Raw genomic sequence first — 71,522 nt, forward strand, 5'->3', positions numbered from 1 at the left:
GACGAAGAAAGAACGATCTAAATTAGTTTCTTCACAAAAAAGAGGACGTGTTCCCTTAACTTCAGCACAATTTGCCAGACATTACCCCTATTTGAAAATTACTAATTTTATTTTCGCCACCTTGCTTATAATATATTATAGGCAACCGCTCTTACACGTCCTGAATTATTTAAATTTTGATAAAATAGAGGTGGGACTTTCTACTTTAAATTTGGAACGTAACAACACCTTCCTTTCCCAGAGAGAAATTTACGAGGAAAAACTAGACAAAGAAAATTTTCCCTCGCGCTAGCGACGCACTACCTAAACTCCGAGCGAAGTCCACAACACAATCATCATCCACACCGTCTTCACCATGCGCAAGTACTTGGACAACGAAAGACATACCAATCTCAAACCACACGCACAAAGCAACAACTTACTTACAACACTTACTCCACTTCCACACAACAGTCATCTCTCATCGTATGAGATCAAGTAGAATAGTTTCAAATTCCAACGTCAATCTGACAACACTGATTAGGTCGGTTACTGGATGTTGCCCTTATTCGCGACCTCCCAGCTCTGGGGCATCGCTAGTACTTCACTATACCTCGCATAATATGAGTCCATAAGAAACTCTCCACCATTCCACTCTTACTGATACTGCGAGAAACATCTACCGAAACAGTAGTGTAATTCCAATTGTTCATTAAAATAAAAATGAGATAGGTCTTTCAGAATTTAAATCCGTATACAAAGAAATTTAGTGAATCATCCAAAACTAAGCTATTTTCCAACAAGATTCACTAAAACATAATTATGTGGCTTCGAAAAAATCCCAATTAAATAGAATGGCTTACTAAAATCAAAACAAATCCCAACGCCATATCATCGAAGACAACATATTTCTGACCAAAGCTAAGTGACATTCAATTCCATAAATCAAAAGAAATTAGGGCTACCGCAACCCTACGACTTCGTATTGGCTACCTAACACAAAAAAAAAAAACGAATCGGTTGACCATCCAAATACATCCTAAGAACCGATCATAGCCAACACTCAGTCATCCTTCACGGACAAAACAAAAAAAAATAAATACAACCAATTTCAGAAGACTAACTAAATTTACTTAGACTAGACAAAACTTTTGCTAGTCCGTTCTACTCCGACCTAAATCCTATCGGGATCACCAGTCGGGTTACTAATCCTTAAATCCTTAATATTCCAAATACCTTGATCCTTGCCATTTTCATCCTCTAAACTATATGTCCAGGGGGAAACTTTCTTCTTCACGAAGTAGGGTCCTATCCATCTAGGAGCTAACTTTTTCGTGAAATATTTAGCGGCATCTGACAACACAAAATTTCTCCGCCATACTGACTGATGGGGCTGAAATTCCTCTGGACGTCTCCGTAGATTATAGGTCTTCTCACACTTAGCCGAAGCTTTATCTAAACGTTTTCTAACATCAACAAATAATTCCTGGAGTCCACGCGATCGATTATATCCCATTTTAGCTACTTTGTCCTCTGGGTCTCCGAGTTTGTCCTTTCGGGAAAAATCTCGTCCATCCACTACCATCTTCCGACCGAAATTTATGAAGTAGGGATCTTGACCAGTCGACTCGTGGTATGCAGTGCGCGTAGCACATGCTAGTTTGGCCAAATTTTTATCCCACTTCCTATGGTTGTCAGCTATATAAGTTGCCATCATTGTTTTAAGGGTTCGGTTATAGCGTTCAGATGGATTGCACTGTGGATGATACAACGCATTATAACGAACTGAGACACCATAGGTTTCCATCATTTTCTTGAAAATACCCGAAGTATACTGGACACCATTATCACATAGTAACAGACGTGGAACTCCAAATACGAGAAAAACTTCTTCTTCTATTTTCTTAACGACATGCACGGCTTTTGAGGATCGCAACGGAAATACCAAAGAAAATTTACTAAACACATCCATTACCACTAAGATAAACTTATAGCCTTAAGTTGATCTTGGGAAAGGTCCCATAAGATCGGTTGCTACTATCTCCCAAGGTTGAGTAGCTTTAGGTTGAGGAGTCATAAAGCCTTTGGGCTTACCTTGTTCCACCTTATGCATGGCATACAGTGAACAACGTCCAACGTAACGAGACACATCACTCCGCAGTTTCGGCCAAAAATACTTCTCGTTAATACGCTTATAAGTTTTCAGGATCCCCATATGACCTGCTAAAGGACTATCATGACACAACTTCAGCACTTCCAATCGTTGACCCTTAGGAACGACTTCCTTCCAATTGTCCACTTCCTCGACCAAAAATCCATGACTGGGACGGATGTATTTATAAAGTTTGCCACCAGACATTCTCCACTGAGGATACTTCAAGGGATTAGACTCGATTTTTCTACAAAGTTTATCATACCAACTATCACCACTAGGAAGCGGTACAACCTCTTCAACCATATCAAGCACGGGAACTGACCGAGATAACAAATGGGGGACAACATGTTCTTTTCCTTTCCGATGCACAATCTTAAAGTCATATTGTTGCAATCTTACCGCCCATCGAGCTAATCTTCCAGTAGGATCCTTCAAATTTTGAAGCCATACGAGAAATGCGTGATCAGTAACGACCGTAAACGGAACACCCTCCAAATAAGGACGCAGTTTTTCGACTGCCCATAACACAGCTAAACATTCCCGTTCCGTCGTGGAAAAATTCCTTTCTTGACGCGTTAGTGATCTGCTCAGGAAACTAATTACTTCGTCACCATCCGGGCCTGGCTGCAATAACACGGCGCCCACTCCATATCCTGAGGCATCACATTGGACAACAAAAGGCAAATTGTAGTCAGGACAATTAAGTATCGGAGCAGAAACTAGACATTCTTTTATTTTCTGAAAAGATTCTTCACAACTCGGGGTCCAATTGAATTTTCTTCCTTTCTTCAATATCGCTGTAATTGGAGCTAGTAGTGTCGCAAAGGAAGGAATAAATCTTCGATACCAGGAAAATGTGCCTATGATGCTACGAACTTCCTTGACGGATGTGGGTGTTGGGATACGTAGCATAGCCTTGACCTTATCACCATCAACATGTAGTCCATTCCTATCAACCACATGACCCAAATACTTTAGTTCCGGTCTACAAAATTGACATTTATCCCAGCTAACGGTTAACTTAGCTTCTCTCAAGCGTCTAAAGACTTCCTCTAAGATCCTTACATGTTCTTCAATAGACTTTGTCACGATGACCACGTCATCCAAGTAAGTAAAAACATAGGGTTCCAACTCCGGACCGAGGACACGATCTATCAACCTCTGCCATGTAGCCGGGGCATTATGTAATCCAAAAGGCATTCTGCAAAACTGAAAAAGACCTTGACCAGGAACCGTAAAAGCAGTATAAGGCCTGGAAGCCTTAGCAACAGGTACCTGCCAATACGCCGACTTAATGTCTATGGTGGAAAGATAATGCGCGTTCTTCAATTTATTTAAAATATTAGAGATGTACGGTAATGGGTAGCCATCCCTCTCTGTTACGGCATTAAGCTTTCGATAGTCTACGCAGAACCTCCATTTTGGTTCTTCACCTTCTGGAACCTTTTTCTTCACCAAGAGAATCGGGGACGACCAAGCACTATTCGATCGCTCCACTACACCTTTCGCCAACATATCTTCTAGCTCTTTATCAATATGGCTTTGGATTACTGGGGATACAGGATGGTAACGTTGTTTTATGGGTGCAGATTTACAAACAATCACATGCTCAGTGACATCAGTACAACCAAGAGAAGTGCCCATTAGTTCACGACTTCTATTAATAACTTCCTCCAATTGCGACTTCTCTGCATCGGTCAAAATAGTTTGACCTCGGAGATGATTCACTGAACCTACCATTGCTGGAGCGTCCGAAAAATACCATTCGTTATGCCTCAAATCTGGAACGATACCCATAACACGCCAAAAATCAGATCCTAAAATCAGAATGTGCGGTACGTCCAAAATAACTAATACTGGCAAGACACGCAAGCGATCCCTAACCATGAAAGGTACTAAACATTCCCCCAACGATTCACACATCTGACCATTCGCCACTCTACAAACGGTCTTCTTCGAAGTATACAACTCTAAACCCAAGTTTTGTAAAAATTTCCAACCAGTTCTTCCTACAATGGTCTTTGAAGCACCAGAATCCAATAATCCCAAAATTTCCTTTCCTAAGACTTTAACTTTCAAATATGGACGTTCATCTCCTTCGGAATGATGTAAAATAAAGTCTAAAATAGGACGTAGGTTGGTCGAGTCAACGTCGGCAACACCTCTTCGACCAGTTAGGTGCGCTTCCTTCCGTTTCCCGAATTACACGAAGGACAAGTTCTGACTGTAAACCCTTCTTTCTTACACTTAAAACAGTGAACAGCCTCCTTCTTCATTAGACACCCTACTGCCTTATGGCCTGACTTATTACAACGATAACAGATTAAAGTCCTAAACTTTCCTCTAGCCGACTCCGATTCGGATGAAGCAACAGGACCCTCACTAACACTACTAAAACTTTCAGCATCCACACTGATATAAGCTAGGTCCTTTTCCAAAGTATTCATTTTCCTACTATTCGGTTCAACATAGTTCCTAATACAATCACGTCTTTCCTCCATACTGCGACATAGAACACGAAGTTCCTCCAAGGTACCTGGCAAAGGATCACGTAATCTATCTTGATAGAACGGATGCAAATTCCTAATAACTATAGACAATTTAACTTCCTCTGGAACATGACAACGCAAGCGATTAAAGTAACTATTCATTATTGCCAAGTAAACTCCAATAGTCTCAGACGAATGCTGAGTTCTCCTCCGAAGCTCTTCAAAAAGCGCTTCCCCATGGTGAGCTGACAGGTACTCCCTACGAAACTCTTCAACTAATTCAGCCCAACTCCCTACACGTAGACGAACATCTTTATAAAACTGATAGGCTTTATCCGAAAATAAATCTATACCTGATTCCAAAAGTATACTATCTGGTACATGACGAGCGAAACTCAATTCATTCACCATCTCAAAAAATGCAGAAATAGACATACCCCTAGCAGAACCTGAAAACTTTTCTATTCCCCATTTATGGGGAAGTATCATCCCAGAAGAAAAACTAGAGACAGACCCTGAAAGAACATTATTACCAGCTTGTGACATTGCTCCAGGAGAAGAAGCATGAACTTGTCCTACCCCTGCCTGAAAAGACAGATTTAAAACCGAAATCACATCGAGCGCTACTGGTACCGAACCAGATCCGATTGGATGCTGCTTATCATGTAAATCCTGTGACAACTTCAAAATCTCAGCAAGAAAGTCTGACTTAACAACCTGGGCTGCGTCTGCATCATCACCTGTTGGCAATACCATAAGATCAATTCTCCCCAAGACATGGTTAATCTGTGTCCGCAATCTCAAGGACTCAGCACAAGTAGGAGTTCCGGCAAACTTTCCAACAGCCGTATTCAGCTCCGCAAGTTTAGTCTCGATTGCAGTTTTATCCTGTGAAAAGGTGAATGGGTGCTCAGGATATCTAAAGCTTTCATTTGCTGCCTCACGACTAAGTGCATCAGACAGACTAGACCTCATAGACTCAACAGTGCCAGTAGACACACCACGAATTTTGAGTTCATATTCCAGTTCCTCTTTCCTTAAGTAGTTGGGTACAAGTTTTCGCACCATCTTGCCAAAGTTCAAAATTTAAAAAAAATGTATCAACCGAAAGGAGCAAATATTCAAACAAAATCAAGATATAAGTAAAAATATTAACACACAGGTACAGTTTACTTTATTAATGGGAGCAAACCAAAAGCAAAATAAAAGTAATAGTCGCTTTATTCAATCTATAAAATTTCACAAAAGATTTTCAAAATTTCATTGTTTCAGAACAAATTACAGGTCACAACATAATCTCAAAAAAAGATTTTACATTCCCTAACATAAGTAAGTTAAACCACAATGTAGAATTTCGAAGTCCAACTTCTCAAAAAAATAAATTTGAACTCCAACTGAAATAGAAATATTTCAAAGTCCTAATATATCCATAATTCTTCTAAGTTCCACAACACCACTTCAAAGTATCTTCTTTTAAGTTCCATTTTTGGCTTCTTCCAACTTCACGTCACACAAAAAAAAACTAGTAAGCACTTCTTGGCATACACTTCCACTAAACACGAAGTTCTAAGACTACTACTAAGTGCAAAACCAGTGGTAAAGTAAATAAATCAAAGTTAGTCAATTAAAGCCCAAACACGTTAGGTTAACTAATTAAAAGGAATCTACACAAGGGGTTGACAAAAAAAGGTTAATTAATTAAGGGCCCCACGTTGGGCGCCAAAATATGTGGCGTACAAAACCGAATCTATATAAAAAAATTACAAAATGTACCAAATATAAATCAGACGTACACCTCGAAAGAAAAGTACTATACGGTGACAGTCTGGGAATGGCTCGCGGCTAGACAAAACAGTGGAGATGGTCGTGCGGTCCACAAAACAAAAAAAAATCCGAAGTTATATCAGGGGCGCCAGGTAAATTGGCCCACAGCCTTCCCTACGTTACTATTCAATAAACCACCAACTTACCAATAGGTTTACTACTAAAATACTAAGTAACAGTATACAACCTGAATAAATAAAAAAAAATAAATGAATTTGTCAGATTAGAATTTAGTCAATTTTAATAAATAGATTCCCAAGATAGTTGAAAATAAATACATATTACAATATTATTTAACTTTACCATAGGCTTAATAAAAAAATAATATAAAAATGCGGCTTCTACTTGCCTAACAAAAATTCATAAGTTATTTCTATTTAACAGAACAAAATGAAAGGTAAGACGTATAAAAAGTACCGGACGCTAAGGGGTGTGCGGTTCAATACCAACCAAAAAAAAATAATTACCGCAAATAGGACACCACGTGAGCTCAAGTGCGTGCGCAGAAAATAATATAAAAAAATAAATCTCAAATATATAACCCCCCCTTAGACGCAGTTTACAAAATTAAAATAGGTATGTGTAAATATTTAATTAATAAAATAAACCGCAAATAATCTTTAAAAAAAACTGTTAAAGTATTTGTAAATATGAAAATAAAAACTAACAGCAAATAATATTTAAAAAAAAACTATTGTATCCCGTAAACAAATTAGACGGTGCTTAAATCTTCCGTTGAAAATTAATTATCGATCCATACCTCGAATTTTCATATACTTCACCGCGTGGAATTCCAGTTATAGTATGTGTGTGTGCGTGTGTACGTGCGAGTTTGTGTGTGTGTGTGTGAGTGTGTGTGTGTGTATGTGTGTGTGTGTCCCTTCGCTCGCAGAGATGAGAAAACAGCGGTGGCCTGTCGTAAGAGGCGACTAATGGATAGGAGTCGAGAGGTGGAGAGTGTGTGCGTGTGCGCGTGTGTGTGTGTGTGCGTGTGTGTGTCCGTTCGGCCTGCAGAGATAAGAACACAGCCGTGGCAAGAAGTCCCTGCCTATCGTAAGAGGAGAATAATGGGTAGAAGTCGAGAGGTGAAGAGTGTATGTGTGTGTGTGCGTTTGTGCGTGCCTGTGTGAGTGTGTGTGTGTATGTGTGTGTGTCAGTGTGTGTGTTTCCGGTCAGCTCGCAGATATGAGAACACGGCCGTGGCAAGAAGGCCCTGCCTGTCGTACGGGACGACTAATGGGTAGGAGTCGAGAGGTGAAGAGTGTATGTGTGTGTGTGTGCGTGTGTGGGTGTGTGTGCTTGTGTAAGTGTGTGTGTATGTGTGTGTGTGTCTGTTTGGCTTGCAGAGATAAGAATACGGCCGAGGCAAGAAGGCCCTGCCTCTTGTAAGGGGCGACTAATAAGTAGGAGTCGAGAGGTGAAGAGTGTATGTGTGTGTGCCTGTGTGCGTGTGTTTGTGTGTGTGTGTGTGTGTGTCCGTTCGGCTTGCAGAGATAAGAACACGGCCGAGGCAAGAAAGCCCTGCCTGTCGTAAGAGGCGACTAATAGATAGGAGTCGAGAGGTGAAGAATGTATGTGTGTGTGCGTGTGTGCGTGCGTGTGTGCGTGTGCGTGTGCGTGTGTGCGTGCGTGTGTGCGTGTGTGTGTGTTTGTGAGTGTGTGTGTGTGTGTGTATGTGTGTGAGTGTGTGTGTGTATGTATGTGTGTGTCCGTTCGGCTCGCAGAGATTAGAATACGGCCGAGGCAATAAGTCCATGCCTGTCGTAAGAGGCGACTAATGAATAGGAGTCGAGAGGTGAAGAGTGTATGTGTGTGTGTGTGCGTGTGTTTGTGCGTGTGTGAGTGTGTGTGTATATGTGTGTGTGTCCGTTTGGCTTGCAGAGATAAGAATACGGCCGAGGCAAGAAGGCCCTGCCTGTCGTAAGAGAAGAATAATGGGTAGGAGTCGAGAGGTGAAGAGTGTATGTATGTCTGTGCGTGTGTGCGTGCGTGTGTGAGTGTGTGTGTGTATGTGTGTGTCAGTGTGTGTGTGTCCAGTCGGCTCACAGAGATGAGAAGACGGCCGTGGCAAGAAGGCCCTGCCTGTCCTAAGAGGCGACTAATGGTTAGGAGTCGAGAGGTGAAGACTGTATGTGTGTGTGTGTGTGCGTGTGTGCGTGTGTGTGCGTGTGTAAGTGTGTGTGTGTGTATGTGTGTGTGTCTGTTTGGCTTGCAGAGATAAGAATACGGCCGAGGCAAGAAGGCCATGCTTGCTGTAAGGAGCGACTAATGGGTAGGAGTCGAGAGATGAAGAGTGTACGTGTGTGTGTGTGCGTGTGTTCGTTTGTGTGTACGTGTGTATGTGTTTGTGCGTGTGTAAGTGTGTGTGTGTATGGGTGTGTGTGTCCGTTCGACTTGCATAGATAAGAATACGGCCGTGGCAAGAAGGCCATGCTTGCTGTAAGGAGCGACTAATTGGTAGGAGTCGAGAGATATAGAGTGTATACGTGTGTGTGTGTTTGTTCCTTTGTGTGTGCGTGTGTAAGTGTGTGTGTGTGTGTGTATGTATGTGTGTGTCCGTTCGGCTCACAGAGAAAAGAACTCGGCCGTGGCAAGAAGTTCCTGCCTGTCGTAAGATGCGACTAATGGGTAGGAGTCGAGAGGTGAAGGGTGTATGTGTGTGTGCGTGTGTGTGTGTGTGCGTGTCTGAGTAGGTGTGTGTCCGTTCGGCTCGCAGAGATTAGAATACGGCCGAGTCAATAAGTCCATGCCTGTCGTAAGAGGCGACTAATGGGTAGGAGTCGAGAGGTGAAGAGTGTATTTGTGTGTGTGTGTGTGCGTGTGTGCGTGTGTGTGTGAGTGTGTGCCTGTGTGTGTGTGAGTGTGTGTGTGTCCGTTCGGCTTGCAGAGATAAGAATACGGCCGTGGCAAGAAGTCCCTGCCTGTCGTAAGAGGCGACTAATGAGTAAGAGTCGAGAGGTGAAGAGTGTATGTGTGTGTGTGTGTGTGCGCGTGTGTTTGTGCGTGTGTGAGTGTGTGTGTATATGTGTGTGTGTCCGTTTGGCTTGCAGAGATAAGAATACGGCCGAGGCAAGAAGGCCCTGCCTGTCGTAAGAGAAGAATAATGGGTAGGAGTCGAGAAGTGAAGAGTGTATGTATGTCTGTGCGTGTGTGCGTGCGTGTGTAAGTGTGTGTGTGTGTGTATGTGTGTGTCAGTGTGTGTGTGTCCGGTCGGCTCACAGAGATGAGAACACGGCCGTGGCAAGAAGGCCCTGCCTGTCGTAAGAGGCGACTAATGGGTAGGAGTCGAGAGGTGAAGAGTGTATGTGTGTGTGTGTGTGCGTGTGTGCGTATGTGTGCGTGTGTAAGTGTGTGTGTATGTGTCTGTGTCTGTATGGCTTGCAGAGATAAGAATACTGCCGAGGCAAGAAGGCCATGCTTGCTGTAAGGAGCGACTAATGGATAGGAGTCGAGAGATGAAGAGTGTACTTGTGTGTGTGCGTGTGTTCGTTTGTGTGTACGTGTGTATGTGTTTGTGCGTGTGTAAGTGTGTGTGTGTGTATGGGTGTGTGTGTCCGTTCGACTTGCATAGATAAGAATACGGCCGTGGCAAGAAGGCCATGCTTGCTGTAAGGAGCGACTAATTGGTAGGAGTCGAGAGATATAGAGTGTATACGTGTGTGTGTGTTTGTTCCTTTGTGTGTGCGTGTGTAAGTGTGTGTGTGTGTGTGTGTGTATGTATGTGTGTGTCCGTTCGGCTCACAGAGAAAAGAACTCGGCCGTGGCAAGAAGTTCCTGCCTGTCGTAAGATGCGACTAATGGGTAGGAGTCGAGAGGTGAAGGGTGTATGTGTGTGTGCGTGTGTGTGTGTGTGCGTGTCTGAGTAGGTGTGTGTCCGTTCGGCTCGCAGAGATTAGAATACGGCCGAGTCAATAAGTCCATGCCTGTCGTAAGAGGCGACTAATGGGTAGGAGTCGAGAGGTGAAGAGTGTATTTGTGTGTGTGTGTGTGCGTGTGTGCGTGTGTGTGTGAGTGTGTGCCTGTGTGTGTGTGAGTGTGTGTGTGTCCGTTCGGCTTGCAGAGATGAGAATACGGCCGTGGCAAGAAGTCCCTGCCTGTCGTAAGAGGCGACTAATGAGTAAGAGTCGAGAGGTGAAGAGTGTATGTGTGTGTGTGTGTGTGCGCGTGTGTTTGTGCGTGTGTGAGTGTGTGTGTATATGTGTGTGTGTCCGTTTGGCTTGCAGAGATAAGAATACGGCCGAGGCAAGAAGGCCCTGCCTGTCGTAAGAGAAGAATAATGGGTAGGAGTCGAGAAGTGAAGAGTGTATGTATGTCTGTGCGTGTGTGCGTTCGTGTGTGAGTGTGTGTGTGTGTGTATGTGTGTGTGTGAGTGTGTGTGTGTGCGGTCGGCTCGCAGAGATAAAAACACGGCCGTGGCAAGAAGGCCCTGCCTGTCGTAAGAGGCGACTAATGGGTAGGAGTCGAGAGGTGAAGAGTGTATGTGTGTATGTGTGTGCCTGTGTGCGTGTGTGTGCGTGTGTGAGTGTGTGTGTATGTGTGTGTGTCCGTTTGGCTGCAGAGATAAGAATACGGCCGAGGCAAGAATGATGTGCCTCTTGTAAGGGGCGACTAATAAGTAGGAGTCGGGAGGTGAAGAGTGTATGTGTGTGTGCGTGTGTGCGTGTGTGTGTGCGTGTGTGAGTATGTGTGTGTGTTAGTGCGGCTTGCAGAAATAAGAACACGACCGAGGCAAGAAGGCCCTGCCTATCGTAAGAGGCGACTAATAGGTAGGAGTCGAGAGGTGAAGAGTGTATGTGTGTGTGTGCGTGTGCGTGTGTGTGCGTGTGTGAGTATGTGTGTGTGTCCGATCGGCTTGCAGAGATAAGAACACGGCTGAGGCAAGAAGGCCCTGCCTGTCGTAAGAGGCGACTAATAGGTAGGAGTCGAGAGGTGAAGAGTGTATGTGTGTGTGTGCCTGTGTGCGTGTGTGTGTGTGTGTGCGTGTGTGAGTATGTGTGTGTGTCCGTTCGGCTTGCAGAGATAAGAACACGGCCGTGGCAAGAAGGCCCTGCCTTTCGTAAGAGGCGACTAATGGGTAGGAGTCGAGAGGTGAAGAGTGTATTTGTGTGTGTGTGTGTGTGTGTGTGTGCGTGCGTGTGTGTGTCAGTGTGTGTGTCCGTTCGGCTCACAGAGATAAGGACTCGGCCGTGGCAAGAAGTTCCTGCCTGTCGTAGGAGGCGACTAATGGGTAGGAGTCGACAGGTGAAGAGTTTATGTGTGTGTTTGTGTGTGCGTGTGTGTGTGCGTGTGTGAGTATGTGTGTGTGTAACGATGCTCTGATCATTTAACAGTTCGAACCGTGGGAGTGTCAATATTTGCGCATCCGCTTCTACAACCTGACGGCGTAGTGGGATTCAAACGGCTATTTAAGGCGTGTGAATAGCGGAATTAGACAGTCTTGTAGCTAGCGCTCTAGGCTCCCTGACTCGCCGGTGTAGTGAACCAGCGAGCCATTCTGGACAGAGATAGTTCCGTATTGAGGATCATACTCTGTCCTTAACCAAGCGGAACCCATCGGTATTGCGTATTGAGCATTACCGTGGATCTGCACAGAACCAACCGGGACAGAGATTTCCGTATTGAGGATCATACTCTGTCCTTAGCCAAGCGGAACCCGTCGGCATTGTGTATTGAACATTGCCGCGGGTCTGCACAGCTAAATATTTTGTTTGCGAGCACATTCGGAGCTTTCGCTGAATTGAAGCGAAAGCGAATATATTAGTAGTACTAATTAATTTCTTTTCTTTTATAGACGTTTGCCGGGGAATTCATTCATCGCGGGACCCAGACGGAAACGTAGAATTCATTTTGTTTTTGTTTTATAAGTATACAACGTAGAATTCCTTTTTTTAATTTTTATTTATTGTATATACTAAATTAATAGATTTATTTTTATTTCAAACCTGTGTTTTACTGAGTCTGTCGCCCCGAAAGAGCTACCCATCACATGTGTTAGTTCGGCTTGCAGAAATAAGAACACGACCGAGGCAAGAAGGCCCTGCCTATCGTAAGAGGCGACTTATAGGTAGGAGTCGAGAGGTGAAGAGTGTATGTGTGTGTGCGTGTGTGCGTGTGTGTGTGAGTGTGTGAGTATGTGTGTGTGTCCGTTCGACTTGCAGAGATAAGAACACGGCCGAGGCAAGAAGGCCCTGCCTGTCGTAAGAGGCGACTAATAGGTAGGAGTCGAGAGGTGGAGAGTGTGTGAGTGTGCGTGTGAGTGTGTGCGTGTGTGTGTCTGCGTGTGAGCGTGCGTGTGTGTGTGAGTGTGTGAGTATGTGTGTGTCCGTTTGGCTTGCAGAGATAAGAATACGTCCGTGGCAAGAAGTCCCTGAATATCGTAAGAGGCGACTAATGGGTAGGAGTCGAGAGGTTAAGAGTGTATGTGTGTGTGTGTGTGTGTGAGTGTGTGTGTGTCCGTTCGGCCCGCAGAGATAAGAATACGTCCGTGGCAAGAAGGCCCTGCCTGTCGTAAGAGGCGACTAATAGGTAGGAGTCGAGAGGTGGAGAGTGTGTGCGTGTGCGAGTGCGTGTGCGTGTGTGCGTGTGTGTGTCTGCGTGTGAGCGTGCGTGTGTGTGTGAGTGTGTGTGTATGTCCGTTCGGCTCGCAGAGATAAGAATACGTCCGTGGCAAGAAGTCCCTGAATGTCGTAAGAGGCGACTAATGGGTAGGAGTCGAGAGGTTAAGAGTGTATGTGTGTGTGTGTGAGTGTGTGTGTGTCCATTCGGCCTGCAGAGATAAGAATACGTCCGGGGCAAGAAGGCCCTGCCTGTCTTAAGAGGCGACTAATGGATAGGAGTCGAAAGGTGGAGAGTGTGTGCGTGTGCGTGTACGTGTGCGTTTGCGTGTGCGTGTGTGCGTGTGTGCCTGTGTGCGTGTAAGTGTGTGTGTATGTGTGTGTGAGTGTGTGTGTGTGCGGTCGGCTCGCAGAGATAAGAACACGGCCGTGGCAAGAAGGCCCTGCCTGTCGTAAGAGGCGACTAATGGGTAGGAGTCGAGAGGTGAAGAGTGTATGTGTGTGTGTGTGCCTGTGTGCGTGTGTGAGTGTGTGTGTGTGTGTGTGTCCGTTTGGCTGCAGAGATAAGAATACGGCCGAGGCAAGAAGGATCTGCCTCTTGTAAGGAGCGACTAATAAGTAGGAGTCGGGAGGTGATGAGTGTATGTGTGTGTGTGTGCGTGTGTGTGTGCGTGTGTGAGTATGTGTGTGTGTTAGTTCGGCTTGCAGAAATAAGAACACGACCGAGGCAAGAAGGCCCTGCCTATCGTAAGAGGCGACTAATAGGTAGGAGTCGAGAGGTATAGAGTGTGTGCGTGTGCGTGTGCGTGTGCGTGTGTGCGTGTGTGTGTCTGCGTGTGAGCGTGCGTATGTGTGTGAGTGTGTGTGTATGTCCGTTCGGCTCGCAGAGATAAGAATACGTCCGTGGCAAGAAGTCCCTGAATGTCGTAAGAGGCGACTAATGGGTAGGAGTCGAGAGGTTAAGAGTGTATGTGTGTGTGTGAGTGTGTGTGTGTCCGTTCGGCATGCAGAGATAAGAATACGTCCGTGGCAAGGAGGCCCTGCCTGTCTTAAGAGGCGACTAATGGATAGGAGTCGAGAGGTGGAGAGTGTGTGCGTGTGCGTGTGCGTGTGCGTTTGCGTGTGCGTGTATGCGTGTGTGCCTGTATGCGTGTAAGTGTGTGTGTATGTGTGTGTGTGAGTGTGTGTGTGTGCGGTCGGCTCGCAGAGATAAGAACACGGCCGTGGCAAGAAGGCCCTGCCTGTCGTAAGAGAAGAATAATGGGTAGGAGTCGAGAGGTGAAGAGTGTATGTGTGTGTGTGTGCGTGTGTGCGTGTGTGTGCGTGTGTAAGTGTGTGTGTGTATGTGTGTGTGTCTGTTTGGCTTGCAGAGATAAGAATACGGCCGAGGCAAGAAGGCCATGCTTGCTGTAAGGAGCGACTAATGGGTAGGAGTCTAGAGATGAAGAGTGTACGTGTGTGTGTGTGCGTGTGTTCGTTTGTGTGTACGTGTGTAAGTGTGTGTGTGTGTATGGGTGTGTGTGTCCGTTCGACTTGCATAGATAAGAATACGGCCGTGGCAAGAAGGCCATGCTTGCTGTAAGGAGCGACTAATTGGTAGGAGTCGAGAGATATATAGTGTATGTGTGTGTGTTTGTTCCTTTGTGTGTGCGTGTGTAAGTGTGTGTGTGTGTGTGTATGTATGTGTGTGTCCGTTCGGCTCACAGAGAAAAGAACTCGGCCGTGGCAAGAAGTTCCTGCCTGTCGTAAGATGCGACTAATGGGTAGGAGTCGAGAGGTGAAGGGTGTATGTGTGTGTGTGCGTGTGTGAGTAGGTGTGTGTCCGTTCGGCTCGCAGAGATTAGAATACGGCCGAGGCAATAAGTCCATGCCTGTCGTAAGAGGCGACTAATGGGTAGGAGTCGAGAGGTGAAGAGTGTATTTGTGTGTGTGCGTGTTTGCGTGTGTGTGAGTGTGTGCCTGTGTGTGTGTGAGTGTGTGTGTGTCCGTTCGGCTTGCAGAGATAAGAACACGGCCGTGGCAAGAAGTCCCTGCCTGTCGTAAGAGGCGACTAATGAATAGGAGTCGAGAGGTGAAGAGTGTATGTGTGTGTGTGTGCGCGTGTGTTTGTGCGTGTGTGAGTGTGTGTGTATATGTGTGTGTGTCCGTTTGGCTTGCAGAGATAAGAATACGGCCGAGGCAAGAAGGCCCTGCCTGTCGTAAGAGAAGAATAATGGGTAGGAGTCGAGAAGTAAAGAGTGTATGTATGTCTGTGCGTGTGTGCGTGCGTGTGTGAGTGTGTGTGTGTGTATGTGTGTGTCAGTGTGTGTGTGTCCGGTCGGCTCACAGAGATGAGAACACGGCTGTGGCAAGAAGGCCCTGCCTGTCGTAAGAGGCGACTAATGGGCAGGAGTCGAGAGGTGAAGAGTGTATGTGTGTGTGTGCGTGTGTGCGTGCGTGTGTGAGTGTGTGTGTGTGTATGTGTGTGTCAGTGTGTGTGTGTCCGGTCGGCTCACAGAGATGAGAACACGGCTGTGGCAAGAAGGCCCTGCCTGTCGTAAGAGGCGACTAATGGGCAGGAGTCGAGAGGTGAAGAGTGTATGTGTGTGTGTGCGTGTGTGCGTATGTGTGCGTGTGTAAGTGTGTGTGTGTATGGGTGTGTGTGTCCGTTCGGCTTGCATAGATAAGAATACGGCCGTGGCAAGAAGGCCATGCTTGCTGTAAGGAGCGACTAATTGGTAGGAGTTGAGAGATAAAAAATGTGTATGTGTGTGTGTGTTTGTTCCTTTGTGTGTGCGTGTGTAAGTGTGTGTGTATGTATGTGTGTGTCCGTTCGGCTCACAGAGATAAGAACTCGGCCGTGGCAAGAAGTTCCTGCCTGTCGTAAGATGCGACTAATGGGTAGGAGTCGAGAGGTGAAGAGTGTATGTGTGTGCGTGTGCGTGTGCGTGTGTGCGTGTGTGTCTGCGTGTGAGCGTGCGTGTGTGTGTGAGTGTGTGTGTATGTCCGTTCGGCTCGCAGAGATAAGAACATGGCTGTAGCAAGAAGGCCCTGCCTCTTGTAAGGGGCGACTAATAGGTAGGAGTCGAGAGGTGAAGAGTGTATGTGTGTGTGCGTGTGTGCGTGTGTGTGAGTATGTGTGTGTGTCCGTTCGGTTTGCAGAAGGAAGAATACGTCCGTGGCAAGAAGTCCCTGAATGTCGTAAGAGGCGACTAATGGGTAGGAGTCGAGAGGTTAAGAGTGTATGTGTGTGCGTGTGTGTGTGCGTGAGTAGGGAGGAAATAGCATAGGAGCAGAGGAGCACGGAGCACCTGCATACACCTGTCCCTAATTTGCATACACCTGCCCTAATTTGCATACAGCTGTCCCTAATTTGCATACACCTGTCCCTAATTTGAATGTGCTCCCTAATTTGCATACACCTGTCCCTAATTTGAGTGTGCTCCCTAATTTGCATACAGCTGTCCTTAATTTGAATGTGCTCCCTAATTTGCATACATCTGTCCATAATTTGCACACAGGTGCTGCTAATTTGCATACAGCTTTGCATGTGCCCGCTAATTTGCGTACACCTCCCACCCTAGATATGTGAACACATGTAAAGGGGTATAAGAAGTCTTGTATTGTGTGTGTTATTTAGTTTTTAACAATGAGTGGTAAAGTGCAGATGTCTAACGTGTTTTTAAGTGAACGTCGATTTTACTTAAACCCATCAAATACCAAATATGTGTCCATCTGTTTAGCCCACGAATTTAACTTTGAACCAAGTGTTATTATCAGTGGATACAAACATGATTGTGTCTTATTCAGTCAAACCGATTGGATCAAATTTTTATCCCATAAAAATGTAATCGATAATTTTATGGCGGGAAATCACCAACAACCAATTAAAGATGGAGATTTGCTGCTAGAATTCATGCAGCTTCCATGCATGTTAGTTGTAAAAATTATCAAAGGTGATTCACAGATCATGTTGGGTGCTAATTCAATAACATCAATATGGAAAATACTACCGCTTCTTAATTACCATTTAGAAACCCTAAAGAAGGAAGAATTTACCAACTCCTTAGAAATATTAAAGCTGGGGGTGGATTCCAATAACCCGATTGAATCCGGGCTTAAGATTATGGAGCCCATTAAGAATATAAATAAGACGACTTATGGTATAGCTTTAGAGTTACTCTATAGATACCCTGGACTATTCAATGGTCAAATTTAACGAAAATGTTCGTATTCACTACGTTGAAGCCAATTGTCCATGCAGAACCAGATACTGGGAATTCATGGTTGCTGACAGAATGAGGTTCCGACGTAGGATAGATGAAACTGCTAAAATTATTAATCCTGTACTAGATATAAGACATAGAAATAAAATACAATCATAAAAAGTTTTTTTATTTGTTTCACTAATATTAGGACAAATTTTGATAAGGAACTTTGTAATATATAGAACAAAAATAAAAAACAATTTTAAAAAATATATTTTAATTTATTACATTGTTTTAATTTATTACATTATTTTTGTTAATCCAAGAATTATGAGAACTATTCATTCCCATCCATTTTACATATACCTTGTTGCCTTTCCTCCTCAACACCTTCTCCACTAAATAAATATCAGGAAACCGGGTTTTTTGTAATTCTTCACTGTAAAAAGCACCTTGAATTTCTTCTTTTCGTGAATCTTCCAACAAATAAGTTACTGGATTGGTTTGCTTAACTTTTCTTATTCTAAAAATCTCATTTGTCCAGTTGGGCAAATAACCCTTAGTAAACAAACTCCTATGTTTTGAAATTCGGACGTAATCACCAACTTTTAATTTATGTTTCCTGGGATCAATGGTTTTAAGGTAATTATAGGCAGTTATATTCCCAGCATTTTTTTCATTGACTTGGCTAGGTGCGAAACCTGTAGTTAAATGTTTAGTATTATTGTATTTTTTTACAATATCAGAAAGATTGGTTACCCATTTATAAGACCCTTGTAAACTAAACTGCTTCCACAACATTGATTTTATGGTTCTTATTACTCTTTCCGCGATACTTGCCTTTAGATTGGAAAATGTACTATAGTGGTTAATATTGTGTGATTTCATAAGAGAGTTAAAATTGGAATTGTAAAATTCAGTTCCCAAATCTGTTTGAAGGTTTTTTGGAAATGTTTTCATTTTATTCAAAATTTTTTCCATTGCTTTTGTTATCTCAATTCCCGTTTTTCGTTTAACAGGTTCTGCCCACACAAATTTGCTAAATGCATTTATAACAACAAGAATATATTGGTATCCCTTATTCACTTTGGCATAAGGAATCATTACGGCTAAATCTGCTTGAACCAAATCATTTAACCCTTTTATGATTACATGTCTTCTTCTATAATTTTTTCTCGCTGGTCTATGTATCTCTTCAATTACTTGACTTTTAGACATTTTTTTCTAAAGGACATTGGATAGTTATATGCACCAATACGTTGGGATGAGTGCCTAATTGAAATGAAATCTTATCACCTTTCTGAAAAGTTTTACCTATTAATTCATGGTATTTATACTGTACAGAATTTAATATTACTGGAGCGTCAAATGCATAATGTTGTATGCTCTCTATTTTTCCATTTACGGAGAAGACATAAGCTGTTCCACCATTTTCAAGAACGTAGTATTCTTTATTCAAATTTAATTTTTTTTCTCCTCTTAGTGTTAAAACGAATTTACTGTAAAATGTAGAAGCGTCGCAAACAAAATATAGTTTACTCGGTCTTGATAAATTTTTACATGATTTTAAAAAATGGTTACCAAATTTACTTACAGGCATTTTGATAATTATATCTACACTTTTGTGTTTATATATCTTTTTCTAAAGGACACTGGAGAATAAAGTCTACAATTATTAAAGGTAAATTAGTTAACTTGAATTGAATTGTATCTCCCTTTTTTATTTGAACACCAACCAATTCATTCAATTTATATGTTTTAGAATTAATTTTAACAAATCCATCGAAATAAAGTACTTTCAAAACGGATTCAATTTTACAACTAAACGGAAATGGAAAAGTGGTCTCCATGTTTTCCAAAATATAATAATTTTTATTAATTTTTAAATTTTCATGTCCTCTTATACGATAAAAACATTTGCTAAAAAAAGTTTCTGGATTAGCTGTAAAATATAAGGGTACCGAAATGTCATCACTACAAGTTTTTGACTCGGATAAAAAGTGAGTTCCGAAACGATTTATTGGCATTATTGTATTATTCCACCTTCTCGAAGTTCTTCAATTATAGATATAATTTCATTCACGTGTCCGTCGTTTCCCGCAGCTTGTGATGCGATTAATAACCTTAATCTATCTATTATTTCATTAAAATTATCAAAGTATTTATACTCTAATGGTTTCCCACTATATTTTCTGAAAAGTGCACCACCCCTTTTTTTATAATGTTTAGCTAAATTTCGGGTAACAGGTCCCTGCGCTAAATTTCCAGGAAGTGAACTTAAACGAACTCTAGATGGTTGTGGTCTCGTTTCCAAAGCTGGTTTAATAATAAAATTATATTTATCCTTTATTTTTGACGGAATACTTTTGATAGGTAAGTCAGGATTATTGTTTCTATATATCGCATTTGTTCTACGTAAAATATCAACATATTCATTAACATCTGTTTTTTTAAACGATACTGGATTCGTTTTAAATAAAAGCTCGTAGAGCCCTGGAGTTCCCTTGTATCTTATATTATTGATAATAAGATCCGCGCCATCAAAATCAATTAGAGAATTTCCAATAGAAAATTTTTCAGTTTCTAAATCATGGTAAACTCCTAAATCATGGTCAAAATTACCTTTTGTGTCTTCAATGTTAGCTTTAATATATTTCTTTGGTAAAGGTGATGTATAATTCTCATAAAATTGATTCATTATATCTGGATTTGTAATCATTTGATTAAATTCTCTAAGCGTATCCTCAAAATACCGATTAATATCCTCATCCGTGGTATTAGTTTGTCCTTCTGACTCAAAAGTTTCTTCTGGTTGTCTTTCCCTTGGAATAATAGATTCATCACCAAAGTTGGTAGGTGTTTTTGATCCCCCAGGAAGTACACTCGTATTTGGAGAAGAAAATGCTAAGCGATAATTGGATTTTCGCATTTTGTAGTCTTTTGGTGTACACAACTTGATTGGTTTATCAAACGAATATTGTGGTTCTTGTTTAATAGACGGAACAGTTTCCAGTTTATGTAAAAGTTCATTAAGTGGTTGTGTAATAGGTTTATAATTTTTTTCTAAAGCAGATTGAGACTGAGCTATGTCATGTTTTAAACTACGATACTTCTTCTTCAACGCTTCTCGTGATAAAAGCAGTTTTCGCGTAACTTTAGGATCCATTGTGTACTAGGAATGTTAGTTTAAAGCCTTATATACCTATCGAACCCATATCGATATCGACCCATTGATTTGGGAGAGTCTTTGTCAATGACAAGAAATCCATATCTGTCTTTCCAGCAGATTGAGCACAAATCTTTAAATTGTTGGAAAGTCATGTCTATATTAACGTGATCGTCAAAAATATGTTTTAAATTTGTAAAGTCTTGTTGGAAAACTACAAGTAAATTAGAATTATCTCTAATTAATTGTTTTGGAATAGCACTGTATGTTTGACATAAATAAAAGCAATCTATATTTTTATGTCTTCCATAACAAAAATACCTTTGTACAATTTTTTGATCACACGATGGAATATCATCAAAAATAACTATTGAATTTTCTTTAATATCATCAGGAGATGGTACATTATTGGGATCATTATATCCTTCAAAGCCAATTTCTTTTATTGGCTCAACCAAGTTTCGCAAATATACATACTTTGGTTGATACAACGACTTGGAATATAAATATATATTCTCAAATCTTAGACCATTTGGATGCTCAATTAAAGACAATAATACATTCGTCTTGCCACAACCACTTGGTCCAACAACTAAAAACCTTCTGTTGCCACCAAAAAGATAACCATGTTTTACATGTTGTTCCTCTGTAACCTCATCATGGTTAGAAATAGGAAGAGAGAGTTTCTGCTTTTCAATCTTCATTAATAAAATGTTTTTAAAACTTTGGGGTATATATAGCCCATCTACTATATATATAAGTGAGACATCATGAAAAAAAAGATTCAAGGGCATATAAAAAGAAAAGGGCGTGGATTATTAAACAAAATTATAAATAAGCTTCCATTAGAACTCCATCTTCCAGGATATTCATATTGTGGACCAGGAACTCGTTTACAACAAAGATTAGAGCGGGGAGATAAGGGAATTAATAAACTAGACGAGGCTTGTAAACACCACGATATTGCATACTCTACAAGTACTGATTTATCAACCAGACACAAGGCGGATCAGATTTTAGAAAACAAAGCTTGGGATATTGTAAAATCTAAAGACACACCGTTTGGACAGAAGGCAGCTGCTTGGTTTGTTACAACAGCTATGAAAGGAAAACGTAAGTTGGGAATGGGTCTAAGACGCAAAAAAGGTGGTTCTCTTCGTAAAAGAATAAATAAGAAAAAAAGGATCATTAAAACACCAAAGAAAGGTGGATTCCTTCCCCTACTTCTCCCACTAATCGGTGCTTTATCTGCTGTTGGGGGCCTTGGTACTACTATTTACAAGACCATTGGAGATGCGAAAGCTAATCGAATTAGTCTTGAAGAACAAAAACGCCATAATCTAGCCATGGAACAGAAAGGCAAAGGATTATATCTAAGACCTTATAAGGGCTATGGATTATACTTGAAGCCTTATTCAAAAAACTAAATCTTCCTCATCATGCTTTAACAAGTACTGATATAATAAAGCATGGTAAAGCTCTTCCTTTGTTTAGAGGTGTGTATATGAGAAATAATATGCCAAAAAAAATTCATAAAAACGAGTGTGGTGTTATAAATTTAGATTCTAATCGAGGAGTCGGAACCCACTGGGTAGCTTATGCAAAATCTAAGTCTAACGTAATTTACTTTGATTCTTATGGAGACTTACCCCCTCCAAAAAGCGTAATAAAGATTTTTTAAGTAATGGCGATGTAAAAATATATTACAATTATGATAAAATCCAAAACGACTCATACAGGTGTGGTCATTACTCCTTAGATTTTCTATACAACTACTATAAATAGCAAACATTGATTGTTTACGTTTTAAAACAATGTCTTTCAACTTTACGCTTACTGGGAACGCTTCAAATCTGAGTTATAGTTTTAATCCTCCGATTTACCTTGAAGATGAATTTGATTACGAAATTGGGGTAACTAGTTTTTATAGTTTTAATAGTATTCCAAATATCGATGAAAACAATAACATTTTTCTCTGGAATATACGAAATGTTACTTATACCTATAAATTACCAAAGGGGTCTTATGAATTAGATGATATTACAAAACTTATAAAAGAAAACATGAAAAAGAGAGATAGTGATGCGACTATAGAAATTACTCCACAGTTATCATCCTCCAAAGTTATAATTAATAGTAATAGAGAAATTTCATTTCTTCCCGCGAATTCTATTGGGAAATTATTTGGATTTAAATCAGGGCTACTAGCAGCAAACCAGATACATATCTCAGACAACCCAGTGGAGATTTGGGGTGCAAACGCATTATGTATTGACTGTAACATAGCATCAGGATCCTATTTAAACGGAAATCCAGTTCACATTATCCATCAGTTCTTCCCAACCGTACCAACTGGGTATAAAATAGTTGAGGTACCCCAAAATATTTTGTATTATCCAGTGAGTATTAAAACAATCTCTAACCTTACAGTAAAAATTATCAACCAAGCAGGTAAACTTGTTGACTTTGGAGGGGAGGAGGTTACTGTAAATCTACATCTTAGAAAACGTATATAATGGTTTTAGTTTTTTCTCGCGAACCAAAAACATATATAAAGAGATTACCTTCTACAAAAATAACTCCATCTCTACCAAAATCATATAAAAGGAGATTACCTTTTAAACAAATAACTCCATCTAATCGTCGCTTTCTTCAATCGTTAGGATTTAAAGTCTTGGTATAATGGAAATTCTTCACGTTACTGGTCAACCTTTTAATGATAACACTATTGAAGATTATCAGTTCCACACTTATCAACCATACATTCCTGGAAAATTGGGATACAATGATGAAATCCGTATTTCAGTACAAGATTTGGATAGTTTGACGTTTCCAGCAAATAGTTTCCTCTATATTGAGGGCAAATTAGCCACACATGACAATAAAACACCAACCAAAATAAAATTTATTAATAATAGTATAGCTTACTTGTTTCGTGAACTACGTTTTGAATTAAATGGGGTAATAATTGACTCAGTACGTGATGTAGGATTAGTATCAAGTATTAAAAACTATCTTAGCCTTAACGAAAATCAAAGCTTGCTATTGGAAAATGCTGGTTGGTTTCCAAAAATGAGTAGAATGGAAAATAATAGTGAAGTCCCTAAAAACAATGTTTTGGTAGATTCAAATGGAAACTTTAATGTGTGTATACCTTTAAGACTATTATCCGGATTCTTTGAAGATTTTAGAAAAATTATTATGAACATGAAACAAGAATTGATACTTATTCGATCAAATGATGATATTGATGCAGTAGTAAGCGAAGATGAGACTGAGCGTCCAAAAATTGACATTACTAAATTATATTGGGAGGTACCACATGTAACTCCTAGTATTCGAGAACAGTTGCGACTAAACAAAATTTCGCATACAAACCAAGAACTACCTATTAAATTTCGAAGTTGGCAAATGATTGAATATCCAGCCCTAAATAACTCTACACGTCACACATGGTCAGTGCGGACTAGTACCAAAATAGAAACTCCACGACACATTGTTGTTGCTTTTCAAAATAACAGAAAATCAAAATTAACAAAAGATATGAGTAAATTTGATCATTGCACTTTAAAGAATATTAAAGTGTTTTTAAATTCTGAGAGGTATCCCTATAATGATCTTCAACTAGATTTTAAGACTAATAGGTTTGCCAAACTATATGAAATGTTTGCCAATTTCCAGGAGAGTTATTATCACATGACCTTAAACCAACCCATATTTAATCCAATTGACTTTAAAACAATTGCTCCACTTATACACATTGACTGCTCTCGTCAAAAAGAAGTAATTCAATCCGGATCTGTTGTGCTTCGTATAGAATTTGAGACAGATGAACCAACAACCTCTGATATCTCAGCCTATTGTCTAATACTTCACGAGAAAGAATTCACATATAACCCTCTAACAAAAATTGTGAAACAATTGTAAAATATTTATATTATACAAAACAGGTGAATGCAAATTAGGGAGCACCTGTATGCAAATTAATGAGCACCTGAAAATTAGGGAGTTTGTTTTAAATAGGGAGCAGCTGTATGCAAAGAGCAGGTACAGGTGTTGTAAAATTGTATCTAATGAGAGACTTCCCGTATGAGGACTGTATAAGGGTCAGGTGCTAATTATGGCATTATATGCGAAACTCTCTCATGCGCATGACTGAAAATTCTTTTAAAAATACAAATTATGCACTACACAAACTCAGTCTGTAATCATGTGCTTAATAGTAGATGTCCAAGGTTTTATTACCGAAAAAAATAAGTTTATCGTGAAAGAGTTTGCAAGTTATGATGGTCAAAAAATTAGTCATTTTTTTTTAAACCACCATATCCGATACGATTATTGGGTCCTGAATATTATAATCAAGCTGTTTGGTTGATGAATAACCATCATGGATTGAACTGGAATCACGGATTTACACCAGTACACCAGTTCCATAATATTATCCAACATTTGACAAGAGGCGTTAATGCTGTTTATGTTAAAGGGCGAGAAAACTCACAGTACATCAAAAAGTATAGTCTATCCCCAGTTTTGGAGTTTGATGAACAACCAGCTCTGCAGAAAATGGAGCCAAGATGTCCATATCATTCAAACAGTGGGAGTGTTTGTGCTTTAAGTAATGTATTTCAACTTTATGATACTTTTATAATGAAATAAATTTTTTTTTTTACATTTTGTTTTATTAATAAAAAACCTTATTAAAAAAATAGTACTTTATTCAATAACTATTACATGTTACAATTTATATTTTGAAGTGCAAGTTTACACAAATGACAACTGGATTGAGCTGGGGCGAATCCTTCTAACTCTGTTCTCCACTCAGGACGATTGAAATGAACGAAACATGGGAGACGAGTTTGAACTTCAAAATCCTGGCAAAATTTTCTGGGTAGTATAGACCATGAACGGAGAAGTTCAATTGGGTCTACAAATTTTCTTACGTAGGCTAGGCTAAAATATTCCAATTCTGTGGTCGTGAACTTGTACAACGGTTTTTTTGGATGCTCTGCCATTATGCGAGACCGGAGGCAACAATCCATCTTTAGTAAATCGGTTAATGTTCTTAAAGACCAAGTCTATCCATTTTTGCTCTTCGTATCTGGAGAGAAAAAATAGTCTTACGTCTGCTTCTGGTTTTGTTGTGTAAACTTTACCACTACGCAAGCGCATCACTCAAACACAGCTTTGAAAACTGTTTAAACATAAGTTGTTTATCTTTGTATTCACTTTTTAACTGGTTAATACGATTATTTATATGATTGATATATCTCTGACTTTTGTAAAATAGAATATCACGTTTTATCCTTTTAATGCGTATACTAAACTGATTAAGCCGTTCACGAAACCTTCTTGAGTCCATACTGTTTAAATTAACGATGGTTCTTCCTTATATCCTTCCTACCCCCATTGACACCGGTTGTAGGTGTGTTGCTCATTACCCCCACTCATAATAATATATTAACACTAGAGTGTACCAAGCAAGGTGTGTAAGACTTTATCAGCTAGCGGGGACTCATTCCTGTTGAAACTTGTTAAGCTAAATCATAAACCAGTTCGTTAGAGTCCCTCACAAAATCTAATTTGTATACTATTAATTATGTGTTCAAGTATAATAAACGAAGGGAACATACCATATAAATATTGTGATAATCTACTTAGCTATAGGAGTGACGAATGGGAAACATTTTCGAGACTTCCTTTTTATATTGTACGACAAAAGCTTTGTCTCGTTTGTCGTAAAATGTCTGGAACTAGACTTATTCGAAGAAACTTAATATTTAAAGGATGGAAATTGGTATTTGAATTTTGTGCATTTTGTAGTGAGACTAGACCTATGGGACTATCTCATCGTTCTGTAGGTTATCGTGAAGGATTATTGGAATCCCCACCACATAAATGGGACTCCCCACGTCCAAAGTTAGATTTACTATAAATAGACGTTAAATTCTAAACAGCTATTATTATGATGGTATCATTAAACTTTATTGTTTTACAAGCAATTGTGGGAAATTTGCTCTTAATTCAAGAACCAATCAATGTTAGAGAAACTTTTGTGTGTTTTGATAGTAATGGTGTACTAAATGACACGTGGCCGTCGAAATGGACAAGAATGAAATCGTATCCGGAAAACAATTTTCTACCAACTTTACAAGCTCAAATAGCTTTGAACAGTACCAAATATAAATTGCGTTTTAGACATTTTAGTGAAAAAATCACTGATTCCGGCTGGTTAGAACTTTATAATGAAAGTCCCAAGGATGAAAAAGGTTTATCTCCAATATTTTATTATATAGCTATATGTTCAACTTTGTTAATAGTTCCTCTGGTAATGGAATTAATTAAAGTTTTAAATAAAAAAATATGTTAATATACAAGTGTTTTATTAATACACAAAAATATACATAGGCTTAATTCTTAAATATAATTACAGATAACAAACAATAATTTATAAGTAGGAGTCATAATAAAAAGGTGCAACTTGGAACAATTCCTCATTGGGGATATTATTTAAGTCATATAATGTAGGAGCATCTATCATTTCATTCGCAAAAAATAAAAGGTCATCTATATTACCTTCATGCTGATTAATTAATAAATGGCCCCAAGCCAAAGTAGAGACATCACCAGGAATAACATATCTTTTATCGTCACGGGATGTTAGTGATACCTTATTTCGCAATTCGGTGTAAACAGTGTGCATTTCTGACCTAAAAAAATACATTTTTCTAAATATTGTTTCTTTGTTTTGTACAACTCTTACGTAATCATTTAAATGTAGTTGGTTTTTAACAACATGTCTGGAAACACCTTTCGCTTTTTTCACAATTGTATCAGCCACAATACAATAAGCTTTAGCTCCAGTACCATAAAATGCTTTAATGGTGGTGTTTGGAAATTCATTTTTCATCTTTCCAAGAATTGACTTTGTCTTGTCTACCCCATGTTGATTATTTTCCGAATAATTAGATGTATCAAAGTAACGTAGATTTTTGTTCATATCATCATAAAAGTTTGGTGTTTGTACTTCTAGAATGAGCGAATCAGTATCTGTATAGAGAAGATTAGCATTATTGTGGTACTTGTTTTTTATATACCCGTAGAAGAAATCATATATAAATGTCTTAGATACATCCAGAATAGAAAAACCAATATATAAAGGTTTATCGTAAATAATTTTGGTTTTATTTAAATGAATTGCAACTAAATTTTCGCTGAATATTGATAATGAGTTAAATTCTGGTTTGGCAATTAAAGATTTTGCTCCAACCCTTCCCTTGCTATTTTCCCACTGAGAAACAAGACGTATATCCTTTCTTTTATCTATTCCTTCCAGGCTTTTGCCGAATATAGCATTGACAAGAAGCTTAAAAAGATCACGCTCAAATTCATTTTTGGCGTTGTTTCGGAGAAAAGTATTCAGATCAATATATTTTTTTAACCAAAGTGATTGGGAGAATTCTAGTATTCTATGCACTCTTTCTAACTTTAATCCGTACTGTATACATTGTTTTAAATTTCTATAATGTATGACATATTTTTTTTTATCGTATAAATTAGGAATCAGTTTTTTGTATTTACTTTTAGGTGGTACTATTGACTCGGGGCAAAATGGTAAGTCGTTATGCTGATCATGCATATTGGGTGGATAATGCAAGTCTACTTCCAACACATACCCCTTTTCACCATCATCATCAATATTAAAAACATTAAATTGGTCAATTTCTTGTTCATTTAACCATCTAAAATTTCCCCAAGGAAGAGGTTGGCTCATGGCGGCACCGTAGAGATTAGTGGCATCTAGATACATTATGTATGTTTCCGGTTTTGTTGGATCGAAATTATTTAAAAATCTGTTGTTTGCAATACCCATACGTTTCGTACAGGTAGCCACGCCTCCTCTGATCCCTTTTTTGAAAAAGTGTACCATATCAACATCCGTTAAAAGCTGAAGCTCGATATCGGTATATTTTAACATAGCATCCCATGTTAGAGATGGTGCTGTAACATAATGTGCAGGATCCAATTTGTACTCTTTGAGACATACCTTTCTAAAATTTTCAAATATGTCAGCTAGTAGAAGTACATCTGATTTTAAATACAGCATTCCATAATCCCCCATAGATTGGCAGTTAAAATGATCCCAGACCTCCTGTGCTCTGTTATAATCTTCTGTAGTTATATGTTCTCCCCTTAAATTATCATAAAATTTTTCTTTAGATGGTAGATGTTTCTCTTCTAATTTGATATAACTATCAATATATGTATATGGAAACACACCTTTACGGCGCATTAAACCGAACTCTTTTTCACCTGGGAAATATTTCCTTATTTCATTGCATTGACTAGACTCTAATGTTTGGCTTAATTTATCTAAAGACTTTGCTAAAAATTTAAATGAATCTACAAACCTCAATTTTAAATAAACATTATGTTTTTTTGAATCATCACTATTGTGTACTAGAACAGATTTTGAAAATGTAATATACTTTTCTTTAGTTTGCGCAATAGCTGATAAATACTCCCCATTAGTTGTTAATTCCTTAATAAACATGTGGCAATCGTAATTTGTTAAATTATGAAATAGAATTGGAATAAAATTAGGTACCTTAAAATTTAAGTTGCAGGAATTGTGTGCTGCACCTCTGTATAATCCTGTAAGATGATCATGATCTTGAACTCTTTTGTCGAACGAGGAAAACGATTCCTGGCAAATGGAGCATTTGATGGCATTCTGAAAATTCTTGTTTTCTTCTCTAGTCAAAGACACCATTGGTTTGATATGCTTTAGATGATTCTGGTATAAATTAATAGCTAAAGCATCTAACTTTTGAACAAACACTTTAGCAGCGTCCTCACCCTGATATGTTTCCAATCTTGATAAACTATCATCAAAAAAACACTTGAGGTAGAAACAAAATGAATAAGGCTGGTGTTCTGCAACTTTGATTGTGTAGGATTGTCCATCTGATGGATCACAATGATGTATTGGCTTAAGAATCGACTCAAAGTCAGCATAAATTACAAACGGGTGTTGGCTTGTCTTTTCAATATTGATAAATTTTAGAATATTGGATGGAAGAGTTTCACCACACTTGTTAACTCTCAATTCACTGGTTGGGAGTATTGTAGAGATGTGTAAACAATCATTTTCTTGGTGATTTTTTAGCTTTTCAAGGGTTGAAAAAGTTTGAAGACACCCATCACAGAAATATTGTTTTCCGTCATATTTTGTCTTTTGAGTTTTTACTAAGCGATACAAGTCTGTTATGAGACAATAATGGCTCTGATTATTGTCACTTATTAATAAAAGATTAACATGTGTAAGTTTACGTTGTTGAGTATAGTGAAGTGGTCCTACAACTTCATATTGCATCTTGTTTTCTTTAAAATATGATAGAAGACCGTAAACGTTAACTGATATATTGTTTAAAATCTCAAACTTGTTAATGTCCTTTAACTTAACCGGGAACCCGATACCATCAAAATTTAGAAGTGTGTCACAAGGAGGATATGACTCTGGTTTTGTTGGATCACCATTAGCAGGAAATATAGCAGCCATCACACAATAAGCAAAACACATGCTATCTTTGTTTTGAATATTTAAAATTGCACCTTTTCTTTTAATCTGCGATGGAAGATTAATATATGCTGATGCAGAAACAGTACTGAATTTGTTAATGTTGACATCTAGGAATAGAATTTCCTGAAGTGCCCAGTTGGAATCTTTCTCCTGGAACTCTGATGCTTGTGTCATTATCGCTTCAGCAAAGTCATCATACATGTCGGATATGTGACTACTCAAAGTGAAGATTTTATTAGATGTATTCATTGACTTAATATCTGACATCTCATTCTCGGGTTTGTAAAACATCGCAAACAGTTCACAGTTAACTTTAAGAGCCGTGTGTTGAAGAAGATAGTCACTAAGAATTTTTATTACTTTTGGTTTAACCTCATTCATGAAGCCGGAATAGGAAATTTTGTTAGATTTACTCATAAATTGGTATGATGCTATTCTATTTTTAAATGCATATGTTAGTTTAGTAACACCATTCTCAAGCACTTCAACACCTATTGGTCTTAGTCTCTTTCTCGGAATCGGGCAAGCGGCGTAACACGAACTAACTTCATGACGTTGTAAATTAGAACCTCGTGTGAAAGTCTTTCCACATTTGTTACAGATAAACACACGCGAGTGACTCTTATTACATACAGTCATATGTCTACGAAGGTTATAAGACCGCGAAAAAGTTTTACCGCACGTACACTGATTCATCTTATATGTTTAAACATCTAGAATGATTCACCCAAGCTTAAATACCCTTTTTACCCCTACTTCTGCGCTATAGCCTCTATGTGGGTGCGCAGATGTTTTGCTTTCCACCTTTCTTTATATAAATAACACAAATGAAAAGCTGCGACTATGTGACCCGTATATTTGCAAATTATATTGTAAGGGCTGATATACGCAGATTGCACCCACAAATTAAAAACAGTTAAATATAAAATAGGCAGCAGTTGTTTAACAGATGTTCTGCTTTCCACATTTCTTTATAAAAATGAGACCCGTATGTATGTAAATTATCATGCGGCGGCAACTGTATGTAAATTACACCTGCAAACTAGTGATGGGTGAATGTAAATCAGGAAGCAGATGTTTGACAGGTAAACGACAGTTGTATGCTAACCCTTTGTGTATGGGGATAGGTTAAAAACACAAGTTCCCCACTTATAATAGATATAGGAGAGGTGCTCCTCGGCTTTATAAAATAAAATAAGACACTTATTCGGTCAGTTAAACTTTTACCATAGCAGAAGAGAAATCATGGAACAAGACGATTTAAGTAGTGAGGCATCAACAATTGATCTTGACGAAATAATTGACAGTGAATTTTTAGAAGTAGATAATTCCGAAATTGACGAAAAAATTGTTAATATTAGTGATATTGATAATAGATGGTTTTTAGTTAATCAACAAAGTTACCCTATATGCGTTACAGAACACTATTACATTTTGGACAATACTCCACTGTGCATATCTTGTTTTTTTAGTGTATTGCAAGGACTACCAAGCGAAGTCCCATCTGCCCATGTGAGCCGCCATGTTAGTGGGAGATATAATGAAATATCTGGACATCATTGCGCTGTGTGTGAAACAAAACTATATTCCGTGGTGTTTATAAACCACTGTCTTCTGTGTAATGCATAGACTATACAATTAAATAGGTACTATACTTGGTTATACAAATATATAAATTTTTAAAAAAGTGTTGTTTTAATTCTTTAAGTTTTATTTAATGAAAATGTCCCATATCTCTGAACCCAAAGCAGTTTTTTATCTTGAAATGTATTGTTTAGTTCCGCAGAGATTTTTTAAAATACTTGCAAAAAATCCAAAAAACTTTGTTTTACTTGTTTTTTTCAAAAAAAACTTTACCAGGAACTTGATATTATCTACCTACTAATACTGTAAAAATTTGGGCCTTTTATCTTCTAAGGATCCAGAGATATTTGATATAAAATGTTAAAAAACACTAAAAAATCCAATTTTCGGACTTTAACTATAATATAAATAAGATCCCAATAACATTTCTTTTAATTTCCAAGTTTGAAAACATTTAATTTTTATCTAAAACCTTTTATTTTTAAAAATTATGACAAATTAAAAAATTTCGTTAAAATCCTGGCCTATTTTATTTGAAATAATCCATGAAGTACGGTATGGTACTGCTGGCGCCATCTTTAATTTCAATGGCGAAACTCTCCAAGATTACATTCAAACGTGAAGGAGAGGTTATCGTTTTAATTTATAGATGGAGCTAAATGACTGAAAAGTGTTCAAATAATAAGTAAACGTCTGTTATTCGTTTCCTGTTCATGACTGCTTCAGTAATAAAAATGGCGGCTGGTTTGTTGATATATTTGAATAAAATCTGTTGTTTTTTCTGTTTGTTTTCGTAAAAAAAATGGTGTGTGTGTGTGTCTGTTTGTGGGTGTTTGTGAAATATCTGAATTATTTAAAATTATGTCAAAAAGTAAGTAATCTACGATTATTATTTCATGTTTAATAACAATCAAAATGGATTTATAGATAGTACTTTGTAATATAATACAAATATTGTATTTGAAATTTGCTTTAAACTATAAGTCAAAACAAAAATTATTTCATGTGTTGGTTTATTTAAAAATTAACAGTATTTTTTATACTTTATACAAAAACATGATTTCGATTGTCAAATTGGCTCAAAGAATTCATGTAAATTTCATAAAAAGTCATTATGTTTCATTTTTTATCAATTTAGACCATGAAACACCCTAAAGTTTTGTATTTTTTTTGAAAACAAAGCAATATTTTACCTTTGTTGATGTACTAACAGCTATAACTTCATATAAAAGACAAACAATTTTTTGTCTTTTATATAAGATTGTAACAGTTAGTACATCAAGGAAGATATGTATTTTTCATGTTTTATCAGTTGACTTTATCAAACAGATAATTTTTAACCTAGGTACTAAGAAAATAAAAGGCAGATTATTGTGTATATTTTTATTTTTTTAGTGACAAACCCAAACAATTCAAGTTAAAAAGTTTTGTATTCTTTTGAAAACAAAATAATATTTTACCTTTGTTGATATACTAACAGCTATAACTTCATATAAAAGACAAAAAGACTTTTAAGGGTACTATGTGTTTTTTTATAAAAACACATAGTACCCTTAAAAGTCTTTTTGTCTTTTATATGGAATTATAACAGTTAATACATCAAGGAAGATATGTAGCTTATATTGTCATTAGATAAATATTAAACTCTATAATAATTAAATTACATTGATTTTTGATTATCGCTTACAAAATAAATCAGTTCAAGTTTAAAAAAGTTTTGTATTCTTTTGAAAACAAAGCAATATTTTATCTTTGTTGATGTACTAACAGCTATAACTTCATATAAAAGACAAAAAGACTTTTAAGGGTACTATGTGTTTTTTTATAAAAACACATAGTACCCTTAAAAGTCTTTTTGTCTTTTATATGGAATTATAACAGTTAATACATCAAGGAAGATATGTAGCTTATATTGTCATTAGATAAATATTAAACTCTATAATAAAAATTACATTGATTGATTAAATTACATTGATTTTTGATTATCACTCACAAAATAAATTTCACTATTAAATTTGAACAAGTCTTGAAATCCTAAGTATTGGTTTTACCTTTTCACTCGCACAATGAATGAATACTTGTTAATAATTTGTTGGATGTAGCAATTTTTTGGTTCAAAATTTGTAAACTTTGCTGAGCCCTCTTTTTTTTCCTGTCATAGCTGGATAATTTTTTTAAAATAATATCCCTTTGGTTTTTATAGTCACTTAAAAATTTTTCATTTGCACTTACAAATTCTGTTAACACTTTTTTAAAATCATGATCGGAAGTTACTACCGTTTTATCAATACCATCGTAGTCCGTTGTCGCATTAAGCGCACTTCCTTCCTCTATTGACCCGTTTAATTCACTCATTGACACTTTTAAAACTTGTTCATCTTCGGAAGCACTATCTTCAGATATATTATCATATCTTGAATCCATTATTGATTGGCCTGGTGTGGATGAACAGGAAACCTTCTGCTGGAATTCTTTAAATCCTAAGGGACAATGGTTTTCCATATCGCCTTCAACAAACTCTATGCTTGAGTTAACACTATCCTCCAAATGAGGAGATTTTAGCAATTGCGTAATAATTTTCCCCGATTTTTTTCCATTAATCTTCTTCTTCTTCAAGTGCCATCTTCGTTCCGAAGGTTGGCGATCATCAGGGCTATACGTATTTTCGAAACTGCTGACCGAAACAATTCGTTGCTGCTACAGCTATACCATTCCCGTAGATTCTTTAGCCAGGAGTTTCGTCTTCTTCCTATGGACCTTTTTCCTGCTATTTTTCCTTGCATAATTATTCGAAGCAGTTCATATCTTTCGCCTCTTGTAATGTGTCCCAAGTATTGCAGTTTTCGTTTTTTGATCGTAAATATGACTTCCTTTTCTTTATTCATTCTTCTCAAGACCTCGACATTTGTGACTCTCTCGGTCCATGATATTCTCAGGATTCTGCGATACATCCACAGTTCAAATGCCTCTAATTTTTTGGTATCAATCTTTTTCAATGTCCATGACTCCATTCCGTAGAACAGCACAGAAAGTACGTAACATCTCATCAGGCGAAGTTTCATTTCAAGGCTCAAATCTCTTCCGCAGAACACTCTCTTCATTTTAGTGAATATGGATCTGGCTTTTTCTATTCTTATTTTGATTTCTGCTGAGCTATCGTTGTCTTCATTTATAAAAGTGCCTAAATATTTGTATTTGCTAACTCGATCGATAATTTCATTGTGTAAATATAAATTTTGGACATTTTGTGTTGATTTCGATATTACCATAAATTTAGTTTTCTTTATGTTCAAAGATAGTCCATATTCTTCGCTGCAGTCTGCTATCTTATTCACCAATGTCTGTAGCTCTTCAAGTGTTTCTGCGATCAGAACGGTGTCGTCGGCAAATCTCAGATTGTTTAATCTAACACCATTTATTTTAATACCTACGGATTGCTCAGAAAGTGTTCTATTCATTACGTCTTCGGAATAGAGATTAAACAGGGTTGGTGACAGTATACACCCTTGTCTCACACCTCGCTTTATTTCAATTTCTTCAGTGGTATTATTCTTTACTCTCACTACTGCTTTCTGATTGTAGTACATATTTGCTATTAGTCGGATGATTCCATTAATAGGAACACTAAACTTGGATACTTTCATTTTGGTTTTTTCACAGAAAACTAAAACTTTTTAACTTAAATTGTTTGGGTTTGTCACTAAAAAATAATCATATAATGGAGCAAGTATTGGTTTTATAGGATCCTAATCCCTCTCACAGTCCTATACCCCTCTCTGAATTGCTATGTAGTGGTGTAACCAATGAAAAATAAACCTTATTTCTTAGACCCAACCCACTCCCTACTTACCTCTTACTAAAGGTAATTTCTACAAACATAATTTTTAATAATTTTCTTTGTGTCTCAATACCTGCTACCCACATCAATTAAATCTTGAAGAACCTCACCTGTGTAGTGCTACCAGCAGTTTATTAACTTAATTTCAGGCCTCTTTCAAGCAGCTACATATGTACCCATATAAAACTACAAAATACTAATTGAAAGAAAAAGGGTATTTCATTTATTGCAGACTGCAAAGTTTATGCATTCAGTACCCCTATCCAACTACACAATACTAATTGAAAGAAAAGGTGTTACTTTATTTATTGCTTGTTGTACAATTTATCTATAAGTACCTCTATATACCTATTCACTTAAAGACAAGATGCTAGTTGCATCTGTGCATATATTACTACAATTAATTCTCTTTGTATCCACATTCATTGCTACCAACATAAGTAGTTAATTTGCTAACTTCTTTATTTATATGTACCCATATAACATACTAATTAAAGAAAAAGGTGCCACTTTAATTATTGCAGGCTGCAAAATTTATACTACCCATATAACAAAATATTACTTAAAAGACAAGATTCATTTATTGGAAGTTGCAACTGTACCAGTACACAATATTAATTGAAAACAAATGTCCCTACACCTTGAGACCCATCTGAACAAGTACAAAGTGTTTAAAAAATTAACATGTGTTGTTATAGCTATATAGTGACCAAATTCTTTGTTTAAAATACAGTAAATATTAGTGGAAAGAATAAAATAAAAAATGTTTTTTTATGAATGCATTTTTTATAAATTAATGATTTTTGGCTGTTTATTCTTGAAACTTTATAAAACAGATAGGAGGCTTTTCGGCAATACTATATTTGTGGTCTAAAATTTATGTAGTAAATTAATACAAACAGTATTAATTGTGATTAAAATTTTTCCTAAATTTAAATCTGTCTCAAAATTAGTGAAAGGAGTAGTATAAATAAAAATGTTTAATGAATGTATTTTATTTTTCTGTTTTATATTTAGTACATGATTAATATTTTAGCGGTTTTTTCTATTCTAAGTCGGAAGCTTACTCGGCCAAAGCAACAAATTCCCAGTACCTGGTTCTACATGGACAATTTTCTTCAACGTAGTGGATACGGACATTTTCGTTAAAGTTGACCATTAAATAGTCCTTGATATCTTTATAACAAAATAGCTGCATACATGGACTTTAAGGATATGAATGTTTTCCTGCTTATCTATAAATTAATTTCAGGGGCTTGGGTTATTTAAGTATTATTTTTGATGCTTTAAGTATATTGAAAAAAAATATTTCTCTGTTTTACTACTAGTAAAAATTAATAATTTTTGAGTAGGTTTCTTGAAACTTTATGTCTTATATCTTTAAGGACTTTATCATTTAGTAATCCTGGATATTTATAAACTAGTGTCATTAGTCATTAGCCTACCATCAGTTGATTTTATTATTTTGAAACTTGATTCAATTGGAATTGTTTTACTTTGAGTTGGCTAACTTTTAACACCAGGTTATATTTAAGATGACAGGCTCATGCAAATTAGGGAGCATGACCCCTGGTAGGGCAAATTAGGGATAGCTGTATGCAAATTAGGGACAGGTGTATGCAAATTAGGGAGCACATTCAAATTTGGGACAGGTGTATGCAAATTAGGGAGCACATTCAAATTAGGGACAGGTGTATGCAAATTAGGGAGCACATGCAAATTAGGGCAGGTGTATGCAAATTAGGGAGCACATGCAAATTAGGGCAGGTGTATGCAAATTAGGGCAGGTGTATGCAAATTAGGGACAGGTTTATGCAAATTAGGGCAGGTGTATGCAGGTGCTCCGTGCTCCTCTGCTCCTACGCTATTTCCTCCCTACCTTGCGTGTGTGAGTATGTGTGTGTGTCCGTTCGGCTTGCAGAGATAAGAACACGGCCGAGGCAAGAAGGCCCTGCCTGTCCTAAGAGGCGACTAATAGGTAGGAGTCGAGAGGTGGAGAGTGTGTGCGTGTGCGTGTGCGTGTGCGTGTGTGCGTCTGTGTGTCTGCGAGTGAGCGTGCGTGTGTGTGTGAGTGTGTGTGTATGTCCGTTCGGCTCGCAGAGATAAGAACATGGCTGTAGCAAGAAGGCCCTGCCTGTTGTAAGGGGCGACTAATGGGTAGGAGTCGAGAGGTGAAGAATGTATGTGTGTGTGTGTGTGCCTGTGTGCGTGTAAGTGTGTGTGTGTGCGGTCGGCTCGCAGAGATAAGAACACGGCCGTGGCAAGAAGGCCCTGCCTGTCGTAAGAGGCGACTAATGGGTAGGAGTCGAGAGGTGAAGAATGTATGTGTGTGTGTGTGTGCCTGTGTGCGTGTGTGTGCGTGTGTGAGTGTTTGTGTATGTGTGTATGTCCGTTTGGCTTGCAGAGATAAGAATACAGCCGAGGCAAGAAGGCCCTGCCTATCGTAAGAGGCTACTAATTGGTAGGAGTCGAGAGGTGAAGAGTGTACGTGTGTGTGCGTGTGTGCGTGTGTGTGTGCGTGTGTAAGTATGTGTGTGTGTCGGTTCGGCTTGCAGAGATAAGAGCACGGCCGAGACAAGAAGGCCCTGCCTGTCGTAAGAGGCGACTAATAGGTAGGAGTCGAGAGGTGGAGAGTGTGTGCGTGTGCGTGTGCGTGTGTGCGTGTGTGTGTCTTCGTGTGAGCGTGCGTGTGTGTGTGTGAGTGTGTGTGTATGTCCGTTCGGCTCGCAGAGATAAGAATAAGTCCGTGGCAAGAAGTCCCTGAATGTCGTAAGAGGCGACTAATGGGTAGGAGTCGAGAGGTTAAGAGTGTATGTGTGTGTGTGTGTGAGTGTGTGTGTGTCCGTTCGGCCTGCAGAGATAAGAATACGTCCGGGGCAAGAAGGCCCTGCCTGTCTTAAGAGGCGACTAATGGATAGGAGTCGAGAGGTGGAGAGTGTGTGCGTGTGCGTGTACGTGTGCGTTTGCGTGTGCGTGTGTGCGTGTGTGCCTGTGTGCGTGTAAGTGTGTGTGTATGTGTGTGTGAGTGTGTGTGTGTGCGGTCGGCTCGCAGAGATAAGAACACGGCCGTGGCAAGAAGGCCCTGCCTGTCGTAAGAGGCGACTAATGCTTAGGAGTCGAGAGGTGAAGAGTGTATGTGTGTGTGTGTGCCTGTGTGCGTGTGTGTGCGTGTGTGAGTGTGTGTGTATGTGTGTGTGTCCGTTTGGCTGCAGAGATAAGAATACGGCCGAGGCAAGAAGGATCTGCCTCTTGTAAGGGGCGACTAATTAGTAGGAGTCGGGAGGTGATGAGTGCATGTGTGTGTGTGTGCGTGTGTGTGTGCGTGTGTGAGTATGTGTGTGTGTTAGTTCGGCTTGCAGAGATAAGAATACGTCCGTGGCAAGAAGGCCCTGCCTGTCTTAAGAAGCGACTAATGGATAGGAGTCGAGAGGTGGAGAGTGTGTGCGTGTGCGTGTGCGTGTGCGTTTGCGTGTGCGTGTATGCGTGTGTGCCTGTATGCGTGTAAGTGTGTGTGTATGTGTGTGTGTGAGTGTGTGTGTGTGTGCGGTCGGCTCGCAGAGATAAGAACACGGCCGTGGCAAGAAGGCCCTGCCTGTCGTAAGAGGCGACTAATGGGTAGGAGTCGAGAGGTGAAGAGTGTATGTGTGTATGTGTGTGCCTGTGTGCGTGTGTGTGCGTGTGTGAGTGTGTGTGTATGTGTGTGTGTCCGTTTGGCTGCAGAGATAAGAATACGGCCGAGGCAAGAATGATCTGCCTCTTGTAAGGGGCGACTAATAAGTAGGAGTCGGGAGGTGAAGAGTGTATGTGTGTGTGCGTGTGTGCGTGTGTGTGTGCGTGTGTGAGTATGTGTGTGTGTTAGTGCGGCTTGCAGAAATAAGAACACGACCGAGGCAAGAAGGCCCTGCCTATCGTAAGAGGCGACTAATAGGTAGGAGTCGAGAGGTGAAGAGTGTATGTGTGTGTGTGCGTGTGCGTGTGTGTGTGCGTGTGTGAGTATGTGTGTGTGTACGATCGGCTTGCAGAGATAAGAACACGGCTGAGGCAAGAAGGCCCTGCCTGTCGTAAGAGGCGACTAATAGGTAGGAGTCGAGAGGTGAAGAGTGTATGTGTGTGTGTGCCTGTGTGCGTGTGTGTGTGTGTGCGTGTGTGAGTATGTGTGTGTGTCCGTTCGGCTTGCAGAGATAAGAACACGGCCGTGGCAAGAAGGCCCTGCCTTTCGTAAGAGGCGACTAATGGGTAGGAGTCGAGAGGTGAAGAGTGTATTTTTGTGTGTGTGTGTGTGTGTGCGTGCGTGTGTGTGTCAGTGTGTGTGTCCGTTCGGCTCACAGAGATAAGGACTCGGCCGTGGCAAGAAGTTCCTGCCTGTCGTAGGAGGCGACTAATGGGTAGGAGTCGACAGGTGAAGAGTTTATGTGTGTGTATGTGTGTGCGTGTGTGTGTGCGTGTGTGAGTATGTGTGTGTGTAACGATGCTCTGATCATTTAACAGTTCGAACCGTGGGAGTGTCAATATTTGCGCATCCGCTTCTACAACCTGACGGCGTAGTGGGATTCAAACGGCTATTTAAGGCGTGTGAATAGCGGAATTAGACAGTCTTGTAGCTAGCGCTCTAGGCTCCCTGACTCGCCGGTGTAGTGAACCAGCGAGCCATTCTGGACAGAGATAGTTCCGTATTGAGGATCATACTCTGTCCCTAACCAAGCGGAACCCATCGGTATTGCGTATTGAGCATTACCGTGGATCTGCACAGAACCAACCGGGACAGAGATTTCCGTATTGAGGATCATACTCTGTCCTTAGCCAAGCGGAACCCGTCGGCATTGTGTATTGAACATTGCCGCGGGTCTGCACAGCTAAATATTTTGTTTGCGAGCACATTCGGAGCTTTCGCTGAATTGAAGCGAAAGCGAATATATTAGTAGTACTAATTAATTTCTTTTCTTTTATAGACGTTTGCCGGGGAATTCATTCATCGCGGGACCCAGACGGAAACGTAGAATTCATTTTGTTTTTGTTTTATAAGTATACAACGTAGAATTCCTTTTTTTAATTTTTATTTATTGTATATACTAAATTAATAGATTTATTTTTATTTCAAACCTGTGTTTTACTGAGTCTGTCGCCCCGAAAGAGCTACCCATCACATGTGTTAGTTCGGCTTGCAGAAATAAGAACACGACCGAGGCAAGAAGGCCCTGCCTATCGTAAGAGGCGACTTATAGGTAGGAGTCGAGAGGTGAAGAGTGTATGTGTGTGTGCGTGTGTGTGTGAGTGTGTGAGTATGTGTGTGTGTCCGTTCGGCTTGCAGAGATAAGAACACGGCCGAGGCAAGAAGGCCCTGCCTGTCGTAAGAGGCGACTAATAGGTAGGAGTCGAGAGGTGGAGAGTGTGTGAGTGTGCGTGTGAGTGTGTGCGTGTGTGTGTCTGGGTGTGAGCGTGCGTGTGTGTGTGAGTGTGTGAGTATGTGTGTGTCCGTTCGGCTTGCAGAGATAAGAATACGTCCGTGGCAAGAAGTCCCTGAATATCGTAAGAGGCGACTAATGGGTAGGAGTCGAGAGGTTAAGAGTGTATGTGTGTGTGTGTGTGTGTGAGTGTGTGTGTGTCCGTTCGGCCCGCAGAGATAAGAATACGTCCGTGGCAAGAAGGCCCTGCCTGTCTTAAGAGGCGACTAATGGATAGAAGTCGAGAGGTGGAGAGTGTGTGCGTGTGCGTGTGCGTGTGCGTGTGCATGTGTGCTTGTGTGCCTGTGTGCGTGTAAGTGTGTATGTATGTGTGTGTGTGAGTGTGTGTGTGTGCGGTCGGCTCGCAGAGATAGGAACACGGCCGTGGCAAGGAAGCCCTGCCTGTCGTAAGAGGCGATTAATGGGTAGGAGTTGAGAGGTGAAGAGTGTATGTGTGTGTGTGTGCCTGTATGCGTGTGTGTGCGTGTGTGAGTGTGTGTGTATGTGTGTGTGTCCGTTTGGCTTGCAGAGATAAGAATACGGCCGAGGCAAGAAGGATCTGCCTCTTGTAAGGGGCGACTAATAAGTAGGAGTTGAGAGGTGAAGAGTGTATGTGTGTGTGTGTGCCTGTATGCGTGTGTGTGCGTGTGTGAGTGTGTGTGTATGTGTGTGTATCCGTTTGGCTTGCAGAGATAAGAATACGGCCGAGGCAAGAAGGATCTGCCTCTTGTAAGGGGCGACTAATAAGTAGGAGTCGGGAGGTGAAGAGTGTATGTGTGTGTGTGCGTGTGTGCGTGTGTGTGTGCGTGTGTGAGTATGTGTGTGTGTTAGTTTGGCTTGCAGAAATAAGAACACGGCCGAGGCAAAAAGGCCCTGCCTATCGTAAGAGGCGACTAATAGATAGGAGTCGAGAGGTGAAGAGTGTATGTGTGTGTGTGCGTGTGTGCGTGTGTGTGTGCGTGTGTGAGTATGTGTGTGTGTCCGTTCGGCTTGCAGAGATAAGAACACGGCCGAGGCAAGAAGGCCCTGCCTGTCGTAAGAGGTGACTAATAGGTAGGAGTCGAGAGGTGAAGAATGTATGTGTGTGTGTGAGTGTATGAGTGTGTGAGTGTGTGCGTGCGTGTGTGCGTGTGTGTGTGTGAGTGTGTGTGTGTCCGTTCGGCTCGCATAGATAAGCAAACAGCCGTGGCAAGAAGGCCATGCAAATCGTACCGGGCGACTAATGGGTAGGAGTCGAGAGGTGAAGAGTGGGCGACTAATAAGTAGGGTCGAGAGGTGAAGAGTGTATGTGTGTGTGTGCGTGTGTGCGTGTGTGTGCGTGTGTAAGTATGAATGTGTGTTAGTTCAGCTTGCAGAGATAAGAACACGACCGAGGCAAGAAGGCCCTGCCTGTCTTAGGAGGCGACTAATGGATAGGAGTCGAGAGGTGGAGAATGTGTGCGTGTCCGTGTGCGTGTGCGTGTGCATGTGTGCGTGTGTGCCTGTGTGCGTGTAAGTGTGTGTGTATGTGTGTGTGTGAGTGTGTGTATGTGCGGTCGGCTCGCAGAGATAAGAACACGGCCGAGGCAAGAAGGCCCTGCCTGTCGTAAGAGGCGACTAATAGGTAGGAGTCGAGAGGTGAAGAATGTATGTGTGTGTGCGTGTGTGCGTGTTTGTGTGTGTGTGAGTGTATGTGTGTGTGCGTGTGTGCGTGCGTGTGTGTGTGTGTGTGTTTGTGAGTGTGTGTGTGTGTATGTGTGTGTGTCCCTTCGGCTTGCAGAGATAAGCAAACAGCCGTGGCAAGAAGGCCATGCAAATCGTACCGGGCGACTAATGGGTAGGAGTCGAGAGGTGAAGAGTGGGCGACTAATAAGTAGGAGTCGAGAGGTGAAGAGTGTATGTGTGTGTGTGCGTGTGTGCGTGTGTGTGCGTGTGTGAGTATGAGTGTGTGTTAGTTCGGCTTGCAGAGATAAGAACACGACCGATGCAAGAAGGCCCTGCCTAACGTAAGAGGCGACTAATAGGTAGGAGTCGAGAGGTGAGCAGTGTATTTTTGTGTGTGCGTGTGTGCGTGTGTGTGTGCGTGTGTGAGTGTGTGTGTATGTGTGTGTGTCCCTTCGCTCGCAGAGATAAGAAAACAGCGGTGGCAAGAAGGCCATGCCTGTCGTAAGAGGCGTCTAATGGATAGGAGTCATGAGGTGGAGAGTGTGTGCGTGTGGGTGTGTGTGTGAGTGTGTGTGTATGTGTGTGTGTCCCTTCGCTCGCAGAGATAAGAAAACAGCGGTGGCAAGAAGGCCATGCCTGTCGTAAGAGGCGACTAATGGGTAGGAGTCGAGAGGTGAAGAGTGTATGTGTGTGTGTGCGTGTGTGCGTGTGTGTGCGTGTGTGTGTGTCTGTTTGGCTTGCAGAGATAAAAATACGGCCGAGGCAAGAAGGCCTTGCCTTTTGTAAGGGGCGACTAACAAATAGGAGTCGAGAGGTAAAGAGTGTATGTGCGTGTGCCTGTGTGCGTGTGTTTGTGTGTGCGTGTGTGTGTGTGCGTGTGTGTGTGTGTCCGTTCGGCTTGCAGAGATAAAAATACGGCCGTGGCAAGAAGGACATGCCTGTCGTAAGAGGCGACTAATGGGTAGGAGTCGAGAGGTGAAGAGTGGATTTGTGTGTGTGTGTGTGTGCGTGTGTGTGCGTGTGTGCGTTCGTGTGTGTGTGAGTGTGTGTATCCGTTCGGCTTACAGAGATAAGAACTCAGCTTTGGCAAGTAGTGCCTGCCTGTCCTAAAAGACGACTAATGGGTAGGAGTCGAGAGGTGAAGAGTGTATGTGTGTGTGTGTGTGCGTGTGTGCGTGTGTGTGCGTGTGTAAGTGTGTGTGTATGTGTGTGTGTGTGTCCCTTCGGCTCGCAGAGATAAGAAAACAGCGTTGGCAAGAAGGCCATGCCTGTCGTAAGGGGCGACTAATGGGTAGGAATCAAGGGGTGAAGAGTGTATGTGTGCGTGCGTGTGTGCGTGTGTGCGTGTGTGTATGCGTGTGTGCGTATGTGTGTGAGTGTGTGTGTGTCCGTTCGGCTCGCAGAGATAAGAACACGGCCGTGGCAAGAAGGCCATGCAAATCGTACGGGGCGACTAATGGGTAGGAGTCGAGAGGTGAAGAGTGTATGTGTGTGTGTGTGCGTGTGTGAGTGTGTGTGTGCGTGTGTGAGTATGTGTGTGTGTGTCCGTTTGGCTTGCAGAGATAAGAACACGGCCGAGGCAAGAAGGCCCTGCCTGTCGTAAGAGGCGACTAATAGGTAGGAGTCGAGAGGTGAAGAATGTATGTGTATGTGCGTGTGTGCGTGTTTGTGTGTGTGTGAGTGTATGTGTGTGTGCGTGTGGGCCTGCGTGTATGTGTGTCTGTTTGTGAGTGTGTGTGTGTATGTGTGTGTCCCTTCGGCTCGCAGAGATAAGAAAACAGCCGTGGCAAGATGGCCATGCAAATCGTACGGGGCGACTAATGGGTAGGAGTCGAGAGGTGAAGAATGTATGTGTGTGTGTGCGTGTGTGAGTGTGTGTGTGCGTGTGTGAGTATGTGTGTGTGTGTCCGTTTGGCTTGCAGAGATATGAACACGGTTGAGGCAAGAAGGCCCTGCCTGTCGTAAGAGGCGACTAATAGGTAGGAGTCGAGAGGTGAAGAATGTATGTGTGTGTGCGTGTGTGCGTGTTTGTGTGTGTGTGAGTGTATGTGTGTGTGCGTGTGGGCCTGCGTGTATGTGTGTCTGTTTGTGAGTGTGTGTGTGTATGTGTGTCTCCCTTCGGCTCGCAGAGATAAGAAAACAGCCGTGGCAAGAAGGCCATGCAAATCGTACGGGGCGACTAATGGGTAGGAGTCAAGGGGTGAAGAGTGTATGTGTGCGTGCGTGTGTGCGTGTGTGCGTGTGTGTATGCGTGTGTGCGTATGTGTGTGAGTGTGTGTGTGTCCGTTCGGCTCGCAGAGATAAGAACACGGCCGAGGCAAGAAGGCCCTGCCTATCGTAAGAGGCGACTAATAGGTAGGAGTCGAGAGGTGAAGAGTGCATGTGTGTGTGTGTGCGTGTGTGCGTGTGTGTGTGCGTGTGTGAGTATGTGTGTGTGTCCGTTTGGCTTGCAGAGATAAGAATACGTCCGTGGCAAGAAGTCCCTGAATGTCGTAAGAGGCGACTAATGGGTAGGAGTCGAGACGTTAAGAGTGTATATGTGTGTGTGTGTGTGTAAGTGTGTGTGTGTCCGTTCGGCCCGCAGAGATAAGAATACGTCCGTGGCAAGAAGGCCCTGCCTGTCTTAAGGGGCGACTAATGGATAGGAGTCGAGAGGTGGATAGTGTGTGCGTGTGCGTGTGTGTGTGTGCGTGTGTGCCTGTGTGCGTAAAAGGTGGGGGTAAGTATGTGTATGGGAGTGTGTGTGTGCAGTCGGCTCGCAGAGATAAGAACACGACCGTGGCAAGAAGGCCCTGCCTGTCGTAAGAGGCGACTAATGGGTAGGAGTCGAGAGGTGAAGAGTGTATGTGTATGTGCGTGTGTGCGTGTTTGTGTGTGTGTGAGTGTGTGTGTGTGTGCGTGTGTGAGTGTGTGTGTGCGTGTGTGAGTATGTGTGTGTGTGTCCGTTTGGCTTGCAGAGATAAGAACACGGCCGAGGCAAGAAGGCCCTGCCTGTCGTAAGAGGCGACTAATAGGTAGGAGTCGAGAGGTGAAGAATGTATGTGTATGTGCGTGTGTGCGTGTTTGTGTGTGTGTGAGTGTATGTGTGTGTGCGTGTGGGCCTGCGTGTATGTGTGTCTGTTTGTGAGTGTGTGTGTGTATGTGTGTGTCCCTTCGGCTCGCAGAGATAAGAAAACAGCCGTGGCAAGATGGCCATGCAAATCGTACGGGGCGACTAATGGGTAGGAGTCGAGAGGTGAAGAGTGTATGTGTGTGTGTGCGTGTGTGAGTGTGTGTGTGCGTGTGTGAGTATGTGTGTGTGTGTCCGTTTGGCTTGCAGAGATATGAACACGGTTGAGGCAAGAAGGCCCTGCCTGTCGTAAGAGGCGACTAATAGGTAGGAGTCGAGAGGTGAAGAATGTATGTGTGTGTGCGTGTGTGCGTGTTTGTGTGTGTGTGAGTGTATGTGTGTGTGCGTGTGGGCCTGCGTGTATGTGTGTCTGTTTGTGAGTGTGTGTGTGTATGTGTGTCTCCCTTCGGCTCGCAGAGATAAGAAAACAGCCGTGGCAAGAAGGCCATGCAAATCGTACGGGGCGACTAATGGGTAGGAGTCAAGGGGTGAAGAGTGTATGTGTGCGTGCGTGTGTGCGTGTGTGCGTGTGTGTATGCGTGTGTGCGTATGTGTGTGAGTGTGTGTGTGTCCGTTCGGCTCGCAGAGATAAGAACACGGCCGAGGCAAGAAGGCCCTGCCTATCGTAAGAGGCGACTAATAGGTAGGAGTCGAGAGGTGAAGAGTGCATGTGTGTGTGTGTGCGTGTGTGCGTGTGTGTGTGCGTGTGTGAGTATGTGTGTGTGTCCGTTTGGCTTGCAGAGATAAGAATACGTCCGTGGCAAGAAGTCCCTGAATGTCGTAAGAGGCGACTAATGGGTAGGAGTCGAGACGTTAAGAGTGTATATGTGTGTGTGTGTGTAAGTGTGTGTGTGTCCGTTCGGCCCGCAGAGATAAGAATACGTCCGTGGCAAGAAGGCCCTGCCTGTCTTAAGGGGCGACTAATGGATAGGAGTCGAGAGGTGGATAGTGTGTGCGTGTGCGTGTGTGTGTGTGCGTGTGTGCCTGTGTGCGTAAAAGGTGGGGGTAAGTATGTGTATGGGAGTGTGTGTGTGCAGTCGGCTCGCAGAGATAAGAACACGACCGTGGCAAGAAGGCCCTGCCTGTCGTAAGAGGCGACTAATGGGTAGGAGTCGAGAGGTGAAGAGTGTATGTGTGTGTGTGTGTGTGCGTGTGTGCGTGTGTGTGCGTGTGTGAGTGTGTGTGTATGTGTGTGTGTTAGTTCGGCTTGCAGAAATAAGAACACGACCGAGGCAAGAAGGCTCTGCCTATCGTAAGAGGCGACTAATAGGTAGGAGTCGAGAGGTGAAGAGTGCATGTGTGTGTGTGCGTGTGTGCGTGTGTGTGTGCGTGTGTGAGTATGTGTGTGTGTTAGTTTGACTTGCAGAGATAAGAACACGGCCGAGGCAAGAAGGCCCTGCCTAACGTAAGAGGCGACTAATAGGTAGGAGTCGAGAGGTGAAGAGTGTATGTGTGTGTGTGCGTGTGTGCGTGTGTGCGTGTGTGTGTGCGTGTGTGAGTATGTGTGTGTGTCCGTTCGGCTTGTAGAGATAAGAACACGGCCGAGGCAAGAAGGCCCTGCCTGTCGTAAGAGGCGACTAATAGGTAGGAGTCGAGAGGTGAAGAATGTATGTGTATGTGCGTGTGTGCGTGTTTGTGTGTGTGTGAGTGTATGTGTGTGTGCGTGTGGGCCTGCGTGTATGTGTGTCTGTTTGTGAGTGTGTGTGTGTATGTGTGTGTCCCTTCGGCTCGCAGAGATAAGAAAACAGCCGTGGCAAGATGGCCATGCAAATCGTACGGGGCGACTAATGGGTAGGAGTCGAGAGGTGAAGAGTGTATGTGTGTGTGTGCGTGTGTGAGTGTGTGTGTGCGTGTGTGAGTATGTGTGTGTGTGTCCGTTTGGCTTGCAGAGATAAGAACACGGCCGAGGCAAGAAGGCCCTGCCTGTCGTAAGAGGCGACTAATAGGTAGGAGTCGAGAGGTGAAGAATGTATGTGTGTGTGCGTGTGTGCGTGTTTGTGTGTGTGTGAGTGTATGTGTGTGTGCGTGTGGGCCTGAGTGTATGTGTGTCTGTTTGTGAGTGTGTGTGTGTATGTGTGTCTCCCTTCGGCTCGCAGAGATAAGAAAACAGCCGTGGCAAGAAGGCCATGCAAATCGTACGGGGCGACTAATAAGTAGGAGTCGAGAGCAGAAGAGTGTATGTGTGCGTGTGTGTGTGAGTGTGAGTGTGTGTGTGTATGTGTGTGTCCCTTCGGCTCGCAGAGATAAGAAAACAGCCGTGGCAAGAAGGCCATGCAAATCGTACGGGGCGACTAATGGGTAGAAGTCGAGAGGTGAAGAGTGTATGTGTGTGTGTGCGTGTGTGCGTGTGTGTGTGCGTGTGTGAGTATATGTGTGTGTTAGTTTGACTTGCAGAGATAAGAACACGGCCGAGGCAAGAAGGCCCTGCCTAACGTAAGAGGCGGTAGGAGTCGAGAGGTGAAGAGTGTATGTGTGTGTGTGTGCGTGTGTGCGTGTGTGCGTGTGTGTGTGCGTGTGTGAGTATGTGTGTGTGTCCGTTCGGCTTGTAGAGATAAGAACACGGCCGAGGCAAGAAGGCCCTGCCTGTCGTAAGAGGCGACTAATAGGTAGGGGTCGAGAGGTGAAGAATGTATGTGTGTGTGCGTGTGTGTGTGTGAGTGTATGTGTGTGTGCGTCTGTGCGTGCGTGTCTGCGTGTGCGTGTGCGTGTGTGCGTACGTGTGTGCGTGTTTGTGTGTGTCTGTGAGTGTGTGTGTGTGTATGTGTGTGTGTCCCTTCGGCTCGCAGAGATAAGAAAACAGCCGTGGCAAGAAGGCCATGCATATCGTACGGGGCGACCAATAAGTAGGAGTCGAGAGCAGAAGAGTGTATGTGTGCGTGTGTGTGTGAGTGTGAGTGTGTGTGTATGTGTGTGTCCCTTCGGCTCGCAGAGATAAGAAAACAGCCGTGGCAAGAAGGCCATGCAAATCGTACGGGGCGACTAATGGGTAGGAGTCAAGAGGTGAAGAGTGTATGTGTGCGTGCGTGTGTGCGTGTGTGTGTGTGAGTGTGTGTGTGTATGTATGCGTGTGTCCGTTCGGCTTGCAGAGATTAGAATACGGCCGAGGCAATAAGTTTATGCCTGTCGTAAGAGGCGACTAATGGGTAGGAGTCGAGAGGTGAAGAGTGTATTTGTGTGTGTGTGTGCGTGTGTGCGTGTGTGTGTGTTCGTTCGGCTCGCAGAGATAAGAACACGGCCGTGGCAAGAAGTCCCTGAATATCGTAAGAGTCGACTAATGGGTAGGAGTCGAGAGGTGAAGAGTGTATGTGTGTGTGTATGTGTGTGTGTGTGTGTCCGTTCGGCTTGCAGAGATTAGAATACGGCCGAGGCAATAAGTTTATGCCTGTCGTAAGAGGCGACAAATGGGTAGGAGTCGAGAGGTGAAGAGTGTATTTGTGTGTGTGTGTGTGTGTGCGTGTGTGCGTGTGTGTGTGTCTCCGTTCGGCTTGCAGAGATAATAATACGTCCGTGGCAAGAAGGCCCTGCATGTCTTAAGAGGCGACTAATGGATAGGAGTCGAGAGGTGGAGAGTGTGTGCGTGTGCGTGTCCGTGTGCGTGTGCGTGTGTGCGTGTGTTCCTATGTGCGTGTGTTTGTGTGTGCGTGTGTGTGTGTGTCCGTTCGGCTTTCAGAGATAAGAACACGGCCGGGGAAAGAAGGCCCTGCCTCTCGTAAGAGTCGACTAAAAGGTAGGGGTCGAGAGGTGAAGAGTGTATGTGTGTGTGTATGAGTGTGTGTGTGTGTGTCCGCTCGGCTCGCAGAGATATGAATACGGCCGTGGCAAGAAGGGCCTGCCTGTCTTAACAGGCGACTAATGGATAGGAGTGGAAAGGTGGAGAGTGTGTGCGGGTGCGTGTGCGTGTGCGTGTGCGTGGGTGCGTGTGTGTGCGTGTGTGCGTGAGTCTGTGTGTAAGTGTGTGTGTCCGTTCGGCTCGCAGAGATAAGAACACGGCCGTGGCAAGAAGGCCCTGCCTGTTATAAGAGGTGACTAATGGATAGGAGTTGAGAGGTAGAGAGTGTGTGCGTGTGGGTGTGCGTGTGCGTGTGTGCGTGTTTGCCTGTGTGCGTGTGTTTGTGTTGTGTGTGTGTGTGTCCGTTCGGCTTTCAGAGATAAGACACGGCCGTGGCAATAAGTCCCTGCTTGTCGTAAGAGGAGAATAATGGGTAGAAGTCGAGAGGTGAAGAGTGTATGTGTATGTGTGTGTGCGTGTGTGCGTGCGTGTGTGAGTGTGTGTGTATTTGTGTGTGTGTGAGTGTGTGTGTGTGCGGTCGTCTCGCAGAGATAAGAACACGGCCGTGGCAAGAAGGCGCTGCCTGTCGTAAGAGGCGACTAATGGGTAGGAGTCGAGAGGTGAAGAGTGTATGTGTGTGTGTGTGCGTGTATGCCTGTGTGTGCGTGTGTGAGTGTGTGTGTATGTGTGTGTGTGTGTATGTGTGTGTAACCCTTCGCTCGCAGAGATAAGAAAACAGCGGTGGCAAGAAGGCCATGCCTGTCGTAAGAGGCGACTAATGGATAGGAGTCGAGAGGTGGAGAGTGTGTGCGTGTGCGTGTGCGTGTGCGTGTGTGAGTATGTGTGTGTTCGTTCGGGTTGCAGAGATAAGAACACGGCCGTGGCAAGAATTCCCTGCCTGTCGTAAGAGGAGAATAATGGGTAGGAGTCGAGAGGTAAAGAGTATATGTGTGTCTGTGCGTGTGTGCGTGCGTGTGTAAGTGTGTGTGTATGTGTGTGTGTCAGTGTGTGTGTGTCCGGTCGGCTCGCAGAGATGAGAACACAGCCGTGGCAAGAAGGCCCTGCCTGTCGTAAGAGGCGACAAATGGGTAGGAGTCGAGAGGTGAAGAATGTATGTGTGTATGCGTGTGTGCGTGTTTGTGTGTGTATGAGTGTATGTGTGTGTGCGTGTGTACGTGCGTGTTTGCGTGTGTGTGTGTGAGTGTGTGTGTATGTGTGTGTGTGTGTCCCTTCGCTCGCAGAGATGAGAAAACGGCCGTGGCAAGAAGGCCCTGCCTGTCGTACGAGACGACTAATGGGTACGAGTCGAGAGGTGAAGAGTGTATGTGTGTGTGTGTGTGCGTGTGTGGGTGTGTGTGCGTGTGTAAGTGTGTGTGTATGTGTGTGTGTGTGTGTCTGTTTGGCTTGCAGAGATAAGAATACGGCCGAGGCAAGAAGGCCCTGCCTCTTGTAAGGGGCGACTGATAAGTAGGAGTCGAGAGGTGAAGAGTGTATGTGTGTGTGTGCCTGTGTGCGTGTGTTTGTGTGTGTGTGTGTGCGTGTGTGTGTGTGTCCGTTCGGCTTGCAGAGATAAGAACACGGCCGTGGCAAGAAGTCCCTGCCTATCGTAAGAGGAGAATAATGGGTAGAAGTCGAGAGGTGAAGAGTGTATGTGTGTGTGTGCGTTTGTGCGTGCCTGTGTGAGTGTGTGTGTATGTGTATGTGTCAGTATGTGTGTGTGTGTCCGGTCGGCTCACAGAGATGAGAACACGGCCGTGGCAAGAAGGCCCTGCCTGTCGTAAGAGGCGACTAATGGGTAGGAGTCGAGAGGTGAAGAGTGTACGTGTGTGTGTGTGCGTGTGTTCGTTTGTGTGTACGTGTGTATGTGTTTGTGCGTGTGTAAGTGTGTGTGTGTATGGGTGTGTGTGTCCGTTCGACTTGCATAGATAAGAATACGGCCGTGGCAAGAAGGCCATGCTTGCTGTAAGGAGCGACTAATTGGTAGGAGTCGAGAGATATAGAGTGTATGTGTGTGTGTGTTTGTTCCTTTGTGTGTGCGTGTGTAAGTGTGTGTGTGTGTATGTATGTGTGTGTCCGTTCGACTCACAGAGATAAGAACTCGGCCGTGGCAACAAGTTCCTGCCTGTCGTAAGATGCGACTAATGGGTAGGAGTCGAGAGGTGAAGAGTGTATGTGTGTGTGCGTGTGTGTGTGTGCGTGTGTGAGTAGGTGTGTTCGTTCGGCTCGCAGAGATTAGAATACGGCCGAGGCAATAAGTCCATGCCTGTCGTAAGAGGCGACTAATGGGTAGGAGTCGAGAGGTGAAGAGTGTATTTGTGTGTGTGTGTGTGCGTGTGTGCGTGTGTGTGTGAGTGTGTGCCTGTATGTGTGTGAGTGTTTGTGTGTGCGGTCGGCTCGCAGAGATAAGAACACGGCCGTGGCAAGAAGGCCCTGCCTGTCGTAAGAGGCGACTAATGGGTAGGAGGCGAGAGGTGAAGAGTGTATGTGTGTGTGTGTGCCTGTGTGCGTGTGTGTGCGTGTGTGAGTGTGTGTGTATGTGTGTGTTTCCATTTGGCTTGCAGAGATAAGAATACGGCCGAGGCAAGAAGGCCCTGCCTGTCGTAAGAGAAGAATAATGGGTAGGAGTCGAGAGGTAAAGAGTGTATGTGTGTCTGTGCGTGTGTGCGTGCGTTTGTGAGTGTGTGTGTGTATGTGTGTGTCAGTGTGTGTGTGTCCGGTCGGTTCACAGAGATGAGAACACGGCCGTGGCAAGAAGGCCCTGCCTGTCCTAAGAGGCGACTAATGGTTAGGAGTCGAGAGGTGAAGAGTGTATGTGTGTGTGTGTGAGTGTGTGTGTGTCCGTTCGGCCTGCAGAGATAAGAATACGTCCGTGGCAAGGAGGCCCTGCCTGTCTTAAGAGGCGACTAATGGATAGGAGTCCAGAGGTGGAGAGTGTGTGCGTGTGCGTGTGCGTGTGCGTTTGCGTGTGCGTGTATGCGTGTGTGCCTGTATGCGTGTAAGTGTGTGTGTATGTGTGTGTGTGAGTGTGTGTGTGTGCGGTCGGCTCGCAGAGATAAGAACACGGCCGTGGCAAGAAGGCCCTGCCTGTCGTAAGAGAAGAATAATGGGTAGGAGTCGAGAGGTGAAGAGTGTATGTATGTCTGTGCGTGTGTGCGTGCGTGTGTGAGTGTGTGTGTGTATGTGTGTGTCAGTGTGTGTGTGTCCGGTCGGCTTACAGAGATGAGAACACGGCCGTGGCAAGAAGGCCCTGCCTGTCCTAAGAGGCGACTAATGGTTAGGAGTCGAGAGGTGAAGAGTGTATGTGTGTGTGTGTGTGCGTGTGTGCGTGTGTGTGCGTGTGTAAGTGTGTGTGTGTGTATGTGTGTGTGTCTGTTTGGCTTGCAGAGATAAGAATACGGCCGAGGCAAGAAGGCCATGCTTGGTGTAAGGAGCGACTAATGGGTAGGAGTCGAGAGATGAAGAGTGTACGTGTGTGTGTGTGTGCGTGTGTTCGTTTGTGTGTACGTGTGTATGTGTTTGTGCGTGTGTAAGTGTGTGTGTGTATGGGTGTGTGTGTCCGTTCGACTTGCATAGATAAGAATACGGCCGTGGCAAGAAGGCCATGCTTGCTGTATGGAGCGACTAATTGGTAGGAGTCGAGAGATATAGAGTGTATGTGTGTGTGTGTTTGTTCCTTTGTGTGTGCGTGTGTAAGTGTGTGTGTGTGTGTGTATGTATGTGTGTGTCCGTTCGGCTCACAGAGAAAAGAACTCGGCCGTGGCAAGAAGTTCCTGCCTGTCGTAAGATGCGACTAATGGGTAGGAGTCGAGAGGTGAAGGGTGTATGTGTGTGTATGCGTGTGTGAGTAGGTGTGTGTCCGTTCGGCTCGCAGAGATTAGAATACGGCCGAGGCAATAAGTCCATGCCTGTCGTAAGAGGCGACTAATGGGTAGGAGTCGAGAGGTGAAGAGTGTATTTGTGTGTGTGCGTGTGTGCGTGTGTGTGTGAGTGTGTGCCTGTGTGTGTGTGAGTGTGTGTGTGACCGTTCGGCTTGCAGAGATAAGAACACGGCCGTGGCAAGAAGTCCCTGCCTGTCGTAAGAGGCGACTAATGAATAGGAGTCGAGAGGTGAAGAGTGTATGTGTGTGTGTGTGCGCGTGTGTTTGTGCGTGTGTGAGTGTGTGTGTATATGTGTGTGTGTCCGTTTGGCTTGCAGAGATAAGAATACGGCCGAGGCAAGAAGGCCCTGCCTGTCGTAAGAGAAGAATAATGGGTAGGAGTCGAGAAGTGAAGAGTGTATGTATGTCTGTGCGTGTGTGCGTGCGTGTGTGAGTGTGTGTATGTGTATGTGTGTGTCAGTGTGTGTGTGTCCGGTCGGCTCACAGAGATGAGAACACGGCCGTGGCAAGAAGGCCCTGCCTGTCGTAAGAGGCGACTAATGGGTAGGAGTCGAGAGGTGAAGAGTGTATGTGTGTGTGTGTGCGTGTGTGCGTATGTGTGCGTGTGTAAGTGTGTGTGTATGTGTGTGTGTCTGTATGGCTTGCAGAGATAAGAATACTGCCGAGGCAAGAAGGCCATGCTTGTTGTAAGGAGCGACTAATGGATAGGAGTCGAGAGATGAAGAGTTTACTTGTGTGTGTGCGTGTGTTCGTTTGTGTGTACGTGTGTATGTGTTTGTGCGTGTGTAAGTGTGTGTGTGTATGGGTGTGTGTGTCCGTTCGGCTTGCATAGATAAGAATACGGCCGTGGCAAGAAGGCCATGCTTGCTGTAAGGAGCGACTAATTGGTAGGAGTCGAGAGATAAAAAATGTGTATGTGTGTGTGTGTGTTTGTTCCTTTGTGTGTGCGTGTGTAAGTGTGTGTGTATGTATGTGTGTGTCCGTTCGGCTCACAGAGATAAGAACTCGGCCGTGGCAAGAAGTTCCTGCCTGTCGTAAGATGCGACTAATGGGTAGGAGTCGAGAGATGAAGAGTGTATGTGTGTGCGTGTGCGTGTGCGTGTGTGCGTGTGTATCTGCGTGTGAGCGTGCGTGTGTGTGTGAGTGTGTGTGTATGTCCGTTCGGCTCGCAGAGATAAGAACATGGCTGTAGCAAGAAGGCCCTGCCTCTTGTAAGGGGCGACTAATAGGTAGGAGTCGAGAGGTGAAGAGTGTATGTGTGTGTGCGTGTGTGCGTGTGTGTGAGTATGTGTGTGTGTCCGTTCGGCTTGCAGAGGGAAGAATACGTCCGTGGCAAGAAGTCCCTGAATGTCGTAAGAGGCGACTAATGGGTAGGAGTCGAGAGGTTAAGAGTGTATGTGTGTGCGTGTGTGTGTGCGTGTGTGAGTATGTGTGTGTGTCCGTTCGGCTTGCAGAGATAAGAACACGGCCGAGGCAAGAAGGCCCTGCCTGTCCTAAGAGGCGACTAATAGGTAGGAGTCGAGAGGTGGAGAGTGTGTGCGTGTGCGTGTGCGTGTGCGTGTGTGCGTCTGTGTGTCTGCGTGTGAGCGTGCGTGTGTGTGTGAGTGTGTGTGTATGTCCGTTCGGCTCGCAGAGATAAGAACATGGCTGTAGCAAGAAGGCCCTGCCTGTTGTAAGGGGCGACTAATGGGTAGGAGTCGAGAGGTAAAGAGTGTATGTGTGTGTGTGTGTGTGTGCCTGTGTGCGTGTGTGTGCGCGTGTGTGAGTATGTGTGTGTGTCCGTTCGGCTTGCAGAGATAAGAATACGTCCGTGGCAAGAAGTCCCTGAATGTCGTAAGAGGCGACTAATGGATAGGAGTCGAGAGGTGGAGAGTGTGTGCGTGTGCGTGTGCGTGTGCGTGTGTGCGTGTGTGCCTGTGTGCGTGTAAGTGTGTGTGTGTGCGGTCGGCTCGCAGAGATAAGAACACGGCCGTAGCAAGAAGGCCCTGCCTGTCGTAAGAGGCGACTAATGGGTAGGAGTCGAGAGGTGAAGAATGTATGTGTGTATGTGTGTGTGTGCCTGTGTCCGTGTGTGTGCGTGTGTGAGTGTTTGTGTATGTGTGTATGTCCGTTTGGCTTGCAGAGATAAGAATACAGCCGAGGCAAGAAGGCCCAGCCTATCGTAAGAGGCTACTAATTGGTAGGAGTCGAGAGGTGAAGAGTGTACGTGTGTGTGCGTGTGTGCGTGTGTGTGTGCGTGTGTAAGTATGTGTGTGTGTCGGTTCGGCTTGCAGAGATAAGAGCACGGCCGAGACAAGAAGGCCCTGCCTGTCGTAAGAGGCGACTAATAGGTAGGAGTCGAGAGGTGGAGAGTGTCTGCGTGTGCGTGTGCGTGTGTGCGTGTGTGTGTCTTCGTGTGAGCGTGCGTGTGTGTGTGAGTGTGTGTGTATGTCCGTTCGGCTCGCAGAGATAAGAATACGTCCGTGGCAAGAAGTCCCTGAATGTCGTAAGAGGCGACTAATGGGTAGGAGTCGAGAGGTTAAGAGTGTATGTGTGTGTGTGAGTGTGTGTGTGTCCGTTCAGCCTGCAGAGATAAGAATACGTCTGGGGCAAGAAGGCCCTGCCTGTCTTAAGAGGCGACTAATGGATAGGAGTCGAGAGGTGGAGAGTGTGTGCGTGTGCGTGTACGTGTGCGTTTGCGTGTGCGTGTGTGCGTGTGTGCCTGTGTGCGTGTAAGTGTGTGTGTATGTGTGTGTGAGTGTGTGTGTGTGCGGTCGGCTCGCAGAGATAAGAACACGGCCGTGGCAAGAAGGCCCTGCCTGTCGTAAGAGGCGACTAATGGGTAGGAGTCGAGAGGTGAAGAGTGTATGTGTGTGTGTGTGCCTGTGTGCGTGTGTGTGCGTGTGTGAGTGTGTGTGTATGTGTGTGTGTCCGTTTGGCTGCAGAGATAAGAATACGGCCGAGGCAAGAAGGATCTGCCTCTTGTAAGGGGCGACTAATAAGTAGGAGTCGGGAGGTGATGAGTGTATGTGTGTGTGTGCGTGTGTGTGTGCGTGTGTGAGTATGTGTGTGTGTTAGTTCGGCTTGCAGAAATAAGAACACGACCGAGGCAAGAAGGCCCTGCCTATCGTAAGAGGCGACTAATAGGTAGGAGTCGAGAGGTATAGAGTGTGTGCGTGTGCGTGTGCGTGTGCGTGTGTGCGTGTGTGTGTCTGCGTGTGAGCGTGCGTGTGTGTGTGAGTGTGTGTGTATGTCCGTTCGGCTCGCAGAGATAAGAATACGTCCGTGGCAAGAAGGCCCTGCCTGTCTTAAGAGGCGACTAATGGATAGGAGTCGAGAGGTGGAGAGTGTGTGCGTGTGCGTGTGCGTGTGCGTTTGCGTGTGCGTGTATGCGTGTGTGCCTGTATGCGTGTAAGTGTGTGTGTATGTGTGTGTGAGTGTGTGTGTGTGCGGTCGGCTCGCAGAGATAAGAACACGGCCGTGGCAAGAAGGCCCTGCCTGTCGTAAGAGGCGACTAATGGGTAGGAGTCGAGAGGTGAAGAGTGTATGTGTGTATGTGTGTGCCTGTGTGCGTGTGTGTGCGTGTGTGAGTGTGTGTGTATGTGTGTGTGTCCGTTTGGCTGCAGAGATAAGAATACGGCCGAGGCAAAAATGATCTGCCTCTTGTAAGGGGCGACTAATAAGTAGGAGTCGGGAGGTGAAGAGTGTATGTGTGTGTGCGTGTGTGCGTGTGTGTGTGCGTGTGTGAGTATGTGTGTGTGTCCGATCGGCTTGCAGAGATAACAACACGGCCGAGGCAAGAAGGCCCTGCCTGTCGTAAGAGGCGACTAATGGGTAGGAGTCGAGAGGTGAAGAGTGTATGTGTGTGTGTGCCTGTGTGCGTGTGTGTGTGTGCGTGTGTGAGTATGTGTGTGTGTCCGTTCGGCTCACAGAGATAAGGACTCAGCCGTGGCAAGAAGGCCCTGCCTATCGTAAGAGGCGACTAATAGGTAGGAGTCGAGAGGTGAAGAGTTTATGTGTGTGTGTGCGTGTGTGCCTGTGTGTGTGCGTGTGTGAGTATGTGTGTGTGTCCGATCGGCATGCAGAGATAACAACACGGCCGAGGCAAGAAGGCCCTGCCTGTCGTAAGAGGCGACTAATGGGTAGGAGTCGAGAGGTGAAGAGTGTATGTGTGTGTGTGCCTGTGTGCGTGTGTGTGTGTGTGCGTGTGTGAGTATGTGTGTGTGTCCGTTCGGCTCACAGAGATAAGGACTCGGCCGTGGCAAGAAGTTCCTGCCTGTCGTAGTAGGCGACTAATGGGTAGGAGTCGACAGGTGAAGAGTTTATGTGTGTGTATGTGTGTGCGTGTGTGTGCGTGTGTTAGTATGTGTGTGTGTAACGATGCTCTGATCATTTAATAGTTCGAACCGTGGGAGTGTCAATATTTGCGCATCCGCTTCTACAACCTGACGGCGTAGTGGGATTCAAACGGCTATTTAAGGCGTGTGAATAGCGGAATTAGACAGTCTTGTAGCTAGCGCTCTAGGCCCCCTGACTCGCCGGTGTAGTGAACCAGCGAGCCATTCTGGACAGAGATAGTTCCGTATTGAGGATCGTACTCTGTCCCTAACCAAGCGGAACCCATCGGTATTGCGTATTGAGCATTACCGTGGATCTGCACAGAACCAACCGGGACAGAGATTTCCGTATTGAGGATCATACTCTGTCCTTAGCCAAGCGTAACCCGTCGGCATTGTGTATTGAACATTGCCGCGGGTCTGCACAGCTAAATATTTTGTTTGCGAGCACATTCGGAGCTTTCGCTGAATTGAAGCGAAAGCGAATATATTAGTAGTACTAATTAATTTCTTTTCTTTTATAGACGTTTGCCGGGGAATTCATTCATCGCGGGACCCAGACGGAAACGTAGAATTCATTTTGTTTTTGTTTTATAAGTATACAACGTAGAATTCCTTTTTTTAATTTTTATTTATTGTATATACTAAATTAATAGATTTATTTTTATTTCAAACCTGTGTTTTACTGAGTCTGTCGCCCCGAAAGAGCTACCCATCACATGTGTTAGTTCGGCTTGCAGAAATAAGAACACGACCGAGGCAAGAAGGCCCTGCCTATCGTAAGAGGCGACTTATAGGTAGGAGTCGAGAGGTGAAGAGTGTATGTGTGTGTGCGTGTGTGCGTGTGTGTGTGAGTGTGTGAGTATGTGTGTGTGTCCGTTCGGCTTGCAGAGATAAGAACACGGCCGAGGCAAGAAGGCCCTGCCTGTCGTAAGAGGCGACTAATAGGTAGGAGTCGAGAGGTGGAGAGTGTGTGAGTGTGCGTGTGAGTGTGTGCGTGTGTGTGTCTGCGTGTGAGCGTGCGTGTGTGTGTGAGTGTGTGAGTATGTGTGTGTCCGTTTGGCTTGCAGAGATAAGAATACGTCCGTGGCAAGAAGTCCCTGAATATCGTAAGAGGCGACTAATGGGTAGGAGTCGAGAGGTTAAGAGTGTATGTGTGTGTGTGCGTGTGTGAGTGTGTGTGTGTCCGTTCGGCCCGCAGAGATAAGAATACGTCCGTGGCAAGAAGGCCCTGCCTGTCTTAAGAGGCGACTAATGGATAGAAGTCGAGAGGTGGAGAGTGTGTGCGTGTGCGTGTGCGTGTGCGTGTGCATGTGTGCTTGTGTGCCTGTGTGCGTGTAAGTGTGTATGTATGTGTGTGTGTGAGTGTGTGTGTGTGCGGTCGGCTCGCAGAGATAGGAACACGGCCGTGGCAAGAAGACCCTGCCTGTCGTAAGAGGCGACTAATGGGTAGGAGTTGAGAGGTGAAGAGTGTATGTGTGTGTGTGCCTGTATGCGTGTGTGTGCGTGTGTGAGTGTGTGTGTATGTGTGTGTGTCCGTTTGGCTTGCAGAGATAAGAATACGGCCGAGGCAAGAAGGATCTGCCTCTTGTAAGGGGCGACTAATAAGTAGGAGTCGGGAGGTGAAGAGTGTATGTGTGTGTGTGCGTGTGTGCGTGTGTGTGTGCGTGTGTGAGTATGTGTGTGTGTTAGTTCGGCTTGCAGAAATAAGAACACGACCGAGGCAAAAAGGCCCTGCCTATCGTAAGAGGCGACTAATAGATAGGAGTCGAGAGGTGAAGAGTGTATGTGTGTGTGTGCGTGTGTGCGTGTGTGTATGCGTGTGTGAGTATGTGTGTGTGTCCGTTCGGCTTGCAGAGATAAGAACACGGCCGAGGCAAGAAGGCCCTGCCTGTCGTAAGAGGTGACTAATAGGTAGGAGTCGAGAGGTGAAGAATGTATGTGTGTGTGTGAGTGTATGAGTGTGTGCGTGTGTGCGTGCGTGTGTGCGTGTGTGTGTGTGAGTGTGTGTGTGTCCGTTCGGCTCGCAGAGATAAGCAAACAGCCGTGGCAAGAAGGCCATGCAAATCGTACCGGGCGACTAATGGGTAGGAGTCGAGAGGTGAAGAGTGGGCGACTAATAAGTAGGGTCGAGAGGTGAAGAGTGTATGTGTGTGTGTGCGTGTGTGCGTGTGTTTGCGTCTGTAAGTATGAATGTGTGTTAGTTCAGCTTGCAGAGATAAGAACACGACCGAGGCAAGAAGGCCCTGCCTAACGTAAGAGGCGACTAATAGGTAGGAGTCGAGAGGTGAGGAGTGTATTTGTGTGTGTGCGTGTGTGCGTGTGTGTGTGCGTGTGTGAGTATGTGTGTGTGTCCGTTCGGCTTGCAGAGATAAGAATACGTCCGTGGCAAGAAGGCCCTGCCTGTCTTAAGAGGCGACTAATGGATAGGAGTCGAGAAGTGGAGAGTGTGTGCGTGTGCGTGTGCGTGTGCGTGTGCATGTGTGCGTGTGTGCCTGTGTGCGTGTAAGTGTGTGTGTATGTGTGTGTGTGAGTGTGTGTGTGTGCGGTCGGCTCGCAGAGATAAGAACACGGCCGAGGCAAGAAGGCCCTGCCTGTCGTAAGAGGCGACTAATAGGTAGGAGTCGAGAGGTGAAGAATGTATGTGTGTGTGCGTGTGTGCGTGTTTGTGTCTGTGTGAGTGTATGTGTGTGTGCGTGTGTGCGTGCGTGTGTGTGTGTGTGTTTGTGAGTGTGTGTGTGTATGTGTGTGTGTCCCTTCGGCTCGCAGAGATAAGCAAACAGCGGTGGCAAGAAGGCCATGCAAATCGTACCGGGCGACTAATGGGTAGGAGTCGAGAGGTGAAGAGTGGGCGACTAATAAGTAGGAGTCGAGAGGTGAAGAGTGTATGTGTGTGTGTGCGTGTGTGCGTGTGTGTGCGTGTGTGAGTATGAGTGTGTGTTAGTTCGGCTTGCAGAGATAAGAACACGACCGATGCAAGAAGGCCCTGCCTAACGTAAGAGGCGACTAATAGGTAGGAGTCGAGAGGTGAGGAGTGTATTTTTGTGTGTGCGTGTGTGCGTGTGTGTGTGCGTGTGTGAGTGTGTGTGTATGTGTGTGTGTCCCTTCGCTCGCAGAGATAAGAAAACAGCGGTGGCAAGAAGGCCATGCCTGTCCTAAGAGGCGACTAATGGGTAGGAGTCGAGAGGTGAAGAGTGTATGTGTGTGTGTGCGTGTGTGCGTGTGTGTGCGTGTGTGTGTCTGTTTGGCTTGCAGAGATAAAAATACGGCCGAGGCAAGAAGGCCTTGCCTTTTGTAAGGGGCGACTAATAAATAGGAGTCGAGAGGTGAAGAGTGTATGTGTGTATGCCTGTGTGCGTGTGTTTGTGTGTGCGTGTGTGTGTGTGCGTGTGTGTGTGTGTGTGTCCGTTCGGCTTGCAGAGATAAAAATACGGCCGTGGCAAGAAGGACATGCCTGTCGTAAGAGGCGACTAATGGGTAGGAGTCGAGAGGTGAAGAGTGGATTTGTGTGTGTGTGTGTGTGCATGTGTGTGCGTGTGTGCGTTCGTGTGTGTGTGAGTGTGTGTGTCCGTTCGGCTTACAGAGATAAGAACTCAGCTTTGGCAAGTAGTGCCTGCCTGTCGTAAAAGACGACTAATGGGTAGGAGTCGAGAGGTGAAGAGTGTATGTGTGTGTGTGTGTGCGTGTGTGCGTGTGTGTGCGTGTGTAAGTGTGTGTATGTGTGTGTGTGTGTCCCTTCGCTCGCAGAGATAAGAAAACAGCGGTGGCAAGAAGGCCATGCCTGTCGTAAGAGGCGACTAATGGATAGGAGTCAAGAGGTGGAGAGTGTGTGCGTGTGCGTGTGTGTGTGTGAGTGTGTGTGTATGTGTGTGTGTCCCTTCGCTCGCAGAGATAAGAAAACAGCGGTGGCAAGAAGGCCATGCCTGTCGTAAGAGGCGACTAATGGGTAGGAGTCGAGAGGTGAAGAGTGTATGTGTGTGTGTGCGTGTGTGCGTGTGTGTGCGTGTGTGTGTGTCTGTTTGGCTTGCAGAGATAAAAATACGGCCGTGGCAAGAAGGACATGCCTGTCGTAAGAGGCGACTAATGGGTAGGAGTCGAGAGGTGAAGAGTGGATTTGTGTGTGTGTGTGTGTGCGTGTGTGTGCGTGTGTGTGTTCGTGTGTGTGTGAGTGTGTGTGTCCGTTCGGCTTACAGAGATAAGAACTCAGCTTTGGCAAGTAGTGCCTGCCTGTCGTAAAAGACGACTAATGGGTAGGAGTCGAGAGGTGAAGAGTGTATGTGTGTGTGTGTGTGTGCGTGTGTGCGTGTGTGTGCGTGTGTAAGTGTGTGTGTATGTGTGTGTGTGTGTCCCTTCGGCTCGCAGAGATAAGAAAACAGCGGTGGCAAGAAGGCCATGCCTGTCGTAAGGGGCGACTAATGGGTAGGAATCAAGGGGTGAAGAGTGTATGTGTGCGTGCGTGTGTGCGTGTGTGCGTGTGTGTATGCGTGTGTGCGTATGTGTGTGAGTGTGTGTGTGTCCGTTCGGCTCGCAGAGATAAGAACACGGCCGTGGCAAGAAGGCCATGCAAATCGTACGGGGCGACTAATGGGTAGGAGTCGAGAGGTGAAGAGTGTATGTGTGTGTGTGTGTGCGTGTGTGAGTGTGTGTGTGCGTGTGTGAGTATGTGTGTGTGTCCGTTTGACTTGCAGAGATAAGAACACGGCCGAGGCAAGAAGGCCCTGCCTGTCGTAAGAGGCGACTAATAGGTAGGAGTCGAGAGGTGAAGAATGTATGTGTATGTGCGTGTGTGCGTGTTTGTGTGTGTGTGAGTGTATGTGTGTGTGCGTGTGGGCCTGCGTGTATGTGTATCTGTTTGTGAGTGTGTGTTTGTATGTGTGTGTCCCTTCGGCTCGCAGAGATAAGAAAACAGCCGTGGCAAGATGACCATGCAAATCGTACGGGGCGACTAATGGGTAGGAGTCGAGAGGTGAAGAGTGTATGTGTGTGTGTGCGTGTGTGAGTATGTGTGTGTGTGTCCGTTTGGCTTGCAGAGATAAGAACACGGTTCAGGCAAGAAGGCCCTGCCTGTCGTAAGAGGCGACTAATAGGTAGGAGTCGAGAGGTGAAGAATGTATGTGTGTGTGCGTGTGTGCGTGTTTGTGTGTGTGTGAGTGTATGTGTGTGTGCGTGTGGGCCTGCGTGTATGTGTGTCTGTTTGTGAGTGTGTGTGTGTATGTGTGTCTCCCTTCGGCTCGCAGAGATAAGAAAACAGCCGTGGCAAGAAGGCCATGCAAATCGTACGGGGCGACTAATGGGTAGGAGAGTAGGGAGGAAATAGCGTAGGAGCAGAGGAGCACGGAGCACCTGCATACACCTGTCCCTAATTTGCATACACCTGCCCTAATTTGCATACAGCTGTCCCTAATTTGCATACACCTGTCCCTAATTTGAATGTGCTCCCTAATTTGCATACACCTGTCCCTAATTTGAATGTGCTCCCTAATTTGCATACACCTGTCCCTAATTTGAATGTGCTCCCTAATTTGCATACACCTGTCCCTAATTTGAATGTGCTCCCTAATTTGCATACACCTGTCCCTAATTTGAATGTGCTCCCTAATTTGAATGTGCTCCCTAATTTGCATACAGCTGTCCCTAATTTGAATGTGCTCCCTAATTTGCATACACCTGTCCATAATTTGCACACAGGTGCTGCTAATTTGCATACAGCTTTGCATGTGCTCGCTAATTTGCGTACACCTCCCACCCTAGATATGTGAACACATGTAAAGGGGTATAAGAAGTCTTGTATTGTGTGTGTTATTTAGTTTTTAACAATGAGTGGTAAAGTGCAGATGCCTAACGTGTTTTTAAGTGAACGTCGATTTTACTTAAACCCATCAAATACCAAATATGTGTCCATCTGTTTAGCCCACGAATTTAACTTTGAACCAAGTGTTATAATCAGTGGATACAAACATGATTGTGTCTTATTCAGTCAAACCGATTGGATCAAATTTTTATCCCATAAAAATGTGATCGATAATTTTATGGCGGGAAATCACCAACAACCAATTAAAGATGGAGATTTTCTGCTAGAATTCATGCAGCTTCCATGCATGTTAGTTGTAAAAATTATCAAAGGTGATTCACAGATCATGTTGGGTGCTAATTCAATAACATCAATATGGAAAATACTACCGCTTCTTAATTACCATTTAGAAACCCTAAAGAAGGAAGAATTTACCAACTCCTTAGAAATATTAAAGCTGGGGGTGGATTCCAACAACCCGATTGAATCCGGGCTTAAGATTATGGAGCCCATTAAGAATATAAATAAGACGACTTATGGTATAGCTTTAGAGTTACTCTATAGATACCCTGGACTATTCAATGGTCAAATTTAACGAAAATGTTCGTATTCACTACGTTGAAGCCAATTGTCCATGCAGAACCAGATACTGGGAATTCATGGTTGCTGACAGAATGAGGTTCCGACGTGGGATAGATGAAACTGCTAAAATTATTAATCCTGTACTAGATATAAGACATAGAAATAAAATACAATCATAAAAAGTTTTTTTATTTGTTTCACTAATATTAGGACAAATTTTGATAAGGAACTTTGTAATATATAGAACAAAAATAAAAAACAATTTTAAAAAATATATTTTAATTTATTACATTGTTTTAATTTATTACATTATTTTTGTTAATCCAAGAATTATGAGAACTATTCATTCCCATCCATTTTACATATACCTTGTTGCCTTTCCTCCTCAACACCTTCTCCACTAAATAAATATCAGGAAACCGGGTTTTTTGTAATTCTTCACTGTAAAAAGCACCTTGAATTTCTTCTTTTCGTGAATCTTCCAACAAATAAGTTACTGGATTGGTTTGCTTAACTTTTCTTATTCTAAAAATCTCATTTGTCCAGTTGGGCAAATAACCCTTAGTAAACAAACTCCTATGTTTTGAAATTCGGACGTAATCACCAACTTTTAATTTATGTTTCCTGGGATCAATGGTTTTAAGGTAATTATAGGCAGTTATATTCCCAGCATTTTTTTCATTGACTTGGCTAGGTGCGAAACCTGTAGTTAAATGTTTAGTATTATTGTATTTTTTTACAATATCAGAAAGATTGGTTACCCATTTATAAGACCCTTGTAAACTAAACTGCTTCCACAACATTGATTTTATGGTTCTTATTACTCTTTCCGCGATACTTGCCTTTAGATTGGAAAATGTACTATAGTGGTTAATATTGTGTGATTTCATAAGAGAGTTAAAATTGGAATTGTAAAATTCAGTTCCCAAATCTGTTTGAAGGTTTTTTGGAAATGTTTTCATTTTATTCAAAATTTTTTCCATTGCTTTTGTTATCTCAATTCCCGTTTTTCGTTTAACAGGTTCTGCCCACACAAATTTGCTAAATGCATTTATAACAACAAGAATATATTGGTATCCCTTATTCACTTTGGCATAAGGAATCATTACGGCTAAATCTGCTTGAACCAAATCATTTAACCCTTTTATGATTACATGTCTTCTTCTATAATTTTTTCTCGCTGGTCTATGTATCTCTTCAATTACTTGACTTTTAGACATTTTTTTCTAAAGGACATTGGATAGTTATATGCACCAATACGTTGGGATGAGTGCCTAATTGAAATGAAATCTTATCACCTTTCTGAAAAGTTTTACCTATTAATTCATGGTATTTATACTGTACAGAATTTAATATTACTGGAGCGTCAAATGCATAATGTTGTATGCTCTCTATTTTTCCATTTACGGAGAAGACATAAGCTGTTCCACCATTTTCAAGAACGTAGTATTCTTTATTCAAATTTAATTTTTTTTCTCCTCTTAGTGTTAAAACGAATTTACTGTAAAATGTAGAAGCGTCGCAAACAAAATATAGTTTACTCGGTCTTGATAAATTTTTACATGATTTTAAAAAATGGTTACCAAATTTACTTACAGGCATTTTGATAATTATATCTACACTTTTGTGTTTATATATCTTTTTCTAAAGGACACTGGAGAATAAAGTCTACAATTATTAAAGGTAAATTAGTTAACTTGAATTGAATTGTATCTCCCTTTTTTATTTGAACACCAACCAATTCATTCAATTTATATGTTTTAGAATTAATTTTAACAAATCCATCGAAATAAAGTACTTTCAAAACGGATTCAATTTTACAACTAAACGGAAATGGAAAAGTGGTCTCCATGTTTTCCAAAATATAATAATTTTTATTAATTTTTAAATTTTCATGTCCTCTTATACGATAAAAACATTTGCTAAAAAAAGTTTCTGGATTAGCTGTAAAATATAAGGGTACCGAAATGTCATCACTACAAGTTTTTGACTCGGATAAAAAGTGAGTTCCGAAACGGTTTATTGGCATTATTGTATTATTCCACCTTCTCGAAGTTCTTCAATTATAGATATAATTTCATTCACGTGTCCGTCGTTTCCCGCAGCTTGTGATGCGATTAATAACCTTAATCTATCTATTATTTCATTAAAATTATCAAAGTATTTATACTCTAATGGCTTCCCACTATATTTTCTGAAAAGTGCACCACCCCTTTTTTTATAATGTTTAGCTAAATTTCGGGTAACAGGTCCCTGCGCTAAATTTCCAGGAAGTGAACTTAAACGAACTCTAGATGGTTGTGGTCTCGTTTCCAAAGCTGGTTTAATAATAAAATTATATTTATCCTTTATTTTTGACGGAATACTTTTTATAGGTAAGTCAGGATTATTGTTTCTATATATCGCATTTGTTCTACGTAAAATATCAATATATTCATTAACATCTGTTTTTTTAAACGATACTGGATTCGTTTTAAATAAAAGCTCGTAGAGCCCTGGAGTTCCCTTGTATCTTATATTATTGATAATAAGATCCGCGCCATCAAAATCAATTAGAGAATTTCCAATAGAAAATTTTTCAGTTTCCAAATCATGGTAAACTCCTAAATCATGGTCAAAATTACCTTTTGTGTCTTCAATGTTAGCTTTAATATATTTCTTTGGTAAAGGTGATGTATAATTCTCATAAAATTGATTCATTATATCTGGATTTGTAATCATTTGATTAAATTCTCTAAGCGTATCCTCAAAATACCGATTAATATCCTCATCCGTGGTATTAGTTTGTCCTTCTGACTCAAAAGTTTCTTCTGGTTGTCTTTCCCTTGGAATAATAGATTCATCACCAAAGTTGGTAGGTGTTTTTGATCCCCCAGGAAGTACACTCGTATTTGGAGAAGAAAATGCTAAGCGATAATTGGATTTTCGCATTTTGTAGTCTTTTGGTGTACTCAACTTGATTGGTTTATCAAACGAATATTGTGGTTCTTGTTTAATAGACGGAACAGTTTCCAGTTTATGTAAAAGTTCATTAAGTGGTTGTGTAATAGGTTTATAATTTTTTTCTAAAGCAGATTGAGACTGAGCTATGTCATGTTTTAAACTACGATACTTCTTCTTCAACGCTTGTCGTGATAAAAGCAGTTTTCGCGTAACTTTAGGATCCATTGTGTACTAGGAATGTTAGTTAAAAGCCTTATATACCTATCGAACCCATACCGATATCGACCCATTGATTTGGGAGAGTCTTTATCAATGACAAGAAATCCATATCTGTCTTTCCAACATAATGAGCACAAATCTTTAAATTGTTGGAAAGTCATGTCTATATTAACGTGATCGTCAAAAATATGTTTTAAATTTGTAAAGTCTTGTTGGAAAACTACAAGTAAATTAGAATTATCTCTAATTAATTGTTTTGGAATAGCACTGTATGTTTGACATAAATAAAAGCAATCTATATTTTTATGTCTCCCATAACAAAAATACCTTTGTACAATTTTTTGATCACACGATGGAATATCATCAAAAATAACTATTGAATTTTCTTTAATATCATCAGGAGATGGTACATTATTGGGATCATTATATCCTTCAAAGCCAATTTCTTTTATTGGCTCAACCAAGTTTCGCAAATATACATACTTTGGTTGATACAACGACTTGGAATATAAATATATATTCTCAAATCTTAGACCATTTGGATGCTCAATTAAAGACAATAATACATTCGTCTTGCCACAACCACTTGGTCCAACAACTAAAAACCTTCTGTTGCCACCAAAAAGATAACCATGTTTTACATGTTGTTCCTCTGTAACCTCATCATGGTTAGAAATAGGAAGAGAGAGTTTCTGCTTTTCAATCTTCATTAATAAAATGTTTTTAAAACTTTGGGGTATATATAGCCCATCTACTATATATATAAGTGAGACACCATGAAAAAAAAAGATTCAAGGGCATATAAAAAGAAAAGGGCGTGGATTATTAAACAAAATTATAAATAAGCTTCCATTAGAACTCCATCTTCCAGGATATTCATATTGTGGACCAGGAACCCGTTTACAACAAAAATTAGAGCGGGGAGATAAGGGAATTAATAAACTAGACGAGGCTTGTAAACACCACGATATTGCATACTCTACAAGTACTGATTTATCAACCAGACACAAGGCGGATCAGATTTTAGAAAACAAAGCTTGGGATATTGTAAAATCTAAAGACACACCGTTTGGACAGAAGGCAGCTGCTTGGTTTGTTACAACAGCTATGAAAGGAAAACGTAAGTTGGGAATGGGTCTAAGACGCAAAAAAGGTGGTTCTCTTCGTAAAAGAATAAATAAGAAAAAAAGGATCATTAAAACACCAAAGAAAGGTGGATTCCTTCCCCTACTTCTCCCACTAATCGGTGCTTTATCTGCTGTTGGGGGCCTTGGTACTACTATTTACAAGACCATTGGAGATGCGAAAGCTAATCGAATTAGTCTTGAAGAACAAAAACGCCATAATCTAGCCATGGAACAGAAAGGCAAAGGATTATATCTAAGACCTTATAAGGGCTATGGATTATACTTGAAGCCTTATTCAAAAAACTAAATCTTCCTCATCATGCTTTAACAAGTACTGATATAATAAAGCATGGTAAAGCTCTTCCTTTGTTTAGAGGTGTGTATATGAGAAATAATATGCCAAAAAAAATTCATAAAAACGAGTGTGGTGTTATAAATTTAGATTCTAATCGAGGAGTCGGAACCCACTGGGTAGCTTATGCAAAATCTAAGTCTAACGTAATTTACTTTGATTCTTATGGAGACTTACCCCCTCCAAAAAGCGTAATAAAGTATTTTTTAAGTAATGGCGATGTAAAAATATATTACAATTATGATAAAATCCAAAACGACTCATACAGGTGTGGTCATTACTCCTTAGATTTTCTATACAACTACTATAAATAGCAAACATTGATTGTTTACGTTTTAAAACAATGTCTTTCAACTTTACGCTTACTGGGAACGCTTCAAATCTGAGTTATAGTTTTAATCCTCCGATTTACCTTGAAGATGAATTCGATTACGAAATTGGGGTAACTAGTTTTTATAGTTTTAATAGTATTCCAAATATCGATGAAAACAATAACATTTTTCTCTGGAATATACGAAATGTTACTTATACCTATAAATTACCAAAGGGGTCTTATGAATTAGATGATATTACAAAACTTATAAAAGAAAACATGAAAAAGAGAGATAGTGATGCGACTATAGAAATTACTCCACAGTTATCATCCTCCAAAGTTATAATTAATAGTAATAGAGAAATTTCATTTCTTCCCGCGAATTCTATTGGGAAATTATTTGGATTTAAATCAGGGCTACTAGCAGCAAACCAGATACATATCTCAGACAACCCAGTGGAGATTTGGGGTGCAAACGCATTATGTATTGACTGTAACATAGCATCAGGTTCCTATTTAAACGGAAATCCAGTTCACATTATCCATCAGTTCTTCCCAACCGTACCAACTGGGTATAAAATAGTTGAGGTACCCCAAAATATTTTGTATTATCCAGTGAGTATTAAAACAATCTCTAACCTTACAGTAAAAATTATCAACCAAGCAGGTAAACTTGTTGACTTTGGAGGGGAGGAGGTTACTGTAAATCTACATCTTAGAAAACGTATATAATGGTTTTAGTTTTTTCTCGCGAACCAAAAACATATATAAAGAGATTACCTTCTACAAAAATAACTCCATCTCTACCAAAATCATATAAAAGGAGATTACCTTTTAAACAAATAACTCCATCTAATCGTCGCTTTCTTCAATCGTTAGGATTTAAAGTCTTGGTATAATGGAAATTCTTCACGTTACTGGTCAACCTTTTAATGATAACACTATTGAAGATTATCAGTTCCACACTTATCAACCATACATTCCTGGAAAATTGGGATACAATGATGAAATCCGTATTTCAGTACAAGATTTGGATAGTTTGACGTTTCCAGCAAATAGTTTCCTCTATATTGAGGGCAAATTAGCCACACATGACAATAAAACACCAACCAAAATAAAATTTATTAATAATAGTATAGCTTACTTGTTTCGTGAACTACGTTTTGAATTAAATGGGGTAATAATTGACTCAGTACGTGATGTAGGATTAGTATCAAGTATTAAAAACTATCTTAGCCTTAACGAAAATCAAAGCTTGCTATTGGAAAATGCTGGTTGGTTTCCAAAAATGAGTAGAATGGAAAATAATAGTGAAGTCCCTAAAAACAATGTTTTGGTAGATTCAAATGGAAACTTTAATGTGTGTATACCTTTAAGACTATTATCCGGATTCTTTGAAGATTTTAGAAAAATTATTATGAACATGAAACAAGAATTGATACTTATTCGATCAAATGATGATATTGATGCAGTAGTAAGCGAAGATGAGACTGAGCGTCCAAAAATTGACATTACTAAATTATATTGGGAGGTACCACATGTAACTCCTAGTATTCGAGAACAGTTGCGACTAAACAAAATTTCACATACAAACCAAGAACTACCTATTAAATTTCGAAGTTGGCAAATGATTGAATATCCAGCCCTAAATAACTCTACACGTCACACATGGTCAGTGCGGACTAGTACCAAAATAGAAACTCCACGACACATTGTTGTTGCTTTTCAAAATAACAGAAAATCAAAATTAACAAAAGATATGAGTAAATTTGATCATTGCACTTTAAAGAATATTAAAGTGTTTTTAAATTCTGAGAGGTATCCCTATAATGATCTTCAACTAGATTTTAAGACTAATAGGTTTGCCAAACTATATGAAATGTTTGCCAATTTCCAGGAGAGTTATTATCACATGACCTTAAACCAACCCATATTTAATCCAATTGACTTTAAAACAATTGCTCCACTTATACACATTGACTGCTCTCGTCAAAAAGAAGTAATTCAATCCGGATCTGTTGTGCTTCGTATAGAATTTGAGACAGATGAACCAACAACCTCTGATATCTCAGCCTATTGTCTAATACTTCACGAGAAAGAATTCACATATAACCCTCTAACAAAAATTGTGAAACAATTGTAAAATATTTATATTATACAAAACAGGTGAATGCAAATTAGGGAGCACCTGTATGCAAATTAATGAGCACCTGAAAATTAGGGAGTTTGTTTTAAATAGGGAGCAGCTGTATGCAAAGAGCAGGTACAGGTGTTGTAAAATTGTATCTAATGAGAGACTTCCCGTATGAGGACTGTATAAGGGTCAGGTGCTAATTATGGCATTATATGCGAAACTCTCTCATGCGCATGACTGAAAATTCTTTTAAAAATACAAATTATGCACTACACAAACTCAGTCTGTAATCATGTGCTTAATAGTAGATGTCCAAGGTTTTATTACCGAAAAAAATAAGTTTATCGTGAAAGAGTTTGCAAGTTATGATGGTCAAAAAATTAGTCATTTTTTTTTTAAACCACCATATCCGATACGATTATTGGGTCCTGAATATTATAATCAAGCTGTTTGGTTGATGAATAACCATCATGGATTGAACTGGAATCACGGATTTACACCAGTACACCAGTTCCATAATATTATCCAACATTTGACAAGAGGCGTTA

At 42.3% G+C, this 71,522-nt stretch overlaps 3 protein-coding genes across 3 annotated transcripts; 2 read left to right on the forward strand and 1 right to left on the reverse strand.

Moving 5' to 3' along the window:
• Window positions 1-23,036: 23,036 nt before the first annotated feature.
• LOC140431143 (uncharacterized) lies at window positions 23,037-24,281 on the forward strand. Its single transcript, XM_072519055.1, has one exon. It carries the CDS (start codon window positions 23,037-23,039, stop codon window positions 24,279-24,281), a length of 1,245 nt encoding a protein of 414 aa, XP_072375156.1.
• A 2,518-nt stretch (window positions 24,282-26,799) lies between these two features.
• LOC140431144 (uncharacterized) lies at window positions 26,800-30,573 on the reverse strand. The gene has a single exon (XM_072519056.1). The coding sequence runs from the start codon at window positions 30,571-30,573 to the stop codon at window positions 26,800-26,802; it is 3,774 nt and encodes a 1,257-aa protein (XP_072375157.1).
• Window positions 30,574-69,738: 39,165 nt separating this feature from the next.
• On the forward strand, window positions 69,739-70,983 carry LOC140431145 (uncharacterized). The gene has a single exon (XM_072519058.1). It carries the CDS (start codon window positions 69,739-69,741, stop codon window positions 70,981-70,983), a length of 1,245 nt encoding a protein of 414 aa, XP_072375159.1.
• Window positions 70,984-71,522: the final 539 nt, after the last annotated feature.

Source organism: Diabrotica undecimpunctata, unplaced genomic scaffold (assembly GCF_040954645.1).
Source record: "Diabrotica undecimpunctata isolate CICGRU unplaced genomic scaffold, icDiaUnde3 ctg00000571.1, whole genome shotgun sequence".
Taxonomy (NCBI): Eukaryota; Metazoa; Arthropoda; class Insecta; order Coleoptera; family Chrysomelidae; genus Diabrotica; species Diabrotica undecimpunctata.

Coding starts and splice junctions, on each gene's coding strand:
- LOC140431143 (XM_072519055.1), top strand. CDS start 23,037: ATGGAAATTCTTCACGTTACTGGTCAACCTTTTAATGATAACACTATT.
- LOC140431144 (XM_072519056.1), bottom strand. CDS start 30,573: ATGACTGTATGTAATAAGAGTCACTCGCGTGTGTTTATCTGTAACAAA.
- LOC140431145 (XM_072519058.1), top strand. CDS start 69,739: ATGGAAATTCTTCACGTTACTGGTCAACCTTTTAATGATAACACTATT.